This window comes from Phoca vitulina, unplaced genomic scaffold, assembly GCF_004348235.1.
Source record: "Phoca vitulina isolate PV1807 unplaced genomic scaffold, GSC_HSeal_1.0 scaffold9, whole genome shotgun sequence".
Classification (NCBI taxonomy): Eukaryota; Metazoa; Chordata; class Mammalia; order Carnivora; family Phocidae; genus Phoca; species Phoca vitulina.
The window spans coordinates 8,893,626-8,965,714 of record NW_022589712.1 but is presented as its reverse complement, the minus strand read 5'-3'; the positions used below and the strand labels follow the sequence as shown (position 1 = coordinate 8,965,714).

Below are 72,089 nucleotides of genomic sequence, written 5' to 3'. Positions count from 1 at the left end.
CAAGACTTGCTATTTATTTTTGGCCTTCAACAGCTGGACTATTGATGTGTCCTAGTGAAAGATTTTTCCTGTTTATGCTGCTTGGTGTTCATTTACCATCTTATATTTTTCTTTCTTTTCCTCTGTTCTTCACACTGAACAATTTTTATTGATCTTTCTTCAAGGATGCTTACTTTTTTCTCTGTCATCTCCCTTTGTCTATTAAGTCGATCCAATAATTTTTAAATCTCAGATATTATTTTTCATTTCTAGAATTTCATCTGGTTCTTTCTTTAATCATTTTTATTTCTCTCCTGAGATTTATTTTATACTCACTGAAAGCATGTTTTATTGACTTAATCGAGGAGAGTTCTTTTTTTAAAAGATATTTATTTACTTATTTGACACAGAGAGAGAGAGAGAGAGAGCACAAGCAGGGGGGAGCAGGAGAGGGAGAAGCAGGCTTCCTTTTGAGCAGGGAGCCAGATGTGGGGCTTGATCGGGTCATGACCTAAGCCGAAGGCAGACGCTTAACTGACTGAGCCACCCAGGCGTCCCCGTTGAGGAGAGTTCTAATAGCTGTTTAGAATCATTGTCCACTACTCCCAATATCTGGAACATCCTGGCATTAGACTCTGTTGATTTTCTTCTCTTTTGAGAATGTGTTCCATTTTCTTGGTTCTTCATATGATTGGGTAGTTTTTGATTATAGCCTGGACATAATAGATGTTAAATTGTGGAAATTCTGGATTCTGTTATTTTTCTCTCATGATCATTGTTTCTTTTGTTTCACCAGTCAATGATCTGCTTGAATTGCAAAGTCTATTTTTTTGGGTGACAGCTCCAGTCTCAGTTCGGATATTTTGTCTAGATATGCTGCTGAGTTTGATTCACGCATGCACAATTCAGGGATCACTCAGACATGTGGGTGGGGACTTTGTGAAACCCTCTCTTGCTTTTTCCCCTCCGAGATTCCTCCATTCTCTTCAGTGGCCGTGATTCTGTAGTTTCAGGCTTTTCTGGCCAAAGAGACTGCTGTTTTGAATTAGCGGCCCCTCTAAGACCATGTACTCTTCGTGGACTACATTGAGCTCTGAAATAGAAGCCACGAACACAGGGGACCTCCCTGGTACAGCTCCCCTCCTCTCCTCCTCATTGAGGGATTTGCTTTTTGTATCCTGTCCAGGATGTATACTTGTTTTCTGGGGGCAGTCCTGCAGTCAGGTCTTATTCTGTCATTACTGGAAGCGGAAGTTCCTATTTGTTGTTTAGCATAAAAGATGATTTATCACAAGAAGGCAAAAATATAACTTATCCGAATTCCACTGTCCTTGATGGGAAGGTAAAAAGCTAGTCCAATCTTTCTGGAAAGCAGTTAATATCATATGTATTTAGAACCTAAAATTCCTTAATGACGAAGAGTAGGACATTGTTAAGTCAATGTTTTCGCTTTAAGTACTGTTTATAAACAATATCAAATAAGATGGGAAAATGCAAAACAAATTGAATCTACCAGTTTATTTATCCATTCACCTACTGAAGGACACCTTGTTTGCTTCCAATTTGGCAATCATTAATAAAGCTGCTATACACATCCATGTTCAGGTTTTTGTGTGAACCTGAGTTTTAAACTCCTTTGGGTAAACATCAAGGAGTGCAACTGCTGGATCATATGTTAAGAGTATGTTTAGTTTTGTAAGAAACCACCAAACTGTTTTCCAGAGTGGCTGCACCATTTTGCATGCCCACCAGCAATGAAAGAGAGTTCCTGTTGCTCCGTACCATGTCAGCATTTGGTGTTGTCAGTGTTCTGGATTTTGGCCATTCTGGTAGGTGTGCCGTGGTATCTCTGTGGTGTTCTAAGTAGCATTTCTCTGATGACATATCATGTGGAACATCTTTCCATATGCTTATTTGACGTCTGTATATCTTCTTTGGGAATGTATCTGTTCAGGTCTTTGGCCTACTTTAAAAATCAGGTTGTTTGTTTTCTCACTGAGTTTTAAAAGTTCTTTGTATATTTTGGATAACAGTCTTTTATCAGGTACGTCTTTTGCAAAGATTTTCTCCCAGCCTGTGGCTTTTTTTTTTTTAATTCTCTTGATAGTGCCTTTTGCAGAGCAGAAATAATTAATTTTAATGAAGTCCAGCTCATCAGTTCTTTCAGGGATTATGCCTTTGGTGTTGTATTAAAAAGTCATCGCCAGGGTGCCTGGAGGGCTCAGTCAGTTAAGCATCTGCCTTCTGTTCAGGTTATGATTTCAGGGTCTTGGGATTGCGGGCTCCCTTCTTTGTGGGGAGTCTGCTTCTCCCTCTGCCCCTCTCCCCACTCGTTCTCTCAATCTCTCTCTTATTTATTCCTTACCAATTGGATGCCTTTTATTCCTTTTTCTTGTGTGATTGCCATGCCTAGGACTTCCAGTACTATGTTGAATAAAAGTGGTGAGAATGGACATCTTTGTCTTATTCCTGATCTTAAGGGGAAAATGTTCAGTTTTTTACCATTGAGTATGATGTTAGCTGTGGGGTTTTCATATATGGCTTTTATTATGTTGAGGTATGTTCCCTCTAAACCTATTTTGTCAAGGGTTTTTATCATGAGTGGATGTACTTTGTCAAATGCTTTTTTTGCATCTATTGAAGCGATCATATGGTTTTTATCCTTTTGATTTGCAAATATCGAACCATCCTTGCATCCTGGGCATAAATCCCACTTAATCATGGTGGATGAGTTTTTTAAATGTATTGTTGGATCCAGTTTGCTAATGTTTTGTTGAGGATTTTTGCATCTGTGTTTATTAGAGATGTTGACCTATAGTTCTTTTTTTGTAGTGTCTTTTTTTTTTTTTTTTTTTAAGCAGGCTCCATGCCCAGCATGTTGCCCAATGGGGAGCTTGAACTCATGGCCCTGAGATCAAGACCTGGGCTGAGATGAAGAGTTGAACACTTTATGACTGAACCACCCAGGCACCCCTGTAGTGTCTTTATATGGTTTTGGTATCAGGGTAATGCAGGCCTCATAGAATGAACTTGGAAAACTTCCTTCCTCTTTTATTTGTTGGAATGGTTTGAGACGAATAGGTCTTAAGTCTTCTTTAAATGTTTGGTACAATTCACCTGTGAAGTCATCTGGCCCTGGACTTTTGTTTGTTGGTAGTTTTTTTGATTACTGTTTCAATTTCATTGCTGGTAATTGGTCTGTTCAAATTTTCTATTTCTTCCTGATTCAATTTTGGAAGGTTATATGTTTCTAGAAATTTATCCATTTCTTCTAAGTTGTCCAATTTGTTGGCATATAACTTTTCATAATATTCTATTATATTTTGTATTTCTGTGGCATTGGTTGTTATTTCTCCTCTGATTTTGTTTGAGTCATCTCTCTCTCTGTCAACAAATTTGGCTAAAGTTTTATCAATTTTGTTGCTTTTCAAATAATCAGCTTCCGGTTTCATTGGTATCTTCTATTGTTTTTTTTAGTTTCCATTTTGTTTATTTCTGCTCTAATCTTTATTATTTCCTTCCTGGTTTTGGGGTTTTGTTTGTTCTTTTTCTAGCTCCTTTAGTTGTAAAGTTAGGTCGTTTATTTGAGATTTTTCTTGCTTTTTGAGGTAGGCCTGTATTGGTATAACATTTCCTCTTAGAACAGCTTTTGCTGCTTCCTAAAGTTTTTGGACTGTTGTGTTTTCACTTTCATTTGTCTCTATGTATTTTTTGATTTCTTTGTTGATTTCTTGGTTGACCCATTCATTGTTTAGTAGCATATTATTTAACCTTCATGTATTTGTGTTCTTTCCAGACTTTTTTTTTTTGTGATTGGCTTCTAACTTCATAACACTGTGGTAAGAAAAGATGCATGTAATGACTTTGATATTCAACCCTGAGATCATGACTCAGATGCTCAACTGGCTGAGCCCCCAGGTGCCTCCTATTACTGGTTTTTTGATTTACAGTTACCAATCGGTTTGTATATCACATCTTCTGGGTATAGCAGTTTATATTAAGTTGATAGTCACTTACGTTTGAACCTATTCTTTACTCCTTTCCTCCCCATGTTTTAGGTATATGGTGTTATACTTTATATCCTTTTGTGAGTTCCTTGACTGATTTTTACAGATATAAGGTTATTTTTATTGATTTTGTGCTTCCTACTTGCCTTACTCTTGCTTATGGTCTTTCCTTTCCACTCAAAGAGTCCCCTTTAACATTTCTTGTAGGGTTTGCTTAGTGGTCATTCTTGGGAATGTTTGGGAAATTATTTCTCCTTCTATTCTGAATGATAGTCTTGCTAGATAGAGTATATATTCTTGCCTGCAGATTTCTTTTCTTTTTTTTTTCCCCTTTCACCAGTTTGAATATATCATGCCACTTCTTTCTGGCCTGGAAAGTTTCTGCTGAAAAGTCAGCTGATAGCCTTATGTGGTTTCCCTTGTAGGTAACTGCTTTCTTTTCTTGCAGCTTTTAAAATTCTCTATCACTACTTTTTGCCATTTTAATTATTATGTGTCATGGTGTGGACCTCCTTGGGTTGATTTTTTGGGGGATTTGTGTGCCTCCTGGATCTAGATTTCTGTTTCCCTCCCCAGATTTGGGAATTTTTCAGCTATTATTTTTTTCAAATAAATTTTCTGCCCCCTTTTCTTTCTCTTCTCCTTCTGGGATCCCTGTAATGTGAATGTTATTATGCTTGATGATGTCACTAAATTCCTTAAATCTATTCTCATTTTGCATAATTTTTTTCTTTCACCTGCTCAGCTTGCTTACTTTCCATTACTCTGCCTTCCATATCACTGATTTGTTTTGCTGCATCTACTCTACTATTTATTCTATCTAGTGTATTTTTTTTTTTTTAGTTCATGTCTTTTATTATTAACCCATATACAATTACTTGTCTTCTTGTTTGTTGAAGCAATAAGTCAGACATTTGCCACAATAATGTCTGTCGAGTGGCTAGCCACGAAAACTCCAGCACCACACTCATCTAGTATATTTTTATATTTCATTTATTATTTTCTACATCTCTGATTGGTTCTTTTTAATTTTATTGTTAAGGGTCTCACTGATGTCCTCCACTCTTTTTTTTAAGTACAGTGCATATCTTTATGATCATTTAAGATCTTTAAATATTCTTTAACAGGCATATTACTTGTCTCCATTTTGCTTAGGTCTTTTCCTGTGATTTTATCCTCTTCTTTCATTTGGGGCATAATCCTCTGTCTCCTCTTTTTGTCTATCTCTCTGTGTCTGTTTCTGTTTCTTTTTTTTTTTTTTTTAAAGATTTTATTTATTTATTTGACAGAGAGAGATATAGTGAGAGAAGGAACACAAGCAGGGGGAGTGGGAGAGGGAGAAACAGGCTTCCCGCTGAGTAGGGAACCTGATGAGGGGCTCGATCCCAGGACCCTGGGATCATGATCTGAGCCGAAGGCAGATGCTTAACGAGTGAGCCACCCAGGCGCCCCCCTCTGTGTCTGTTTCTCTGTGTTAGTTAAGACAGCTATGTTCAGGGCAGTGTTCAGTTCCTGTGGTGTTAATTGGCCAGTCTGGGCTGCCTTGGGCTTGAGGTGAGCCAGACTGGGCACTTGCCAAAGATGCAGTAGCACCAAACTGCAGGGCACTTTCCTTCTGTTGTCCCCTGAGAAGATTTCATTGGTGGGCAGGGCCTGCAGTCAGACCAGATATCTGCCTCCAGACCACTGCTGGGGGTTCCATCTGACTGGTGGGTATGGTTATCTTTCCTTCCTCCCAGGGCAGGAGTCACTTGGAGTGGTGCTGGCCACTGTGGGGGCTGCTTGTGTGTGGCCAGTCCTGTGGTACTGCCCTCTATGGACTCTGGCCAAGAGTGCATACGAGAGGGTAGATCTGAGGAACCACAGTTGGGAAGGTGTGTCAGGGCCCTGGTGCTAGCAAGCTTTGCTTGCCACCATTCCTCTGTGGGCAGGGCTGTGTAGCACAGGGACTGAGGTGGGCCATCTGGAGGGGTGGATTGGTGGCAGCACTGGGCAGAGAGGATGGGCAGCAGTGTTAACCAGCTGGGTAGCAATTTCTGCAAGGGGCTGTGTGTTTACACTGGGGGGCAGGGGAAGGAAATGGTGCCTGCCAGCTCCTTTGTTCCTGAATGAGTACCCCAGAGTTTTCTGTCCCTCCGAGACGCACTGTGACATTAGTAAATACTCTCCTTCCTGTATGGATTTTCAAACCACTTCTTCTATGCTGTATCTCCATGGGCTATTTGTAGTGCCATCTATTTAAAGGCAGGGACTCAGTCTCCTCTGCCCACTGGCTCTTCCAGAGCCGAGCCTGCTGATTTTTAAAAAATTCCAGGTTTTAAGTCCCACTGGTTATAAGAACTCATGAAATTCAGTCCCTCTGGTTTTCAAAGCCAAATGTTATAGAAATTCATCTTCCCCATGTGGGCTTCCCAGTGTGGGGGTCTGTTCTCTTCCCTTTCCATGCCCATGGCATCCCTCCCTCCTGTGGATAGTCCTGTAAGTCCATTTAGTTTCTGACCACTTCTCTGCCTTTCCAACAATCTTCAATGTGTCATCTTCTCTACATTTATTTGTGGAGTTTATTCTGCCAGTCTTCAGGTCATTTTTTGGGTTATTTATACTTATGTGAGTGTTATCTAGTTGTATGCATGGGATGAGGTGAGCCTAGGGTCCTCCTACTGTGCCATTTTCCCCAGAAGTCCGGACTCAGATTTTCTACATAGACAATCATGTCACCTGTGAACAAAGACAGTTTTATTTCTTCATCCCCAATCTGTATACCTTTCATTTCCTTTTCTTGTCTTATTGCATTAGTTAGGACTCCCAGTATGATGTTGAAAAGGAATGGTATAGGGGACATCATTGCTTTGTGCCTGATCTTAGTGAGAAAGGTTCTAGTTTCTCACTTCGATGTTAGCTTGTGGCTTTTTATTCCTCAAGTTGAAGGTTTCTCCTCTGTTCCTAGTTTACTGAGAGTTGCGTGTTTGTTTGTTTGTTTGTTTTAAATCATGAATGGGCATATTGAATTTTGTCAAAATCTTTTCCTGCATCTATTGATACAATCATGTGATTTTTCTTTTTTAGCCTGTTGATGTGATGGATTATATTAGTTGATATTCAAGTGTTAAGCTAGCTTTGTATACCTGAGTTAAATCTAAGTCATGGTAAATAATTTTTTTTATACATTGTTGGACTCAGTTTGCTAATATTTTGTTGTGGATTTTTGCAACTAGGTTTATAAGAGATACTGGTCTGTAGTTTTCTTATAAGGTCTGGGTGGTTTTGGTGTTAGAGTAATGTTGGTCTCATAGAATGAGTTAGGAAGTATTACCCTCCCTCTGTCATGGGAAGAAATTGTAGAGAACGGTATAATTTCTTTGTTACATGTTTGGTAGAATTCACCAGTGAACCTATGTGGGCCTAGTGCTCTGTTTTGGAAAGTTAATCATTATTGATTCAATTTATTTAATAGATATAGGCCTATACAGACTATTTCCTCCTTCATTTTTTTTTTTTTAAAGATTTTATTTATTTATTTGTCAAAGAGAGAGCCCAAGCAGGGAGCAGCAGGCAGAGCAGGCAGAGGGAGAAGCAGGCTTCCTGCTGAGCAGGGAGCCTGATGTGGGGCTCCATCCCAGGACCCTGGGATCATGACCTGAGCCAAAGGCAGATGCTTAACTGACTGAGCCACCCAGGTGTCCCATATTTCCTCCTTCATTTTTAAGAACAGTTTTGTTGGACTTCTTGAATGGCAGCATTTTCTTTTTTAGTACCTTGAATATACTCATTGTCTGCCCTCCATGGTGTCTGATGAGAAATGAGCTGTTAATCTTACTGAGTACTTGTATATAAGTTATTTTTGTCTTAACTGATCTCAAGATTCTCTCTGCTTCTGTCTCCTGATAGTTTGACTATGATGTAATTGTGGATCTCTTGAGTTTATCCCACATGGAATTGAGTCTCTTGGATGTAAATATTAACATTTTTCATCAAGTTGAGGATGTTCTCAGCCATGGTTTCTTTGAATGTTCTTTCTGCACTTTTCTCTTTCCTCTCCTGGGATTCCCATTATGTGTCTTTAGTATACTCATGGGTCCCACATGTCTCTGAGGCTGTGTTCATTTCTCTTCATTTTTCTTTCTGTTCCTCAGAGTGGATTCTTCCAATTGACTTAACTTCAATTTCATTGACTCTTCTGCCAGCTCAAATCTGTTATTGACCCTGTAGTGAATTTTTCATTTCAGTTATTGAGCTTTTCAATACCAGAATTTCTATTTGGCTCTTTTTTATGATTTCTAACTTCTTGATATTCACTCTTTGGTGAGACATCATTCTCAAACTTTAATTCTTTAGACAGGGTTTCCTTTAGTTTTTTGAACACATTTATACTAGTTGATTAATGTCTTTGTCCAGTAAGTTTAAAATTTGGACTTTCTCAAGAATAGTTTCTATCAAGTGCTTTTTCTCTTTGCTTGGGCCATACTTTCCTATTTTTTTGTATGTTGGTTTTTGGTTTTTTTTTTTGAAATATGGTAACTCGATATCAGATTCTTGTTCTACCCCTCCAACCTGGATTTTTTTGTTGCTGTTTGTTGTTGTTGCTGTTTATCTGTTTAATGGCTTTCCTGAATAAATTCTGTGAAATCTGGATTTTTTGCTGTGTGCTACCTCTGAAGTCTCTGCTCAGTTAGCTTACTTGGTCAGCTAATGATTAGACAGAGATTTCCTTAAATGCCCTGAACCGGTAAGTCTTTCACCCTTTGCTGAGGGACTTCTATGTAGGTTGAGACATGCCTTCAATATTTTGGCAGTTTACAACCCTGACTTAGCTTTTAACGCCTGCTTGTGCAGATCCTCAAGGTCAGCCAGAGGTGAGAAATTAGGGCCTTCTCAGGTCTTTCCTGGGCATACACACAGCCCTACAAAGCACCCTACATATGTATATGTATTTTCAGTAATACACTGAAGCTTTTCAAATCTTTCTATGGTCATCCCATTCCTCAGGTTTCCATTTCAAGTTTGCTGTTTGCTCCAACAGATACTTCCGCCTCAGGCAGCTGCGATGTTAAATAATTGCTGATTTTTTTTTTTTTTTTTTTTAACACAAATGCCCTGGTGTTAGGACTTTCCTTACTGAGCAAGCTCTGAGTCAGGTCAAATAAAGATAAGCCCTGTTAATGGACTTTTCTAGGGAGCTGCCAGACAGGTCAAACATTGACAATTTTCTGGGTATATGGCTTTTTGGGGAGCTCTAAGCCCATTTTGCTTCTTTTTAATGGCTGATAGGCTACTGGTTTTCTCAGTTACTGTGGTTCTGAATCTGTTGGTTTTCGTGGTTATCATGGAACTGGGAAGAAGGAGATGGGAATAGGGCAAGGGGATAGGGCAAATGCCACAAGGCTTACTGTTTTTACCGAGATTCAGTCATTTTTCTTGAATAAATGTTGTTCGTTGTTGTCAATTCTTGGTTAATTTCCAGAGTTCTTAAATGTTGATTTTTGACAATTTTTGCCTGTGTTCTCCTTGCCCTTATGGAGGAGATTTCCAGAGGTCCTTACTCCACCATTCCAGAAGTGTTTCCTCCATAAACAGTAATCTCTGTACTGTGTTGTAATGTAATGATGTATTCAGGGCATGCTGAGGAACATTTAACTTTGGCTCCAGACTGCTGTGCTTTTTGAGTTATTGCTTTTTTCTCTGCCTTTTTCTTATAAATGTTAGCCTATGGGTCTTCCCACAGTAGTCCCTCTTTCCTTGTTAATATGCTACTTCCAATATGTTGTGGAGTTAATAATCAAATAGCTGAATTAGTTAGCAATATTTAAAAATAGCTTTGGATGGTCCACTGCAATGTGTGTGGACTTTGTGACATAGTGACTGCTTACAAATCATTTGGCCTTTTCTCTCCTATATTTTAAAAATGAGGTTTCTAGATATCTGAATTTGGAAGTGAGTTGGTGATGTCCAAATCATGGGAGAGAGCAGTCCCACAGTACTCCCTGCTGAGTCAAATTACATCTCTAGTAGAATAGCTAATTCTGGTGTTTAAGATGATGTTGAACAAATAGAGGAGTTTCGCGGTAACAGTAACCAGGATGGAGGGTGAGGAAGCTCTGAAACTGCCATATGAGGAATAATTGGGAAGAGTGGTGATATTTCACTCCGAGAAAGAAAAACTTGGAAAAAAGGAAAAGCTTATTGGAGTGTAGGATAGGGCTGAGATGGCAATAAAATTATTCTGTTTCCCTGCATCACACTCATGCCAAATGGCATGATTATGACAAAAAAGCATAGGCTATAATGGGACAGATTCTGACCCAGTAGAAGATAAATTTCTAAAAATGAGAACGATCCAACAATGTAATTGAGTAAGCATTTATTTACCACAGCCTGGGCCTGGGCAGACAAAATTAAATGAGATAGAATCACTATTCTAGAGCTGCTCATCAAGTGAAAGCCTCCTCCTTAGTGATTAAACCAGGACTAAATGATCGTCTGTTAAACATAGTGTATTGGATAGAAGACTGGGGTATATGACAGCTAAGGTCCATTCTAAAACTACCATTTTCGGGGTCTGAGATACAGGCTGGAGTCCACTGGCATCCCTGCAGAGCTGGCAGATGAGCTTAGGGCAAGAGAAAATATTCAGTGTGAATCTAGAGTCTCCAAGGAATACAATGTATTTTTGAACTCTTTGTCTCCCAAGGTCTCTCTTTGTGGTTACCATGTGCGAAGCTGGAGGCAAGTTAACTTTACCTTAGAGTTTTACTGACACCTAGTGGTAAATATGGGTATTAATAAAATCTAAAATGTTAGAAGACCATACATAAGTAGCACAAATAAAAATGCTTAATATTTACAAAAATTATAAATGTATATAGTGATAAAAATGTATTCATGCTTTGAACTATCTTCTCAAACAATATTTAAAATTGTTTAAATGTTATCTTCAAGATATTTTTATCCTGGAGTTTCAAGCTCTTTAGTACCTTCGTAGGTTTTATTTATAGGTAAACTTACAGTGTCATTACTGTCTCTTCTAACTCATATATTTCATTTATACTATTTTCATGAACTATCAATGTACTAAATTTTGGTTACAAATTAATTAAAGTTCGTATCACTAAACCACAAAGGTAAATATCCTCCTATTCAAAGGGAGAATTACAGGCACCAATCCAATACCATTAACAGTATTTTTCACTGTAGTGACACCTGATTTTTAACATTCTTGACAAGCCAGGAGAAGGTTGGTTCTGGTTAAATCTAGGAACTACTGCTAAGAAACAACAGGTGCTAATTGGTCTGTGGGGAAATTAAACCCCTGTTTGGGCCTCTCCAGAATGCCTTTATGCTAAATAAGTTGAGATACGTGGCTACGGCTACTGAGCTATAGAATATATATAAAAATTTTCTGTAATTCACCTATAAACAAAATAGAAAAGCATAATGTGCCAAGTTTTTCATAGTAAGTGAAGCATAAGAATATTAAGATTATAGATAAAAAAATGTAGCTGTTGTGGTTGATAACGTTTAACGACATGATAAGAAAATGAAAGTCTTCTAGGATAGAAGAAGGTCTCATTAACATTTTGATGGTTATGGTACCATAACATTTTGATATGATATGAAAATGCCACTTGCCCCTTCCCCATTAAAACTTTCAAAGGAATTATAACCTCCAAATACTTTTTCCTTCTGCAGGTCTTCCACCCTCCCACATTTCAAAAATAAAACATGACTGATAAGCCAGTTCTTTTTCCTTTTTTTAAAAAAAATATTTATTTATCTATCAGAGAGAGAGAGAGAAGGAACACAAGCAGGGGGAGTGGGAGAGGGAGAAGCAGACTCCCTGCTGAGCAGGGAACCTGATGTGGGACTCGATCCCAGGACCCTGAGATCATGACCTGAGCTGAAGGCAGACGGTTAACCGACTGAGCCACCCAGGCGTCCCAAGCCAGTTTTTTTTCCTAATTACAAAAGCAAACCACCTTATGCGTGGAGAAAGCAAGCCCGGGCGGCTTGGCTCTGGTGTCTGAGCTTCCAGGCACCACCCTGAGCTGCTCTGAGTGACTTTCAAGGCTGTGCCAATATCCCTCAGCAAAACAGAAGTCAGAATGGTTTGCACGCGATGATGCCTACACTGGAGAAAATTACTTTGATTTCCCTGACCTATTTTAGTGATACGGGAATTTATCACTATCAGGGCTGGCAGTCTCCATAAATTCATTACATAACATGCATTTTATTACTATTTAGCTTCTATTAGCTTAGTGTTACAAACAATGGAAAGGAACAGAACTCATAAAAACAGTATTAGCAAATGTAGGCAAAGCCAATTTAAAGTTTCCATTCAATATTTTTTCTCCAGATAATATATAACCTGTTTCTCTAAGTTTTCTCACAGAGACAGTGACCTAACCTCTACTTTTTTTTTTTTAAGATTTATTAACTTATTTTTGAGAGAGAGAAAGAGAGAAAGAGAGAGAAAGAGCACGAGTGGGAGGGGCAGAAGGAGAGAGAGAATCTGAAGCAGACTCCCCCGCTGAGTGGGGAGCCGGACCTGGGGCTCCATCTTAAGACCCTGAGATCGTGACCTCAGCCGAAACCAAGACTCAGATGTTTAACTGACTGTGCCACCCAGGCGTCCCCAGACCTAACCTCTTAATCATTCCTGTTTCTCTCTAGCATTGAATAGGATGGCAGTTCAGCTTAACCAATTTCAGTGTGGGGTCTACAGATTTTCATATATTTAATAAATTGAATTAATTCACGGAATTACAGAGCACAGGTCTGGATGTTGAGCAGAACATCTGTTAAGTGTTTAGTGGATTAGGCTATTGTAGAAGAGGATTAGAATTGTAGAAGATAATCAACCTCTAATCCATTTTGAAAGCATTTTAAAATTGTAGGTATTTTAAAATCAGTAACAATAATGATTCACCGTGACCCCAATTAAAAAAAAAATGTCTTGCTCTTCTTGCCAAAATTAAAATCTTGTATATTTTAGGATGCTCATAAAGACTTAACAACATGGAATAACCTAGCAATGGTAACAGGTGTGATTCCAATTTTTAAAATGCTACTAATGCAATAATTTATTGAAAGTTATTCTTGGTACTTCACAAGGGCTCAAGGCTATTTACAAGAAAGTACAGTGGATTAGAAGGAAGAAGATTTGGGTCCCAGCTTTCATCCCATTACCTACTAGGCTTGTGACTTAAGGCAAATCACTTAGAATCCCTGAGCCGCTGTTTCCTCATTCATACCCTACCTCGTTCAGCTCCACCACTAGGCTGGCGTGCACGCTGCTGGCCTCCCGCACGGCGCCCAGCACACCTCACGCACGCAGTTAACGTTTGCTGGCTGACCTAACCAACAAGATTGGTTGAAAATGAAAATAAAAATATTGTCATGCATATCTCAGAAGGGTTGTTACGAGGTTAAAATGAGGAAGTGGTATAATATACGGGAAAATGGTTTGAGAACCATATAATGCTATATAGACACACGGTGTGTTTCTTTTCAAAAATGGAGGAAGAAGTTCTTTCTCCATTTTTAAAATGTGGATACATTTTTGGTACCTAACTTAAAAAGAAATTAAGATAAATGTGTTAATAACTGCAAGTTATTTCAAATCACTACAGCTTACAAATCTATAAGTATTCTGAGAAAAATAGGCTATATCTACCTACAGCTTCAGAGGACTTCAATGATTGCTTAAGATTAATATGACTTTAGAGATAAAAGATCTGTGATTTTCAATAGCACAGGTAAACTTTTCAGATAAGTTCAGGTTAAAAAGTCACATGTGGGGGCGCCTGGGTGGCTCAGTCGTTAAAGCGTCTGCCTTCGGCTCAGGTCATGATCCCAGGGTCCTGGGATCGAGCCCCGCATCAGGCTCCCTGCTCAGCAGGAAGCCTGCTTCTCCTTCTCCCACTCCCCGTTTGTGTTCCTGCTCTCTCTCTCTGTCAAATAAATAAATAAAATCTTAAAAAAAAAAAAGTCACATGTGAATTCCCTATAACACGGTCATAATATAGAATAGCTTACCATATTTTAAAAAGAGATTTATATGGACTAATGTTTAAGGTCTAAGATTATACCATTAGGTGAAAAATGCAAACTAAATATTTATATTTATATAAAGAAAAATGAACCCACATATTTTCTGATGTTCAAATATATATGTATATGAATATCTTGAAAAAGGCCTAGAAGGTACATACCTAATTATAGCAATGATAACAGTGATTATCATTGAGGAGGGGAATGGAATTGCCTAAGGGCAAGTAGGGACTTTTGCCTTATTGGTATTGTTTGAAATGTTTTAATAGCAGGAATGTGAAAAAACAGACAAGAGCATATTACCAATTCATAGAATCTCTTCTTTTTTTTTTAAAGATTTTATTTATTTGACAGAGAGAGACACAGTGAGAGAGGGAACACAAACAGGGGGAGGGGGAGAGGGAGAAGCAGGCTTCCCACTGAGCAGGGAGCCTGATGTGGGGCTTGATCCCAGGACCCTGGGATCATGACCTGAGCCGAAGGCAGACGCCTAATGACTGAGCCACCCAGGTGCCCCAATTCATAGACTCTCTTGAGCCTTACGTGAATATTGAAGATGGAAGGGGTAATGATCTATTTAGTATTACACAACTAAGGGTGTATGTGTTGGTCCTTGCAAGGAGGGAGCACTAAAGCTTTCGGTGACATGACATTTAGGTGTTTTTTCATGGAGTAGGTGAAAAAGTTTTCCTATAGAGCAGACAGTCTCAATGGCTGACAGCACCAATATCTTACATTAAATAGGACACTAAAAAAGAAAAAACCCCACAAAATTAGAAAAATTAAGGGAAAATATATTTGTTAGTTATATTCGTGGTAATGGAAAGCTGGTAATTAGACATGATTCTCATTAGAGTTACAACATAGCTTCTAGATATTCTACCATTAAATAAATGAATTAAATTTCATTTTGAATTAGTTTTATTATTTCAACATATTTGATTTGCCCAGTCCATGAGACAAAAAGACATGTTGAGTAAATACAACATAATTTCCATAACCTGAGGGGACCTGCGCATCGTTACCTGGTTGCTCGCAATGCTGACTGGCCGCTGAGTGGTGTCATGGCTCGAAGACTCCCCTCGGTTGCAATAGTTCTCTCCCTGAGGTTTTCCTTATTGTTTGTTCATCCTCTCCTTCTTCCATAAGCTTCCTTTCTCGGGATGACATGTTCTCCGTATACCTTCCATCGCCTGGTGTTCTTTGCAGGGAGTCTCTGTCCGAAAGGGGCCTCTGTGGCTGTGATGTACTTTGCTCATGGAATTCATCACCCATCAGTGGTTCTCCCATCGCTCCAGGGCCACCGAGCCCATCCTCAGGCTTCACATATGGGGGCTGGTCCTCCTTATGCTCGTACATAGACAGTCTCTTCTCGACCACCTCACGGATCAACACTGAAACATTATATGTGCAAAATCACTGTGATTGTTCATATTTGAGTAGTTATAATGCTGACTTACAGATGAGCATAAAGCAGGCCTCAGCCCTTCCCTGTGTTACTTTCATACAAAGTCAGCACATTTAACTTCTGTGCCACTTAATGCATTGAATATGAATTATAGTCAATGCCTGTTTTAACAGAGTATCATTTATAAAGTAATGACAGAAGATATTAATTCTGATCAAATTACACAAGAACCAAAAATATTATTGAGGGTAAAAATTTGTGCCTTTGTTAATTGAGATAATGAAACTTTAAAAACTAAAACTATAAAATTTAACATCTTTCTTCTATTTATTCTTTCTGCTGAAATATTTCAGAAATGACTTTTTTTTCAAAACATTTTATTTAAAAAAAAGATTTTATTTTTTTAAGTAGTCTCTATATCCAATGTGGGGCTCGAACTTACAACCCCAAGATCAAGAGTCGTATGCTCTACCAACTGAGCTGGCCAGGTGCCCCAGAAATGATTTTTTTTTTTTTTTTTGAGGGAGAGAGAGAGTGCAAGCACACTCGTGAGTGCAAGGGTAGGGGGTGGAGCGAGAGGGAGAGAGAATCTTAAGCAGGCTCCATGCCTAGCACAGAGCCTGATGCGGGCTCGATCTCATGACCCTGAGATCATGACCTGAGCTGATATTAAGAGTCGGATGCTTAACTGACTGAGCCATCCAGGGGCTTCCAGAAATGACTTTTAAATAAAATAAAAGAGCTTACTGTCAAGCACTGTCCTTCCCACCATACTGTATTCCATGGTTTTGTCAACTTCATTCATTAGCCATGGAAGGAATCCTATCTCAATATCTGTAATAAAAAAAAGTTAATTTTGTTATAGTGAAATTCAATCATTATAATGATTTTTATGAATCATTATAGATAGGAAGAATCTGTGCTTTCTCCCTAATTGTTGAAGATTCATCAACACTGTTTTCTTAATACAAAATGTCAAATAGACTTAATACAGCATGACTTTTGCCACATTCTCTATGCATGTTCTGGTCCATTTCCTTTCTATTGTGGTTAAAATAGTATTTTCAAAACTATGAGGTCTTCCTTGGCGTCCAGGCCTTTGGAACTAACTGCACAGGTGCAATCTGACGTGGGTGAAGGAGGTAGGGTAGGGGAGTGGGGAGGAAGATGTGGGTCTGCGAGCAGAACTCTAATCCAAACGTGATACAAATCTGGGATTGAACCATGCTGATAGAAAGAATGCCCCCATCTGAAGCCTGGGGCCTAGGAGAAGCTGACCAAGAATCAGGGGACAAGGGCCAGAGAGTGTCTGAGAAGAAGGCCATCTAGAAATGGGTCAGAAACTAGGTGCTTCCATTAGTGATAAATTTGTTCAAACTGAAATGGAAATCTACTCTACTGTGTGAGCCTTTAAAAAATACGGTCCATTACAATATGTACTTTAATGTTTCAAAATAGCTTTTTAGGGGGGCTGGCATCTGTTACTTTTCAATGAGGTGACGAGAGAGTGCAATAGGATATTATACTCACTACCAGAAATAATATTTTTAATCTGAGGCATAAATCTCATTTTCAAGCTTCTAAATGATCCGTAACTGATTTTTTCAGCAATTCATGAGAGAAAAAAGGTTGCTAGCCTCTTTGACTAACACAGAGGTCTAGCTAGACCCCAGGGGGTGGCAGGGCAGCGTGGAAGGAGCACTGGATCTGGGGTCAGAGTCCGAGGCCTAACGGCTCCCCCTGGCTGTTTGGGAGAAGGCATTTCACTTCTCTGAGCTTCAGTTTCTACTTCTGAAAAATGGGAATTAATCTGCCCTATCTACCCCCCCCCCCCAGGGTTACTGGGAGGGTCAAATGCTATCGTGTATGGAAAATACTACAGAAATGGTAAAGTACAATATAAATGTAAACTAGTAGTTGTGTGTAACCTGACCTCTCTCTATGTATGTGTCCTGAATTGAATATGTATTCAGTGAAAATTAACATTACTAAACTCTGCCCCACAATACTATTAGCCATTTGAAAAAGGATATGCATACAAATGCAATGTGGATTTAAGTGCTTTTGGAGCTGAGGAAGGAGGGTGAGGAATGGCAACTCCTACCCTTCATTTGGCGGGGCTAGCTGAGGGGTGGGTCTTGGCGGGTGCTCACCGAGAGCTGACAGGTGTGAGTTCTCTAAAGGTAGAGACCAGGTCTCCTCGTTTTTATCTCCCACACCTAATACAGTGCCTGGGATGGTGGAAACACCTAATTAAATGAATACACGACTTTCATTGTTGCCCCCAAAGGGTTTTTGAGTGGAACAGGAAGTCAGCTGAGAAAAAGTAGAAAAACTACTTATGCACACATTTTATACATATTATGTTCCATACATATTATGACATTTAGCTCCTAAATAACCCTTATTTCAGCCGTGAGGAATTGAAGGTCATATAGCTGATTGATGATGAAACTGGGACCCAAACTCAAGTTTTTGACATCAAGTCCGTGTTTCTTCTTACTATCCAATGTTGCTTCTTAGTAAAGACAAACTGACATCCTAAACTCACGATCTTTATAGTATACCTCTCATTAATAATAGTACTTACTTAAAACAACTATAATTGACTTTAAAAATGTGTTTTAAAGAGAGATTCCAGTTCAACATAAACATGGGCATGGGATTCCTTGGAAGCATTAGGAGGATGCTTCTTGTAGCAGGGATCTAGCAACACCTCCACGAACGAACCTCTTTCAATGGGATCATAGAAGTAGCCACCATCCCTGAGACTGCCAAACACGGACGGGAGGAGGTCCGCCAGGTAGCGCTGCGCGAACGCCCGAGCGGCCACTTTCTGCGAGGTCTCGTTGTGCTTGTAGACCACCTCCCACTGCTGTTGCTTACGCCGCTCCTGCGCACAGAAAACACCGCAGTGCACGGTTACTTAGCTGCGATGTCCTCCCCAAATGCCGGACCTAGTGAGTGGAAGAATCTGGACACGTATATGTATCAAAAAATGGACAGCAAGGGATCTCTCCATGGTTCACAGTTTTCATCAAGATTTTAGTGAATTTCAACAGCTACTGGGTGGGTATTGTTTTAAAAAAAGAGATGGAGCTTAAGGTAAGATTCATCTCCTGATCCATTTTTAAGTAAAATCATTTGAAGATGTACTTGTTTGACTATATGGATAATATCAAAGAATAATAATAGTTATATGTATTTGTAATTAGTATTATCAGAAATTATTATCAATATGAAAATTATAGTTGCTCAGACATCTTCAGTTAACTGTCAGTGAGTTGTCTCATTTGTAAGCTTCTTTGAATTCATTGAGCTCTGAAAATTATAAACCTCTCTTTTGTTGTTGTTGCTTCTTGTAGACCACAGGATATCTATAAAGCTAATGAACCGTCTCCTCTACTCCCATGTGGAAGTGGGAGCATTAATATGGTTACTTATGAAGTCTATTTTCAGAGTTTAAGCAGATATAAATCTAGATGTTTGTATTCATTATTTTCATAGTATATTTCCTAATAGTAAATAAACAAGTAAGTTTCCTTTGATAAAGATTTCCCTGATTATTTCAACAAAGCTAATTTTGCCTCTATTCATTTCACATTCGTAAAAAAATAGTATTGCATTTGCATAATCTCTACCATAAGCCCTATGCCCTTTACACAATTAATTATTCATTTTGGAGAAAAATTGAAAGTCCATTTGATTAGGTATTGAGTAGAATATCCCAACAACTAAGCTATTCTGTTCAGTAAACTAGACTCTTTGGGAAATTATTTGAACTCTTTTAGGTATTCAGGCACTCATATATAATTTATCCATTCAGTGTCCGACATAGGGCAACAATTTTTGCCAGAATCAGACATCTCTTAAAGATTACTGAGCCTAGAGTTTCCTAACTGAATGTTATTGGCATATTTTAAAAACTAGATTCTAAAAGTTTTCTTACTAAAAGTTCTAAAAAGCTATAATGTAAAATATTCTATAAAGAAGTTCTGGAGAATCCCTGGGGTATAGGGAAGGGCCTGGCCACTGAGAAAAAGATCCAGAATTCCATCCAGATCCTCTGCTCCTTCATGCCACCTATCCCCAATATACTCCACTTTTCCCTTTCACTTTTTGGCCACTGGTGTATGGCAAACCAATATATTTCCTTCGCTAGGAATCTTGTTATTTAAGAGTGCCTTTCAGTTGGGATATGTGTAATTTATTACATTTAGAAACTTTTGGAAACTGTTTAGGTACATTTACATAAGCTGGTGTTTAAAGAATGTGATTCTGTGCATGAAAGACCTGTGATCTACAGAAGAGGAGATAACTGAGCAACAAACTCTTTTCTAACGTATTTGCAAAGATCTTTAGCTCTATAACATACCACATGTGATTCAGAACATAATCTGTTAAATAGCCAAAGACTGTCTAAGAAAAAAAACTAGAATGCTATACTTTTTCTTCTCTGTGCCGTCTCTCTTGCTCTTCAAGTCGCTGAACTTCAGCTAGTTCGACGTTGCGTAACTCTTCATATGCATGCTGACTGGCCCGCAGGTTAGCCAACTCTTCTTCTTCCATTACTTCCAGAAGCGACTGCTCAATGGTCTTTCCCACTAGAACTTCTAACATTGGTTTTACTTCAAGATCAAAATCAAAGAGCTTAAACACACAAGACAAAGCAAATTTAAAATTTTAATCATGAACCAAATGCTCAAAGAAAAAATATCCAGAAAAGCAGTCATGACAGGGTTCTATTTATTGAGGATCTTCTTTACTTATGGTTTCCAAAACTCACAACGGCCCTGCAGGGCACACAGAATATCAGTCAAGAATTATAAAAAGACGTATGTAGTCATCAAAATGAACCCTGTTACTCAACAATTTTAAGATCAAACTCTGAAACCCAAAGGAAATATCCTTATATTTCTTAATTTTTGCCCTATTAGATTTTCACTAGTTTTCGCCAACAGTTTGAAGAACTGAGGAACTAAGAAACAAGAATAATGGGCATTTTGGTGATTCCTCTCTAGGATTTAGAGGCAAATATACCCTTCTATATAGTTTGTGAAGACTTAATTTATTTCCCAATTTCAAGTTCCTTCAAGTAAGTCTTAAATCTCACATAAGTCATTATGCACGTAAGCATTGTCTACTCTTCAATTTCATAGACTGGCCTATTTATGCATTCTACATTGACATGAAAATGTAATTATTTTAGGATTTTTTCTCTAACATAGATTATCTTCATGAAAACTATATAATTTAAAAGCAACTAATAGTGGAACCTCTTATACCCGAGATACTATTTTTCTTTATTTGGTACAAATTTACCTTGTATCCATATATTAAGCATGCAAACACACAAGAATCAAGGTGCAGATATTCTATAAATATTTCTAATGATTTTTATTTCTGATCAGCGAAGAGGGGAAATTAGAACACTCTATTTCAGGATAAAACTATTATAGGTACATTTGGAAAGAAATCCAGTAAGTGGAATCTTTCTGATTATGAAGTGGTTTGTAAGCTTTTAACTAAACCTAACTTCACCTATTTGTAAAGAAGATAGAAGGAAGTCCAAATAATGTACTATACCTCTCCTTCTAGTATTTGGGTGGCCACATCTTTGCCAGTTTTGGCAGGAATAAAGAGTGGTGTTGGTGGTCTGTCCAAAAATGCATCTGTTTGGCATTCCATATCAACTTCTATTATGCGGTCAGCAATTTCTTCAAGGTATATTTCTAAGAGAATACCATATACATTGAGTTTGAAATTCTTGTCTATTTCAAGCATATATGTGTATTGAAACTTTAGCTTCTACAAAACAGAATTAAATGGATCAGAAAAGAAGCGCTCAGGTGTGGGATTAAATTCACATACTGTACTAAGCAGTTTTATGTATTTGGAAGACCACAGAGTCAGTCAGGCTAGGACATTTATGGAATGTTGAGAAAGCACTGAGTTTTGCACTTGAAAATGGAAGTAAAGAAGAACATGAAGCCTAGGTGTATGTAAGATGCAAAGGATGATCGGGAATGGAAAGTTAATAATCCATTTATATAACTGAGTCCTAAGATAGTAAATGTATAAAGATTTCAAAATTCCTGAATATTTAAAAAATTAGGCACCATGTCACTATGTTACTTGATGTTCCCTCTAGGCTATAGATTATAAACAGATACGTGAAAACAAATTTCACTTTAGGAATAATATATGTGAGGCAAGGGCAGTGTGGTATCATGCAAAGAACATGAGAACTGGAGTCAGATGTTGAACATAGGACCTAGTCAAGTTATATCTTCTTAGAGCCTTAGTTTCTTTATCTGTAAAAGGGATCATAATTATTCGTCACAAGGAGTCTTTAATAATAAAGGAGATACACAGGTAGAACACTGGAATAGTCTCTGAGATATAGGAAAACTTAAAATTCTGATGGTATAAAGAACACTAAAATTTAGCTCACGTAGAATTACAGCTACATTGGCTAATTACAGACATATATGCATTCTAGACTTGGCCTCAAGGTAGGAAGGAAATGTGTGGAATGGTTCACTTCCTTTTGTACTAACTACCCAGCAATAACTGATAAAGCCACTCACCATCTTGGCAAGATGCAAGGTGAATCCTGAACAGTTATGTCAATCTAAGGAAAACACCAAGTGTTGCCTGATTATCAAGATTCTGACAACAACACAGCTCGGCCCTAGAGGTCCAGGTAAGCCTCCCCTAGCTGAGAACAGCCAGACAAGTAGGAAAGCCTGGCACTGGCGGAGCAAGCCTGTGCGGCCTTGGGGAATGTGTGCAGTGAAAGGAGAATAAAAGGAGAGAAGAGAGAGACTGTGGGGAGAGAGATGGAGGACTCAGATCTGGATGAGTTCAGGCCTCTCAAGAGAAATAAAATGCCAAAATAGAACTACATTGCTCTCTTCTCCTGTAGGTCCAGCAGTGATTCATGTTGGGGTATAAAAGAAAAAGTGAGAAATAATCCCAGTTTGAGAAAAAAGTATGTGAAAAGGGCTGAGAATTAATTTGGTCATAAAATTCTTTTTTAACCCCATCTCATACCTCCAGCTGTACCCAATATAATAATAAAATATAGTCTATGAATTTGTTTAATGAATGCACTCCTCTGACCATGTAACTGGGGCAGTACTGAATAGCATAACAGATACATAAGTAATATAAAAGCCAAATAAAAAATGAACTGACTTAGAAAACTGAGCAAACCCAGGAGCCACAATGCCCGTGGCATGGTCACGTACCTGTTTGCACATCCACATGCTTTCTGCCTTCCACGGGTTCGGGGGTTCGTGGTCTGAGCTGTTCTTGGGCTCGTTTTCTGGCAAGAGCCCTCCTCTTAGCCTGCTGCTGTCTCTGAACCTCTATAGGATCAGGCTGCCCAGGCTGAGTGACAGAAAAGGCTTCTAAAATTTAGAAGATATTTCTCAAAGCATACAGAACTGCCATTCCAGAAGTGATTCCTGGATAGCATAAGAGCATCTTTCATATAATTCTTCCTGATTATCAGTGATTTCATGATTAAAGTTCTGTTTGAACTTTGTCAGGTAATTATAAAGTTATCTGATGAAGCACATAAGTAACTTCAAAGTATGACTGATGACTAGAATAAACAGCTGCAGAATCCTATCTAATAAATTGTTTTTCCTCATTCAAGCATTTTTACCATGAATTCCTTGAATTCCTAGTAACCAAGTATACTATAGAATTACTTGGTTACAATACATTTTAATGTGTAGTTAAGGAACTGAAAAGCACTAGGATTTAAAAAAAAAATCTGAATTTCTTTTAGACAAAATTCCTGAAAAAATATATTAGCTCACAAAGAAAATATTCTCAGTCCAAACAAAGCCTGTCCCAGTGCACAAAACAATAGCTGATTAAGGGTTAAAATATATAATTATTTACAGTAGTTCTGCAATATTTGGAGGTCCTTGATTTCATATCTGTATCTCATTCTATGGTCATTTCCTGTAGCTAACCTGTCTTATCTCAAGGTAAATATGAAAAGAGAGGGGAAATAATGAAAGTACTTTGCAAGAAAAAAATTTTAATATTTAAAATTAGAATTGTAAAAACATTTTAATTGAAATAACAATGTGGTAACATTAAAATTTATTAAAAATATCCCATAATCCCATTTCCCTAATACAATGGCCATTGTCATTTAAATGCATAGTTTTTCTGAAGTTGTGATGATATCATAGATTTATTTATTTTTTTGAGAGAGAGAGAGCGAGCACATGAGTGGGGTGGGGAGGGGGAACAGGAGAGGGAGAGAGAGAATCTCAAGCAGACTCCTTGCTGAGTGTGGAATCCCCACTGGATTCTATTTGCTAATATTTTGTTGAGGATTTTTGTATTGACATTCATGATAGCTATTGGTCTATAGTTTTGTTTTTAGTGTCTTTGATTACCTGAAGTGTTCCTTCCTCTTTTATTTTCTGGAAGAGATTGTGTAAAGTTGTATAAAATCAATGAGAATTTTTTTAAATGTTTGGTAGAATTTTCCAGTGAAACTATCTGGACCTGGATATTTCTTTTTTGAAAGCTTTTAAATTAGAAATTCAATTTCCTTAATCGTTATTAGACACTTCAGAATATCTATTTCATGTTAGGTGAATTTTGGTAGTTTATAGTTTGAAGAATTAGCTCATTTCATTTAGTTTGTTGAATTTATATGTATAGATTTGTTTGTAATATTCTATTATGATCCTTTTACTCTTTTAATAGATGCAGAATCTCTAGTTATATCCCTGATATTTGCTTATTTGTTTCTTCTCTTTTACTTCCTTTTTTTTTTTTAAGATTTTATTTATTTGAGAGAGAGTGTGTGAACAAGTGGTGGGGGGGGCACGCGGGGTGGGGGCAGAGGGAGAAGCAGACTCCAAGCTGAGCAGGGAACCAGACGTGGGGCTTGATCCTAGGACCCCAGGATCATAGCCTGAGCCAAAGATAGACGCTTAACCGACTAAGCCACCCAGGCATTCCTCTTTTTCTTTCTTTGTTAGTTTTGCTAGTGGTTTATCAATTTTATTGATCTTTTCAAAGATAAGAAATGGTGTTTAATCTTTTCATGGTTGCAGGATCTATGGTTATACCCTCTGAAAGTCATTCTGATATTTGCTATTTGTCTCTTCTTTCTCTTTTTTTCTTTGATGGTCTTGCTAGAGGTTTATCAATTTTATTGAGCTTATTCAGAGAACCAGCTTTTGGGTCCATTGATTTTCTCTATTGTTTTTGCATACTTTTAAAAAAAGATTTATTTATTTGAGAGAGAGCATGTGCATGCAAGTGCACATGCATGGGGGGGAGAGGGGCAGAGGGAGAGAATCTTCGAGCAGACCCCCCGCTAAGTGCAGAGCCTGAAGTGGGGCTCAGTCTCAGGACCCATGAGATCATGACCTGAGCCAAAACTAAGAGTCCCATGCTTAACTGACTGAACCACCCAGATGCCCCTACTTTTTTTTTTTTTTTTGAGAGAGAGAGAGAGAGTGTGCAAGTGGGGTAGGAGGGTAGAGAGAGAGAGAGAATCTTAAGTAAGGCTCCACACCCAGCACAGAGCCTGACTTGGGGCTCCATCTCACCACCCTGAGATCATGACCTGAGCTGAAATCATGAGTCCCATGCTTAGCCAACTGAGCCACCCAGGGGCCCCTACTGCTTTGTTTTCAATGTAAGTGATTTCTGCTTTTATCATTATTATTTTCTTCCTTCTGCTTGCTTTGGGTTTATTTTTCTCATCTTTTCCCCATTTATTGAGGTAGGAGCTTAGATTATTGATTTGAAGTCTTTCCTTTTTAGCTTTTTTCCATCTCCGCACTATTCTGGCATGAAACACAAATTTTGATTTGTTGTATCTTCATTTAGTCCTGAGTAGTCTTTCAAAATTCCCTTTAATACTTCCTCTATGGATTATTTGGAAGCATGCTGCTTAATTTTCAAGTGTTTGAAGATTTTCCTGTTATCATCTATTATTGATTTCTAGTTTGAAATTTTGAAAGAGACATTATTCCATCATGGTATGATTTCAAATATCTTAAATATATTGAGATTTGCTTTGTAACCTAGGATATGTTCTATCTTGTTCAATATTCTACAGGTGCCTCAAAACCATATGTATTCTGGGGCACCTGCGTGGTGCAGTCAGTTAACCATCTGACCCTTGGTTTCGGCTCAGGTCATGATCTCAGGATCATGAGATCAAGCCCACCATTGGACTCTGCGCTCAGTGTGGAGTCTGCTTGAGGTTGTCTCTCCCTCTGCACCCCCCTGCCCCCACTCATGCTCCCTCTCTAAAATAAATAAATAATCTTTAAACAAAAGCATATGTATTCTGTTGTTGTCAGGTGAAGTGTTGTATAAATGTAAATTACAACCTATTGGTTGGTGGTGTTGTGTAGTTCTTCTACATTCTTGCTGATTTTCTGAGAGAAGGATGTTGAAGTCCTGAACTAAAATTGTGGATTTGTCTATTTCTCCTTTCAATTTTAGCTTCATGTATTTTGAAGCTTTGTTGTTTGGTGCATATACACTTAAGATTGCTAGATCTTCTTGGTATATTGGGACCTTTTTACCATTATGTAATGTCCTTCTTTGTCCCTGGTAATATTGTTTTTCTTAGGTCTACTTTAGCTGTTATTTAGATAGCCACAACTACTTCTTAAAAATTAATGTTTAATTTGTATATCTTTTCCTTTCCTTTTACTTTTGACCTACCTACATCACTATGAATGAAATGAGTTTCTTGTAGACAGAATACAGTTGGGTCATTTTTTTTTTTTTTTAATCTACTCTGCCTCTCTGTCTCTTAATTGGCTTATTTAGACCATTTATATTTAAAGAAGCTATTGCCATATTAGGGCTGTCTGCCATTTTACTTTTTGCTTTCTATTTGTTCTGTTTTTAATTTTTCTGTTTTCTTTTTCTTTCCTTCCTGTGAATTAGCTGAAACATTTTTTAGAATTCTTTTTTTATTTATCTGTAATCCTTTTGACTATATCTCTTTCCATAGTTTTTAAAAAAATAGTTGTTCCAGGTTTTACAATATACTATGTACCTGATCACAGTCAACATTTAATATCAACATTTTACCACTTCAAGTGGAAGGCAGAAACTTTACTCCCACTTAGATACCCTATTTTCCTTACTTTTAAAATATAATAAAAATCTAATCATCTTAAAAATTTTACCTACATATACTAAGCACTACATCAGATGATGTTATAATTTTGCTTCACAATCAAACACAATTTTTAAAACCCAGAAGACAGTTTATTGTATTTACCCCTATTTTCACCTGTTCCATTGTTCTATCTTCCTATTCTTTAAGGGTAAGTCTGCTGGTGACAAATCCTCTAGGTTTCCTTCATCTGAGAACGACTTGATTTCCTCTTTATTCCTGAAGAATATTTTCACTGGATTAGAATTAGGGCTTGATAGTCCTTTTCTTTCAGGACTTGAAAAATACTATGCCACTTTTTCTGGCCTCCATTGTTTCAAATGAGGAACCCACAGTTATTCAAATAATTGTTCCCCTTCTGGTAATGTGTCATGTGTCTATAGCTGCTATCAAGATTTTGATTTTAGTTTTGAAATTTGATTTTGATGTGTCTTGGTGTGAATTTCTTTAGGTTTTTCCTGCTTGGGGTTCAACTGACTTTTCAGATCTGTAGGTTTTTGTCTTTTGCCAAATTTGTGGAATTTTCAAACACTATTCTTCAAATATTTTTTCAGTCCCTTGGCTTTTTTCCTCTCTGAGACTCAGATAACATGATGTTAGACATTTTGTTATTGTTCTTCAGCTGTGAGGCTTTGCTTTTTTTTTTTTTTTGTGGTCTGTTTTCTATCTGTTGTTCCAACTGGGTAATTTCCATTGATTTGGCTTTGAATTCATTGATTGTTCCCTATGTCATTTCTGATGAGTCTGCCCTGTGACTTTTTAGATATTTTCCATTTGTTTTTTTTTTTTTAAGATTTTTATTTATTTATTTGAGAGAGAGTGAGCAAGAGAGAGAAGGAGCAGGGGGAGGGGCAGAGGGAGAGGGAGAAGCAGACTCCCCGCTGAGCAGAGAGCCTGATGTGGGACTTGATCCCATGACTCTGGGATCATGACCTGAGCTGAAGGCAGATGCTTAGCCGACTGAGCCACCCAGGTGCCCCCATTTGGCTCATTTGTATATCTTCTATTTCTTCGCTAATATTTTGTTTTTTCATTTGTTTTAAGAACGTTCATAATTATTCACTTTTGATTGAAGCGTTTTTTTATGATTACTGCTTTAAAATCCTTGTCAGGTAATTCCTACATCTGAGTCATCTTGCTGTTGTCATCTCTTGATGGATTTTTCCCATTCAAGCTGTGACTGCTCTGGTTTGTGGTATGATGAGTGATTTTTTTTTTTTTTTTTTTGTATCCTGTAAACTTTGGGTATTAGGATGTGAGATTCTGGATCTTAATCTTTTTTAGCAGGAAGTCATCCCTTTTTGTTTTAGCATGCAGGCATGGGTGGAGATGGAAGTTCAGCATCCTGCTACGCCCCATGTGAAAGCAGAGGACCAACTTTTATCACCTTATTGGTGCCTAGTGGGGGTAGTATTTCAGATCCTTGCTGTGATCCACTGACACCAGTGTTGGAGTATAGAGGAGTGGAGCTCTAACACTGCCTTATCTCACCTGTTTCTCTTTGTTGCTGCCAGATAGGATTGAAAATTCAGCTCCCTCCTAGCTCTGTTGCCATCACCCCAGGAAAAGTAGGGTACCAACTTGTACCATCTCTTACCATCTCACTGCCCCTGGGTTAGAGTGGAAGGTCAGTTTCCTGCTCTACCCTTCTTGATACCACCTCAGTGAGTGAATCAGAGCACCGATTAGTACTGCATTGTTGCTGCCATGTGGGGATGGAAGTCCAGTTCCCCAGCTCCGTCTTGCTGACTCCACTGGGAGGGGCGGGACAGTTTTTCCATTGGAGTTTGGCTGGAGGAGGGGTAGTAAAAAGGTTTCTGTTCTGCTAAGTTACCCTTTTGCAGTCTTTTGGATAAAGGGAGCAGGCTTGTGCCTGTTGGTTGTTCTGGGTTGCAAGCTTCTCCAGTGCTCTGAATGGGATATAAGAAGACTTAGGGAACTCATCACTGTGTTACTCAAATCCTGAGGTCCCTAGCCAGTCCACTTCCTTCTTTCCACTTCCAGAGTCTTCCTGTGTTTGCTTGTGCTATTGGCAAATTCCTGCTTGTCTGGAACTGGAAGTCTCAGTATAGAGTTTTTAGGTAAGTTGTTGAATAATTGACTAAAGAACTAAAAAAAAAAGGTATATCAAATCATCACAATATTAATTTAAAAAAACTAAAAAAAAAGGTGATTCTCCTTTTTAGTTGAGTTCTAGGTGTGCCAGTGTTTATTGCTACTGCCACAAGATGTTGAATCACGTATCTATATCGCATGTTTGAGCTGTTGTTTTCAAATGTTGGTCCCTGAACTGGCTGTACCAGACTGCCTAGAGAAGTTTATTAATGATGCACATTCCTGTGTCCAACCCTTGAAGGTTCTAATGCAGTAGATCCAGGGTATGGCTGAAACATACAATATTTTTAGTGAGTTTTCTCGATGGCTTTGATGTATGTGCTTCAGAATGTCTGATATTCCATATATCACCATGTATATATCATACAGTGTTTACAGATTAACTTAACTATATTTCATTTCAGTGCCAAGAAATCATCACTCTTAATATCATGCCACATCCTAATCATCTCTGTATCCTAGGTACTCAGCACAGGACCTAAAACTCAATAAATATTTGTTGAGTGAATTAAAGAAAATAATTTTTGATTAAATAATGAAGATAGTATTATAGTATGAAATAATTTAAACAAACCTAAATATGTTATACCAGTGCTACTCAAAGTGTTGTGTGTGAACTGTTTAAGCTGGTCTGTAAAAATTTAATTATAGAAATTGAGAGTAAAAGTTTATAAGCTTTTAGAGCACTTTTACAAATTTCTGTTAATCTAATAAAATATTGGGGCTTTTGTATTTTTAACATTGTTTTTAATTGTGGTAAAGTACACATAAAACTTACCATCTTAGACATTTTTAAGTGTAGAATCCAGTGGCATTAAGTACATTCACATTGTTGTACAACCATTACCACCATCCATCTTCAGACTCTTCTTTTTGTAAAACTGAACCTCTGTACCCATTAAACACTAATTCCCTATTCCCCCACTCTCTTAGTCCCTGGCACCCACCATCAGCCTTGTATTTAGCATGTCTTTTTTTTTTTATTTAATTTTTCTAGTAATCTATCAGTATTTTATAACTGTTTTAGTCTGAAGCAAATTAGAAATTAAAACAAACAAACTGGTCCTTCAGCACAAGTAGTTTGAAAAGCTCTGTGTTAGAATATTCAAATTATGCTTACCAGCGGTCCTGTCTGTAGAGCGTAAGTATTGCCTCGGATCACCCTTCTGTCATACATTATGTTTCCATAATGCATAGGTTCTTCAGCTCTGTAAAATAGCAAATTCTAAATAACTATTGTAATAGTGTTGGTCTATGCAGTTAACTCATTTTTAATTGGATTTAAACTAAGATACAAATGTTATGAAAATAGATTTTTGTTCTGGCACAATTTTAGTCTGGGAAATGACTACCATTTATGGAATGCTTATTATATGCCAGGCCCTTCACATATTTTATTTATTGCTCACAATAAGCTTCAAGTTGGAAACTATGATTTCCATCTGACAGAAGAGGAAGGAGATTCAGAAAGGAATGTGCCCTAGGTTACCTAGCTAGTAAGTGGCAGAGCTGGATTTAGGGCTGTAAATCTGTTAGACTACTTGACAAATGTGAAAATGGACAGTTGGAAAGGGGCCTGCCTTAAAGTACTGACAGTAGTTGGATTCAAGGATTGAAAGGATTCACAGAATCAGGCTTAAGAAATAAAATAAGTCCAATTTCTCATTGTTTCTTTAAACTCAAAGATATGTTTTAAATTTTAATAAAATTTTAATTTTGAGGATCAGAATATCAGTAGTGAAAACCATACAGTTGATGTTTTCATTCAAAGTTCTTTAAATGATATATGTATGGCTATGAAACCAAATATTGACCTACACCAATAATAGTACTCTACCAGAAATGATTTTGAGAGGGGTAGTAAGTTGCTTTTTTTTATCATACATTAAAACCACTATTGGATAACCTGACTTCGTGTTACTTAAAAACCAGGCCTGTAACACTGCTCATCTTACGTGATCTCGGGGCAGTGTTTAGCTCAGCTGGCTACTGCTTCACTGAAGCACTCTCTTTTCTAGCCACTGTGATACCACCATAGTCTTAGGATTGTTTTTCTAGGACTTCTTTGACTCCTCTTTCTCAGCCTGTGTTTGCTGGCTCCTCCAGCACTGGAGGATTTCCTCTGGGCTAGGTCTTCTCTTGCCCTTCCCTGAACTCATCCATTCTCAAGGCTTTACTCATAATCCATATACCTAAAACTCCCAATTTTATTTTACCTTTAGCTCAGAACTCTCCTCTGAGCTCCAGGAATGTATATCCAATTGATATGCCCAGTGACATCTCACTGAGATGTCTCAAAAGCAACCTCAAAATTGAACTAATTATCACTCTCCCACTCCAACTTGTTACTTCTTTAGTGTTCCCTATTTCATTAAATGGTACCACTAACCACCTAATTGGCTTAATCTAGAAGTCTGGGAGTCATCCATGATTCTTCTCTCTTCCTCACTGCTTGTATCCAGCAAGTCTTACTGATTCTACTCCCCAAATCGTTTTCATATCTCTCCATCGCTCATTGCCACCACTATCTTTTACCTGGACTGCTGCAAGAGTTTCTTAACTGTCTGGAACAACATTTTTCTCTGAATCTGTCCTATACATTGTACCCAGTGATCTTTTAAAATAGAAAAAATCTAAAGGACGCTTACTTGATTAAAACCCCCTAGTGCTAATGAACATAATAATGAGGAAAAATTTTGGTTTTGATTTCATACTATCAAAAGCCAAAAAGAAGTAAAAATCCATAATGCCTATTGCTGGTGAGGATGTAGGGAAAAAAGATATGTTTAAACATTACTAAAGAAAAGGCATATTGTTCCATCTGTTCATGTTAAAAATATACATGACCTAACAATCCCATCCCAGGAATCTGTTTCATAGAAATAAAAAGGCCAGCAAATAAAGTTGTTTATTGAAACCTTCCTCTTTGTGGTAAAAACTTGAAGCAAACTGAATACCTATCAAAATTGGAAAATTTTAAGAATGCGTAGTACATCCATACCCCAGGGGATATCATGCTATTAAAAATAATTGGAGGGATTTTTGCAAAGAATTAAGTGAGAAAAGGAAGATGTTGAGAACTGTGTATAATGTTAGCATTGCTATGAGGTAGACAAACCCGTGTGTACTTGTATGTATATATTTATATATTCATACAAAAACATGTGAGTGTGGAGAAAAGTCCAGAAACATTCATGTAAGGGCATTAACAAGGTTTACCTTGGGGGCAGGAGGGAAAGAGCAAGTTTACAAGGGAAGGGGGTTGGGCACTAAGAATGTACCCAAGCATGAACCACAGGAGTCTATTTATATAAATTAAGTATGTATGTATAGGTATATGTAAAGAAATTAGGAAAAAAAAGAATTAGAGGTTATAAAAAAGGGGGGGAAGCTAATTGCAGATTAATATGTTTAGTATGATTCAATTTTGGAAATAAACCTCCTATATAAATGTACATATGCTCAAGTACGGAGGTGTAAAAGAGTAATATAAGAACAAGCATATATTACTTTTATAAATTGAAAATCACCACTGAGTATAATTTTAAACTGAAAAATCAAATACACACACATACACATATACTTCTTCCAATGGCTTTAATCAACAGATTGCTTCAATATAAGCAAGGTCCTGCAACTTGCTTATCAACTAGCTATAAGAAAAAATCATTCCTAATGAACCACCATTGATTCTTATTTCATTTGTTGGTGTAATTTAATAGTAATGATTTGTGAGCAACTACTTAAAGCCACCAGAAAGTGTTTTTGAAAGTGTTTTTAAATGGAATCCTTTTATAATATAAATAATCCCTCTATAAATTTAAATTTTCCGGGGTGCCTGGGTGGCTCAGTCAGTTAAGCATCTGCCTTCGGCTCAGGTCATGGTCCCAGGGTCCTGGGATCGAGCCCTGCGTCTGGGCTCCCTACTCAGTGGGGAGCCTGCTTCTGCCTTTCCTCCCTGCTGGCGCTCTCTCTTTATCTCTGTCGCTATCTCTGTCTCTCTCTCCCTCTCTCTCAAACAAATACATGAAATCTTTAAAAAAAAAATTTAAAATTTTCCATTTTGGTTTCTTTAAAGTGACAGGCATTTCTTATTTAAGAAGGTCTTTATTTGCCATAATAAGGTAATTATGAATTTAGACTTAGTGTTTGAAATACGCATCAAGAGTTACTTGGCTGATGTGTTCAATCAGTTAATTCAACAATTTGTGTAAGTGCTTCCTATAGGTCAGGAACAATCCCAGGTGGACAAAAGACACAAAGGTTCCAGCTTCCGTGGAGCCCGCATGCTTGGGAAGTTTGGCTGGTTCCAAAATTTGAGGCTTATAGAAAGAACTACAAGCTTCAGAAAGGCCCGTAAACATTATTATGGATAATAATGAAGTGGATATTTGAATATTTGCAAATAAATACTCAGTAATGTAAAAATACAATTTGAGGTCCAGCATGGAAAGATAAGCTGATTCCTGACCAAAGACTGGTGTGGGAAGAGCTTTACTTGGCTGTTATTCTGGACATGCTGTCGCGTCTGACACCTTAGTACCTGTTCCTCCATTTGCATAATGGAGCTATTAAACCAACTTCACAGTACCGTGGACTGAGGAGAAAATGTACATGAATGCCCCTGGTGAGGTGCATATCGTTGGCCAACAGTAGTTAGCTGACTCGAAAGTTGTGAAACCAGTGGGTTTCCCGTACATGCTAATCGATCACGCCCGCAGCTCATTATCACTAAAAGTTCACTAAGGGAGGCCGGGCCGCCGTGCCCCTTCTTGCTTCATTCCTCCACGCCACGGGAGACTTCTTTAGGGAAGAAATTTTATTTCGGCAGGGTGTGGAGGGGAGAAAGCAGCACAGGCAGGTTTGCCAGGGCGAAGGGGCCCGCGGCCCGCGGCCCCGGGACTGGGGCAGGTGGAGATCACACAGGGGCTGGTTGCTCACTCACGGCTGCATTATGCTGTCCCGGTAACGGCGGCGCTGGCAGGGCAGGGCCCGGGGCCGGCTGGTGTAGGTGTAGGTGCCCATGGCTGGGGGGGTGCGGTCTGTGAGCCTGGAAGCCACGCCTGGGGCCCGGTCGCTTCGCTTCGGGTGGAGACTGGCTTTCAGGCAGGTGGGCGCTAAGTGGTAGTGGGAGCCGGAGACGTGTGCGTAGTGCCAAGGGCAGGGATTCCGCGACGCAAGGAGAGGCGGCAAGAAGGAAGGCGGGCGGGACGGGAGGTTGCCAGGACAAGAGGTGGGAGCTACACTCGGCTGGTTCCAGGGAACACTGAGCCCGCCGAAGGCGCCCTCTTCGGTTGCCCAGCAACCCGGAGTTCCGCCTGGGGGCGGGACCTCCTGGCAGTTCCGGCCGGCGGTTTTCGCGGGAAGGCCGGCCCTCCGGGGCACTTCCGGCCCTTGACTCCGCCCATTGGCACCTCCCCGGCCGGTGAGCCTACGGGTTAGGAGCGCTCTCCTGACTGAGTCGGGCTTGGGGGCTTCGGGGAACTGGGCAAGCACCGCGGCGGTCCTCGTTCCCCCTTTGGAGTCTGGCTTTGCCGGGCTGGTGTCGGCGCCATTCTTCCAGGCCCACGTGCTCCCGTTCCTTAAGGGGCGCCCTCGCTGTTTCTGCTCCCGCCACTGCCGCCGCGCCGCTGCTCCGGGCTGCTCACCTGTGGTCGCACGCACGTGGCCCCCGGCTCCCAGCTCTGTTACGTGCTAGGGCGCGGCGAGGGCTTACCGATGTCTCCCAGCACCCACACCTCTCCACTTTGGGCTGCGGGCTGCCGCCGCGCTGCGCAGCAGTGTCTCCATTTCCCGCCTTCCTTTTCCTCTTACCGCTCCGTCGCTAGCACCTCAGCGGATCCTCGGGCGCGCGAGCAACAGGGGCGCCCCGAAGACATCTAATTTTGGCAAAAGGGTGGGTGCTTTGTTGAGTCTCTTAGGCCTCCTGTATCTTAATCTCTCAGGCCCCAGACTCTGGAGAACGAAGCATCATGGCGTGGGTCTGTGCTTAGAAGAGCAGATGCTTTGGTTTTAGTATTAGCAATGCTGATATTATAGCCTGTGTAAGTGAAGTGTATGCATCCCTAAATGATCAGTTATTTACACTTGCATTCACTCCTTCAGCTCAGCTAAGTGCTGTCTGGATTTGAATCCAGGTTCTGCAGTGTACCGAGCCCACAGCCTCTGGCAGGCTTTTGTGCTTCATTTTCCTGATCTGTAAAATGGGGGTAGTAGAATTTTATCTGTTAGGGTTTGTCGTGAGGGTTAAAAGCGTTTGTAAGTATAAAATACTTAGAACTGTGTCTGGTAAATGATGAGCCATTATATTAAGATCTAGATTCCTCCTGCACTTTGAAGATTAAGATCTAAAGCCAGTGTGTAGGTATGGTATAAATAATCCTAACATGTCAGGAGAAAGTGACATTTTAATAGTGTTTGATGGGTGATAGTGTTTTGACTGGTGAGAGTCTTGGGGATGTACATTCAGAATGGCTTGATCAAAGGCTGAAAAGCCCAAGGTCCTTGGAGAACTCTAAGTGAGTAAAATATGTATGTTAGATAATTATAAGAGCTAAAACGCAGGCTAGGAGGTGTCAGAGAGGGAGGGGGACCTAGAGATTTTAGATTGGTCAAGAAAGGCTTCACTGAGAAGGTGACATTTGAGTAAAGATATGAAGGAGGTGGAGCAACAGAACTTGAGACTAACATTCCAGGCAGGTACAAACCAGGTGTGTTCAAGGTAAGACTAAGGAGGCTAGGGTGGGTGGAGCAGAGGAGAGCATTAGGAGATGAAGTCAGAGGTAATGAAGTCAGTGTAAGTACGAACTTTTACTCTGAGGTTAAAAACTCCAGTGGATTTTGAGTAGAAGCTTGACTTTATTTATTTATTTAAATTTGAGAGAGAGAGCCTGCATGAGCAGGGGGAAGGCCAGAGGGAGAGGGAGAAGCAGACTCCCCGCTGAGCCTGGAGCCTGAAGACATGGGGTTCCGTCCCAGGACCCTGAGATCATGACCTGAGCCGAAGGCAGACACATAACCCAATGAGCCACCCAGGCGCCCTGACATAATTTAATTTTTTAAAAAAGCATTTCTATTCTAGTTGCTGGGTTGAGAATAGACTGAAGCGGGGCAAAGCAGAAGCAGAGAGACCAAATCGAACCAGTAAGTCTGGCTGAGAAAGTGGTTTGGATCAGGGACCAGGCAATGGAGGGGTGAGATGCAGTCAGAGAGATCCCGAATCTATTTTGAAGGTAGATACACATAGATTAGAAATGGAACACTAGAGAAGGAAAGGAGTTATAGATCACTCTAAAGTTTTTGATTAGATGTTAAACATTGTGTAGAAAAAATTGTGGAGAGGCTCTGGCTGATGTTCTCTTTCTGGAGGGTTTAATTTTATTCTGGCTGGCAATTAGAGTAGATGACCTTTAATCAAGGATTCAGGCTTTGGGAGGGCTGATTGCTTTCTGGTTTGCCCTGATCTCAGGGCATAGGCCTTTAGGAATCTCAGCAGAAAGCCTGGGATGTTCAACAGGTACCCATCTCTGGGGACCTTGCACTCCAATTTTTGTATTCCCAAGTCTGTGAGGTTATTGAAAAGTTTGCTTACCTTTTTAGCCACTTTGCAGTGTTTTGGTTTCTTGATTTCTAGTGTCCTTGCAGCTTAGAATTCCGCAAATGCCATAAGGATAAAAGCCAAACAAGTTGTCAGTCTTATTTCTCTGTGATCCCCCTTTGTTTGGGGTCTTGTCCCTTCAAGTTCTGTCTGTAGTTCTCAACTATAATTTTTATTTGCCCGGATCTGAAAGACTCCTGACACCTCTGACCACTGCTTTCTGCTTGCCCCTAAATGCCCTGCTCTGAAACTCAGCAAACGCCCCAGGAGAAAAGCAATGGAGAAGTTCTGTATCCCTATGAATTTTCTTTCTCCCTGGGATCCCAGTCCCTCATGTCCTCGCTGGTTTGGTTCTCAAGTGCCTTCAGTCTGTGTGGTTTTTATTTTTGTTTTTAGTTTTAGTTTCGGCCTTTACAGTTATTCCTGTAAGAGTGTTGTCTGATTCAAGCTACTGCTCAGTCCTAGCTAGAAGCTATACCAAGAATGGAGTTCCCACTTACTGATAGAGGGAACAATGGAGAGGAACAGGTTTTGGAGCAGGAACATTTTTTGGAGGGAGTTCAGTTTTAGGTACACTGAGCTCAAAAGGCATGTTAGTCTTCCAAGTGGAGGTGTTGAGTGGACAGTTTGACATGGGAGTCTGGGGCCTCAGGGGATTGGTCCAGAATAGAGATCTGGATTTTTGGGTTAATGGCATAAAGGTGCTATTTAAAGCCATGAGATTTGGTGAAAATGCTAAGGAGCATAGAGAGAAGACAGATGAGCCCTTGAGCAGAGTTAGAGGCTGCAAAGATGAAGAATAACCAACAAAGGATCCTGGCAAAGAATGGCCAGAGAGACGGAAGAAATTGCGGAAAGTCTGGTCACTGGGAATCACGTGATGAAAGTGTTTCTCGAGGGGAAGGGAGTAAGGATGGCTAATGCAATTCATGGGTCAAGCAAGCTGTGCACATTGGATCGAACAATGAGATCTACATTGGCTCTAACATAGAGATGGTTGGTGGTGGAACAAGGGTGCCTGTAGTGGAGTTAGGGAGGACAAAGTTCAGTTAGAGATTTAGAAGAGAGTGGAGGAGGGAGGTTTGCTGCAAAGGAAAAGAAAGAAACACGCTGGTAGCTAGAGGGAAGCTCAGCCAAGAGGAAGTTTTATATTTTTTAATGGGAGAGTTGACCGTACTTGGGGATGCTCTAGGAGTGAGTAGAGAGGGCGGAACGGACATTGTAGGGGAGAGAGCCAAGAATTGATGCAATGATGTAGGCAAGAAGGGATAGGTTCTCGTGAACAATTGGAGGGGCTGGCCTTCCCTGGAAGCATGTACAGTTCATCCATAGTAATACAAAAGGTAGACGTGACTGCCGATGCAGGTAGGTAGATAATAGTTTTCAAATTCCTTACTAATTAATGGGGGTGTTTCTGATACAGCAGAAGCACTTTACATACATGATTTCACGTAGTTCTTACAATGACCCTGTGAGGTAGGTTCTTAGATCATTTCTACTTATAAGGCAACAGAAGCTTAAAGAAGTTCAAGTCACTTTACCAAAGTCATACAGCAAGTAAGTGACAAAACAGATATAAACCCTTATCGGCCTGAGTCTAGAACCTATGCACTGAAGTATCAGCTTATGCTAATTAACTTCCCATCCCTAAACCTCTCTTGCTATGCTTCTCTTTTTCTCCCTCTTTTTCTCTCATTCTCCATATCCCCAATAATCACCAAGTCCTGCCCATTTTACCTCCTAAATATTTCTTGATTCTGAGACCTCTTTGCATCCCTACCTACTATTCTTACCAGCTTTTGACCTGATCCAGACAGCCTGAGTTGGCTCTTCTGTGCAACCACAGAATGGTCTAACTGAAATGCTCCTCTGATCATGCTAGGTGCCTCCTCAAACATTTCTGTAACCTCTGTGCCCTGTGAATCCAAGTTCCTTACATGTGCTGTAAGCTCTTCACTACCTGGTACTGCCTATTTTTCCAGTCTCTGATCTTGCTAGTTTCTCCTTGTACTTTTCCCCCCAGAGTAGCTGAACCTGCACAGTAGTCCCACTGTGCAGACTGTTGTATTTTCTGCCTCTGTGATTAATGCTTTCCCTTTATCCCTTCTTTTCCTTTTTTAAAAGATTTATTTATTTATTTATTTTAGATTGGGAAAGAGGGAGAATGAGCATAGGAGAACAGGGAGGAGTGGCAAAGGGAGAGAGAACCTAAAGCAGACTCCACGCTGAGCATGGAGCTCGATGCAGGGCTCGATCCCATGACCTTGAGATCACGACCTGAGCCAAAAACAAGAGCCAGGCGCTTTAACAGACTGCGCCACCCAGGCACCCATCCCTTTATCCCTTCTGGCCGATTTTCTGCTCATCCTTTAAGCCACAGCTCCTGTTGTTTTCTCCAGGGACACATTTCTGAAAACTTTAACTGAGGCTCACACAGTCCTCGATCATATTTCCATCTTTTATTTGCCACGTGGCATTTACAGTAACTTGGCTAACATGTTTGCCTCCTCAACTAGGCCACGAGGTTCTTGAGCATGGGAATTGGCCTTACCTCATGGCTCAGTGTCGGGCTCTAATAGTTTATTGAATGAATGAATGAACGAATGAATGATTGAATGAATAGCACAGGTTTATCCAAGAAAAGAAGGGGGCACTTCTTTTCCTTTTAGAGTATGAAAATGAGTGAATGGCTATAGTTTCTGAAGTATTTCTTTTTTTTTTTTTTAAAGGTTTTATTATTTTTTAGGTAATCTCTAAACCCAGTGTGGGGCTCAAACTCACAACCCTGAGATCAAGAAGCACGGTCTTCTGACTGAACCATCCAGATGCCCCTGAAATATTTCTAAGCATAGGTAAGACAAAGTAAGAGAGAACTTACACAGCACTTCTTTTTCTTTTTTTTAAAATTTTTTATTGTTATGTTAATCACTATATATTACATCATTAGTTTTTGATGTAGTGTTCCATGATTCATTGTTTGTGTATAACACCCAGTGCTCCATGCAGAACGTGCCCTCCTCAATACCCATCACCAGGCTAACCCATCCTCCCACCCCCCTCCCCTCTAGAACCCTCAGTTTGTTTTTCGGAGTCCATTGTCTCTCATGGTTTGTCTCCCCCTCCGATTTCTCCCTTCATTCTTCCCTTCCTGCTAACTTCTTCTTTTTTTTTTTTCTTAACATATATTGCATTATTTGTTTCAGAGGTACAGATCTGAGATTCAACAGTCTTGCACAATTCATAGCACTTACCAGAGCACATACCCTCCCCAGTGTCTATCACCCAGCCACCCCATCCCTCCCACCCCACCCCCCACTCCAGCAACCCTCAGTTTGTTTCCTGAGATTAAGAATTCCTCATATCAGTGAGGCCATATGATACATGTCTTTCTCTAATTGACTTATTTCGCTCAGCATAATACCCTCCAGTTCCATCCACGTTGTTGCAAATGGCAAGATCTCATTCCTTTTGATGGGTGCATAATATTCCGTTGTATATATATACCACATCTTCTTTATCCATTCATTTGTCGATGGACATCTTGGCTCTTTCCACAGTTTGGCTATTGTGGACATTGCTGCTGTAAACATCAGGGTGCATGTACCCCTTCGGATACCTACATTTGTATCATTGGGGTAAATACCCAGTAGTGCAATTGCTGGATTGTATGGTAGCTCTATTTTGAACTTTTTGAGGAACCTCCATACTGTTTTCCAGAGTGGCTGCACCAGCTTGCATTCCCACCAACAGTACACAGCACTTCTTATTCAACAAACATCAAGCACCTTCCTTGCTCCAGGCACTTTAGTAAGAACTAAGAATAGAGGGGGCTTTCATTCTAGTGAAGGGAGACACATAAGAGGCAAATGAATTGAAAAAGAAACGATTTCATGGAATGATAAAAGCTGTCATGAAAACACAACAGTGTGTTAGGATAGGGAGTGTCTTAGGGGCTGCTTTAGATTGACTGCAGCAAAAGGCTGAGAAGGTACTAGTTAACATGAGACCTGTCTGCCATAGGAAGGAGCCAACTATGGCGAGTTGCGGGGGAGAGCAGTGCAGGCAGAGGGGAGTAGCTGGTGCACTGTCCCAAGGCAGGAGCAAAGTTGTCATGTTTAAGTAACAGAAGGAAGACCGGTGTGTCTAGGACATGGAGAGCAAGGGGAAGAGAGGCTGGAAGTGAGTTTTTAGAGGTAGCTAGGAGTCCAGTCAGGTAGGGCCTTGTAGAATGGGGAGGATTGGATTATGGGGAGCCATTCAAGGGTTTTAAGGTGGGATGATGATACATTCCGAGTTCTCTTTTACAAAGATCACCGATTGCCATGTGAAGAATGGATTGTAAAAGGTGAAGAATAAAACTAGTCGGGAAGGTGCTAAGGCTAAGAGAGGAGATGTGGCTTGAGTTAGGGGATCATAGGGAAAATGGACAGAAGGGGCACCTTGGGGACATTTTGGAGAATGAGTCCAGGTAACTTACTGATTGATTAGATAGAGGGGGAGTAATAGAGGAAGAAAAGATGACCTCTAAGTTTTTGACTTGAGTAAAATAAACATGATAATCATGTCATTTACTGAGATGTAGTCGATGGGGTGGAAGAAGCAGGAAATCAAGAGTCCCATTGGGGCATCTTAATTTTGAGAGGCTATTGAACATCAAACGGATGTGTCGTGTTGGTAGGTTGGAGATGTGAGACTGGAGTTCAGTGGAAAGGTTGGGGCCAGGGATGTAAGTTTGGTACTTGTGAGCACTGGGAAGTCTTGAACGGCTTTAGAGGTAGGAGGGAAACATCATAGCGTTGCTGAAACCCAGGGTTTCAAGAGCAGCGGGCTCAACCTGGTCAAATAGTACGAGGGCTTAAGTAAGATAGAACCGAGAAGTAATCATTGGGTCTGCCCACATGGATGGCGTCTGGAACTTGAGAGTAACAGTAGTTTTGGGACGTGGGGACTGAAGCCCAAGTAGAGCGAATTGGAGAGAGATCTAGTTATGAGGAGAACCTATACATTTAGATTATTCTTTCCAGAATTTTTGCTGTTGTCTTAACGACTTAATAAGGCCTTTGGACAAGTCTGTCAAGTGAGCGTGGGTGATAGCACATGAATCCATACGTTTTTGCCACAAGGTGTCACTATTCTTTATTAGCTTTTAGTAAGTAAAATCGTAGCCGTGCAAGTAGACCTGGCGTTAAGGAGATCCTGTTTAACAAAACCACATTACGAAATAGACCAAGTAGAAAGTAGATCTTTACATTGTGGGAAGGTTTCCTTTCTAGAGCCAGTCTCTGTAGCATATTTGACCCATGTGCTTAGGTGTGGAGTGATGCACTGAGCAGCAGGCTAGGAATGAGCACATGGGCGGTTGGGGGGGGGTGTAGACACCCCCCCTCCCCCCAGAAGACTCCAGCTCAATTCCAGTTTTGCACCTGCTAGCTGTGTGACCTTGGGCAAAATGTAAATGATTCTTTGTCTTATCAATAAAGACATTTTTTTGGTTGTTATTTTTAAGTAATGCTATCTCTAGGGTCGACGCTGCTTTACTATCTCACCCAAAGATTTTTACGTATCCAAAGAGAATGTGCATAGCAGTGTTTAGACAGTTGTGGAGAGCTGTGTAAATATAAGATTAAAAATTATAAAAATTGTTTATGCCCAACTTTATAGCAAAATAGGTGTTACATAAAGTGGTTGTGTTAGTGAAGGTTCGGTTGCAGATTGTAGAAACCCAGTTGGGACTTGCCTGCCAAGAAGGGAGTGTTTTGAAGTTTATAAGGGTAGTTCATGTGACTTCCGGAATGGTGGCTCTGGGGTGGGAGCAGTGCGGGTGGGGGGCAGCTTAAGCTTTGTTAAACAATGCTTGAAGACTTCTACTACCTAAAAGAGCGGTCAAACTCAGTAATGAACAACTCAGTAATGAGGAAATGATGAGCCACAGGACTTATAAGAATAGCCTTACTCACTTTGGACCAAAATGCAGCTATTCGATCGGCCTGCGCGTGCTCTGGTTGGTTGTGTGTTCAGAGGGTGAGTCTCGGTCTGCAGAGCCTCCCTGATCTGTTCCTCCTGAGGCTCCTCCCATTTCCCAGGAAATGTCTTTCTTGCACCTCATGGTTTACCCCGTTTCAGAACTATTGTTTGATGACCACTTAAACTGACTTGGTTCTAGTATGTGTTAATATTGGCTTAACTGTTTACCTGGTTGAGATACTAACACTCCCCCTTTCTCAAAACGAGGGCTGAATCCTCTGGCCATGTGGCATGTTGATCGTTTTCGTTTCCAAGAGCCTCACATGTTTTCTGCATCTGTTAAGACTCTGATGTTTGCCTGACTTGTACTTTTAAATGGGTGAGTCTAGTAAATCATGTGTTAGCAGCCACTGAGTTAGAAGGCTTTACTTCATCTCTTCTTCCACCTGGGACTTGGGAATGTCCCGTGTTCCCTATGGTTGGAATCGTTATATTCATTTTATACGATGCTAATGTTTAGAAATGTAGCTTATCTGCTTTCCTATTTCTTTTTTTTTTTTTTTTTAAAGATTTTATTTATTTATTTATTTGATAGAGACACAGCGAGAGAGGGAACACAATCAGGGGGAGTGGGAGAGGGAGAAGCAGGCTTCCTGCTGAGCAGGGAGCCCGATGTGGGGCTCGATCCCAGGACCCTGGGACCATAACCTGAGCCGAAGGCAGACGCTTAACGACTGAGCCACCCAGGCGCCCCTCTGCTTTCCTATTTCTTAAAGAAAATCTCAGAATCAGATAAACAATTTGTCATTTCCTTTTGATCTAAGAAGTCAGTGACTCACTTCAGGGAGATATAGTTTTAAAGGTACATTAAAAAAAACTAAGAACCGTAACATTTCTAGGTACTATTTCTGTGTAACTAGTTCCCCCATAAATGAGTGGCTTAAACAATAACTGTTTTCTTATGCTCCCAGGTTCTGTGGGTTGGGAATTGGGACAGGATGCAGTAGGAATGCTTTGTCTTTACTCAGTAGGTCTGGGACCTCAGGTGGTAAGACTCAAACTGGGAATGACTTGACAGTTGGGGCTGGAAGCATCTGGAAGCTCCATCACTCCCCGTCTAGTGGTCTAGTGCCTGGGCTCGCATGACTTGAATACTAGCACCCTTGAGCAGAGCTGTCATCGCCTTGCCCAGACTCAAGGAGAGGGGACTTGGATCCCATTTGAAGTGTCAAAATAATTTGTGGCCATACTTTTAAAAACTACCCAATAATCAATTGCCAGCACTGGTTTTCTTTCACTGATAGGTTTTGGGATAGTGTGATGGGTTGAATTTGTCTCCCCTTCAAATTCGTGTGTCGGCTCCCTAACCCTTGGCCGATGTGACCTTATTTGGAAACAAGATCTTTGCTGATGTAATTAGTTAAATCAGAATGAGGTCATCCTGAAGTAGGATGAGACCCTAATAAAATATGACTGATGTCCTTTTAAGAAAGACATAGACCTGCACACAGGGAGAGCACCGTGCAGACAAAAACAGAGACTGCCAGCGACCCCCCAGAAGCCGGGAGAGAGGAGTGGAATTGATTCCCCCGACAGCCCTCAGAGGGAAGCAGCCTTCCTAACAGCTTGATGGTGGATTTCTAGCCTTCACAGCAACGAGAACATACATTTCTGTTGTTTTAAGCCATCCATTTTGTTAGATTTTGTGATAGCAGCCCCAGAAAACTAATACAGATGGTTTTCAGTGTCTTTTCAAGATTTTTCCTATTTTTGACAAGGAACATATGGTGCTTTAAAAATGAAGAAAAATGGGTTTATTTAATGTAATAATTTCAATTGCTATGTTCCATAAAACATGAAAATATACCAAAATCTTATTAAGGTTGTGTCTAGGTGATGGGGCTATAGGTAACTTTTTTTTTTATTCCTTCTTCATCTCTATACTTAAATGTTTTCTATTCTGTGGGAAAAAAGACTGTAGGAAGCAGCCTTTGAACATAGAGTCAGGGCTTCTGGGATTTTGCCCTGGGTCCTGCTCTGCTCCTTCGTGACTCTGAGCCTGTTTCCCAGTCTGAACGTGGGGGTAGTGCTCCTCAGTGTCGCTGTGAGAAATAAATGAACGTGTATATGCGAAACCACCTAACCTGGTGCCGGATGTCTGTGCTGACAAGACAGCACTCTGTCTCCACTCTCCACGACTGGGATTATGGAGATGAGTTCTTGAAGAGCTCATGCATGTGTTTTTCACTGATTGGTAGTGGCATTCTGAGGGCCGAAAACGCTAGGGAGCCCAGAGGTGGCTTTTACTGTGAAGTAAAGGCAGCTTGAGCTAAGTAAGGGCCTGTCACTTCCCCAGGTCCCTCCTAAGGCTTTGGAAAGGGTCAGGTCAAAAATGGATTCACATGATGATATGGTTTATAAAATTTGCAAAATATATTTTAACTATAATCAGTTACGACTCCTGTCTCTTTCCACTCGGACCTCTGTGTCCCCCTCACCCACCCCCTTTGGAGTGGCCATGGGGATTTTGGGATTGGGCTCAGGGACAGTTGACTTATGGATACTTTTAATTTGGGTCCTGTGAGATTTATGTATGTGGTTGGCAGTTAGTTCCCTGAATAGGTAAGCTATTGATAACTGTCCTGGGGTGCGAAGGGCTTCCAGAGATACTCCCACTGGCTATGGTGCCTACTCACTCAGCTTTCTGTACAAGAACACGTACACGAATGCTTTTTGCAGAGCCTCGTGCAGAAAGTATGTGGGTAGTGGAGGAGAAACAAGATTTGAAATACATGGAGCCAGTAGGTAGTCTGTGGGAAAATTTCCCAGACTTTACAGCTTCTATATGAAACTTGAGGGGCGCCTGGGTGGCTCAGTCATTAGGCATCTGCCTTAGGCTCGGGTTGTGATCCCGGGGTCCTGGGATCGAGCCCCACTTCAGGCTCCCTGCTCAGCAGGAAGCCTGCTTCTCCCCACTCCCCCTCCTTGTGTTCCCTCTCTCACTGTCTCTCTCTCTCTCTGTCAAATAAATAAATAAAATCTCAAAAACAAAAAGAAACTTGATAGGGATTTCTCCAAATTTGACAATCTTAAAACTTTATATTAATAATGAGTTGAGAAGCTGAAATTTATTTTAAGCTATTAATGTTGAAGAGAATCCCAAGTTTTAATCAAGCTAAAAAAACCCACAAAAACTCTCCAGGATTAACTTTTATTCTCTCTACAGAAAATCATACAAAATATTTACAGGAAGAAGTGATTAAAAAGGGTACATAGCCAAAAATTGTAGAAAAAGAAGCATTACTGAAATGTGTCAGGAGGTTGTTAATAAAAATTTTACATAATTTTGAGGGGGTGGATTTTGCTTGTTGTTAGATAAACCACAGCTTCATTAAATTTATAATTTATCTAATGTCACTCCCATTAAATTTATGATTTATGATTTTGTTCCTCATTCTATGTAAATATTTGTGTTCATTCTTAAATTTGTATTTGTGAGTTTGCATTCTTTTTCTTACAGGGGGTCTCCAAAATTGTATGAGTGGCAGGCCCCCTCAAAACCCGGGTCTGACTTGAAAGAGCCTGTTTCCAGATCAGTTCTTGCTCCTCTGCAGAGTTGTTCTTTGAACCTAATGCTAACATTTAGGATTGCCCCTTCTCCGTTTTTCCATTTGCTACAGAAGAACTCAGAATCGAAGCGTTTAACGATCATTTCCTTTTTGTCTAAAAGGTTTCAGTGGCTCTCTCTAGCAAGGGTTTCAGGATGCATGCTGTTTACCTCATCAGAGCAAAACGGTGACTCAGAGTGTGAGAAATGGCTCTCTGCTTCCTAGGAAGTTTTCAATATAAAAACATGCTGTGCTTTTGAATGAAAAGTAAAATTAAAAGCCAACGGATGGAAATTTCTTGTAAGAGGATATAAAAAACCCCCTAACTCTTCCTATTTGTAAAAATAAGAGTTGTTTTTGTCAAAGGGTCTGAGACCTGAATGACACTTTTTGAAGTGCCTTTGGCAGATTGTGAAAAGGCCCATGAGTGTCTGGTCCTTCCTTGGGGAAGCCCCTCCATTGCCCTCGTTCTGCACCCACTGTGCTAAAGACCAAGGAAAACTGGGCTTGAGTAATACAATTACCTTTGCATACATGTGGTTTTAACTCAAAGCTGGGAGCTTCTTTGCTTTTATCTCTTGTCAAAGATAAGCTTTACCCATTTTGATGGGAACTACTCTGTGGCTTTAAAAATATTTCAAGTCTGTGAAACATAATAGATGTATTATAGGAAGGACGGAAAGCCAGTATCCAGCCTAGAATATTTGTCCCTCGGGTCCCATGCTGGGATGGAGAAAAGGAATGTGTCTTCAGAAAATGGTCGATCCATGTTCAAGTGCTGCCTTTTTCTCTCATTACTGATGTGGCCTTGGGAAAGTTACTTCATTTTCTCATCTGTAAGAACATGAATATTAGTATTCACCTCACAAGGTTGTTGTGAGAATTAGATGAGATACCCCTCCATCCCCATTTAGTTCTAGCACCTGGTACAAAGAAGGAGCGCAGTAAATGTTTGAAGTAAAAGAAAGATAATGCCTTCAATATCTTCCCCCCCCCAACCCCCCGCCAAGGGGTTTGGGAATCTAGAATATAGTAGGAAAGAAGGATCAAAGCGAAAGGGTTGAGACACAGAGCCTTTGAAGTTGATGAATATCGAATGAAGTGGCAGAAAGATGAGTGGTTGTAGTTTGGGGAAATTCTACTTCAGAGGAAGTTTTGTGTAAAGCTGAGATGTAAGCAGGTGAATTATGTGTAGGGAACCACTGTCCTATTTTCCTGGTTGAATTAAAGAGTACATGTTGATGTATCTGTTCTTTCATGAGCTACATTTAACATTGGTAACAGCATGTAACATGTAACAAACATTTAGCATATGTGAGGATGATTTTTAGGACTGGGGAATACAAAGAGAAATGTGATCCATGTTTGCCCTCAAACAAGTTAGACTCTACTAGGGGAGAGAGAGCCATGAAAAAATAAGGACATTAAATTGTGGGGTACAGAAGAGGAAGGGTCAGTTTTACATTGGAGAGGAGGTGGGCTCCATGAAGGGCTTGGTGGAAGAGAGAAGGTGTCTTCACGGCAGGGTAGGCAGGGGAGTGTGGACTGTGCAGATAGTCCAGGTAGAGGAATTGGAATGAACAAAGGCACAGGTGTGGCTTTGCATGCTTTGCATGTATGTGGGAGCTGCACGCAGGGCCAGGGCAGGTGGTGCAGGGGGCACCCAGAGCAGTGGGCTGGGAAAATAAGCAGAGTCAGATGATGGAGAGCCTAGCCTGCCATGCTTCCGTGGCAAGGCTCTGAGGGGCCCCATCCAGGAGTAATGACAGTGACTATGGAAGGGACGCCATGAGCAAATAGACATCCTCTAGCGAGTCAGGCAAGAGGGTGGGATTTGAAGGTTTTGGTAAACACAGTGAGGTGGGATTTGGAAGATGAGGCTTCCAATCATCGCATGCTGTATAAATTGGATGGGGAAGACAGTTGAGGCAAGGATATTAAGGAAGAAGACATTTTTTTAAGTCTAGGAATTTGATATGAGCTGGGGCCAGTAGATTGGAGTTTAAATTTTGCCTTTCAGTTTTCTAACTCTTTAATCCCTGCAATGGCTGGAAATGTAGAACAATTACTGTCTCTGCTATTGGAATGAATAGTCAGACACCAGTGTTCACAAATTAGACTTGAAACCCCACTCTACTTGTTTAAAAGCTTATGTAACAAGAGGAATCTTACACATGCAAATGAACACCTGTGAAAATTCTTAGGCAAGAAGTGCTAGATTTAGCAACTCCAGTTTAGCAATTTGAGAAGGGATGAATTTTACAGATTGTTTTGCTGCTTGGATCTGCCATAATGTTTGTTGGATAGACAATTCCTGTCTTTAAAGGAGTTATTGAACTTTCTTTATAAATTAAATATCCTGAAAGGAATGAATTTAAATAGCATGCATCTCAGTGTACTCTGAGGCCTGTGGATGTTTGTTGTCTTTTTAAGCTTTAGATTTAGACATCGAAGTCTTGCCATATACAATTTTTCTTAGGAACTAAGTATGTACAACTCAAGTGTCATACCACCTACAAATTTGCCAGAAACCAAGCCACACTTTTTCTCATTTCCAACCACAGCGAAAACCTTATCACTTTTTTGCTACAGATTCATGGATAAAAATAATTAAGGTCATGAATAAAATGACCAGATGGCCTCCCCATCACCCTAAAGTGAGCATCTCCCCACACCCGTGTTTCTGGTTCCTTAAAACTTCAATATATTTTTCTTAACATTTGTTTGAGCCATATTTACATCTTTGGAAACTGGTCAATTTCTACATATGTCTAAATGCCTCTTTTTACTTGACAGTACATTTAATGTGCCAAAAGAATTCTCCAAGTTCTGATCACATTTTATCCTTTTAATAAGTCTAGTGGGGACTAGGGACACCAGTCCATGTTATGTTGAGAGCTTTTCACTAGGTAATGCATATTCAGTGCTGAAGAAGAAATGTACCCAGTGTCACAGGGGAGCAGGCTCCTACCAGACCGACCGTTTCAGAAACTGCAACTATAAACTCTAGACAAACTACAAACAACAACTACCCAAGGGCTCTGGGGAGTGAACAAAAGCAGACGGGGGAGTTGAAACTTGGGGGAGGAGAGTTTCCTGGTATTCAGCTTTGGCCAGAGAACAGGTCATGGTTGCAAAGATTGTGTGGGTGGCTAAAATTCCAATAGAAAGCTTGTCATGTTTCTGGCCTGGCAAATCAGAGGTTGGAGCACAACCAGGAGAGAGTGAGGGATTACCCAGAGAAGGAGAGACCTAGAATCTGTATTTGAAGTCTGTCCAAGTCTCTAGCTGACCCACACACTACACATGCACAAGGCAGACTCAAAGCTCCTTGCAGCTAAGGTTTAGAGTAGTGAACTGAGATTTAATTGCTACCCACCACAGGTGAGGCAAACTTTGCAGTTTGAGAATCTAACCAAGTCAATTGCCTGTTGAAAAGAAATTTCAGCGATGGAATCAATCCATCAATACCACAGAAGTCAGTTTTGATGATATAACATTCACAATGTCCAGGATACAATCCCAAACTATTCAAAATATGAAGAAGCAGGAAAATGTGACCTATTTTCAAGAGAGAAGACAATCAAGAATTTTAAAGCAGCTATTATAATTATGTTCAGTGGGGTAAAAAAGAATGCTCCTAATAAATGAGAAGACAGGAAATCTCATAAGAGAAATTGGAAATGTATAAAGTAAACATTTTAGAACTGAAAAATATAACATATTAAATAAAAAAATATGTAAAGACAGGGGCTCCTGGGTGGCTCAGTCGGTTAAGCATCCAACTCTTGATCTCAGCTCAGGTCTTGATCTCAGGGTCATGAGTTCAAGCCCCGCATTGGGGCTTGAAAAACAAACAAAAAACACACATGAAGACACAAAAAAGTTGAAAATAAAATGGATGGAAAAAGACATATTATGCAAAAAAAAATTAAGATTGAAGTGGCTATATTAATATCAGATAAAATAGACTTCCAGAGTATTACCAGAAACAAATAGAAACATTACATAATGAAAGAAAACCCCTATTAGGATGGTATAATAATCATAAATGTGTATGCATCTAAAACAGACTCTAAATAAAAGAAACAAAAATTGATGAAATGGTATCATGATCACAGTGGGAGACTTAAACATCTCTTAAAGAGCAACTGATATAATAACTAGACAAAATGTCAATAAAGACATAGGTGATCTGTAGATCAATTATCTTGACCTAACTGATTTTTAAAATTAATTATTTTTATTTAGACATTATTTTTTATTTTATTTTATTTTTTTAAAGATTTTATTTTATTTGACAGAGAGAAACAGCAAGAGAGGGAACACAAGCAGGGGGAGTGGGAGAGGGAGAAGCAGTCTTCCCGCCGAGCAGGGAGCCCGATGTGGGGCTCAATCCCAGGACCCTGGGATCATGACCTGAGCCGAAGGCAGACACTTAACAACTGAGCCACCCAAGTGCCCCTAGACATTACTTTTAGAGCAGTTTAAGGTTCACAGCAAAATAGAGGGGGCCAGAGATTTCCGCATATCCTCTGCCCCCCAACCCACAGCCTCCCCATTATCAGTATCCCCAATCAGAATGGTACATTTGTTACAATTGATCAACCTACATTGACACATCACCCAAAGTCTATAGTTTACATTATGGTTCACTCTTGCTGTTGTACATTCTATGAATTTGGACAAATGTATAATGACATGTATCCATCATTAAGTATCAAACAGAGTATTTTCACTGCCCTAGAAATTCTCTGTGCTTTGTGTATTCATTCTACCCCAGTTCCAACCCCCAACCCCTGACAATCACTGATCCCTTCACTCTCTCCATAGTTTTATGTTTTCCAGAAGGTCATATAGTTGGAGTCATACAGTATGTAGTCTTTTCAGATTGGCTTCTTTCACTTAGCAATATACATGTAAAGTTCCTCCATGCCATTTCAGTTTTTCATAGTTCATTTTTTTTTCACGGTTTATTTATTCACTCAAGGGCATCTTGGTATTTCCAAGTTTTAGCTTCAAGATTCTCTCCCTCTGCCCCTCCCTCCTCAAAATAAATAAGTAAATCTTAAAAAAAAAAGAAAAAAAAAGAGGCCCAGGAAAGAAGAGCAAAGCAAATCAAACAAATTGGAAGGAAAAAAAGAAGATCAGAGAAGAAATAAATTAAATGGAACAGATTAACTGGTAGAGGAAATTAACAGAACTGGAAGCTTGTTTGATGAGAAGTTCAGCCTAACTGATAAACCCTGACTTAGATTGATGAAAAAAGGGATATAGAGAGAGAACACAAGTTACCAATATCATGATTGAAAGAAGTGTTATCACTACAAATCCTACATATATTAAAAGGATAATAAAAACAAATTGATTATGAGCAACTTGATTCCAGCAAACAATAATTTTGATGAATTGAATATTTTGAAAAATACAACTTACCAAATTGACCCAAGATGGAACAGAAAATTTGAATAGCTCTATAGCCATTAAACCACAGTAACTCTGTAACTATCAAAAACCTTCCTATAAAGAAAACTTCAGTCCTGATGATGTCACTTTTTTTTTTTTTTTAAGAAGATAGAAGACAAGTGAACACTTTGCAACTCTCTTTTGTCTTTCTCCAAGGTGGGCTGCTGGGTCTTGGGGGAATGGTGACAGGAGTAATGTGAAGCTGTCTTTCATACCTACTTCAGTGTATCTTTTCTTATTCCTGTGCTCCATCCAGGTGCTGTAATCCCTTACCTGGAGTCCTTAGCCTTTGTAAAGGTATTTTTGTGCATGGAGTGTTTTTCTAAGTAGTATTTCTGTGAGGTTATGAGTGCTGAAAACTCCTATTCCACCATCTTGCTGATGTCACTCCTCTCTCAAAGTTCTCTTAACCTTAGAAAATCAATGTTTTGCCATATTAATAGAATGAAGGAGAAAACCATATGATAATTTTAATACATAGAGGAAAAAATATGACAAAACTCAACATCCATTCACATGAAAAATTCTCACCAAACAAAGAATATAAGGTACTTATTCAACTTATAAAGAGCATCTATGAAAAACCTCCAGCTAACATCGTATGTTCATGTTGAAATATTAAATTATTTTCTACTGGAATCAAGAACAAGGCAATGTGCTCAATTTTGTCACTTTTACTCAACATTGAATTGGAGGTCCTAGCCATTGCAATAGAGGAAGAAAAAGAAATATAATGATAAAGATTGGAAAGGAGGAAGCAAAATTGTACTCATTTTCAGTGTGAAATAATATGAAAAAATATATATTGGTCTCTGTCCCCAGTTCTTGGCACAGAGCTTCTAAAATCCGTGCAATTTCCTAAGTGGTATTAGAACTAGGAACATCTTTTGTTCTAATATTTGGTCTTTGAACCTGGTTCCTGACACAGGGCTCTTGAAACCCTTGTAATTTCCTGAGTGATAGGAATATTTTTTGTTCTAATGAGTTGACTCTGGCTGGGCTCCTTGATAAGGACTGATCACAGGAAAGACCAAGCTATGATTAGAAGCTTGAAATTTTCAGCCATACCCAACCCCACCCGCATTCTCTTGTGAAGGGAGGAGGACTAGAAATAGAGTTAATGATTGATCAAACCGATGTGAGGAAACCTCCATAAAAATTCCCAAAGTATGGGATTCAGAGAGCTTCCAGGTTGGTGAACACATCTACATACGGGGATGGTAACCCAGCCCAACAGTTTCTGTACTTGGCATCCTCCCGACCTCACCTTATGTGCCTCTTCATCTTTCTGTTCATCTGTATCCCTTATCATATCCTTCAATAAACCTGTTAACATAAGTAAGTGTTTTCCTGAGTTGTGTGAGCCACTCCAGCAAATCAGTAGAATCCAAAGGGGGAAGAGGTCATGGAAACCATGATTTGTAGCTAAGTCAGGCAGAATTGTGGGCAATCTGGGGACATACTAGTATTTGCAGTTGGTATCTTGAAATAGGGGGCAGTTTTGTGGGACTGAGCCCTTAACCTGCAGGATCTGAGGCTATCTCCAGGTAGACAGTGTCAGAATTGAGTTAAAATGTTGGAAACCCCGCTGCTATCACAGAGAATTGCTTGTTTTGGGGAAAACCCTCATCTGGTGTTGGAAGTATTGTGAGGGTGGTAGTGGTGTAAGAGTAAAAGAGACACACAGGAGAAGGACTGGGTTTTTCTTAAATAGCAACTAACATGATTGTTTACATAGAAAACCCTGAAGATCTACAAAACAACTAGAAGTAATAAGTGAATATGCAAAGCCATAGTGTATAAAGCTAAAATTTATAAACTCAATTCTATTATTATCTTCTAACAGGAAAAAAAATTGTGAAATGTAATGGAAAAACAGTTCTGTTTATAATAGGTCCCCAAATCAGATTATTTAGAAATAAATGTAAACAGATATACACTGAAAACCACAGGGCATGGCTGAGAGATATTTTAAGACTTAAATGAGTGGAAAGATATATTATCTTCATGGATTGGAAGACTCAATTTTAAGATGTAAATTTTTCTTAAATTGATCTATATATTTAATTTAATCCCGATAAAAATCCCTAGAAGTTTACAAACTGATTTTAAAATTTATATGGATGCAAAGGACTTTGAATTGCCCAAATAATTTTTAAAAAGAACAAAGTTGCAGGACTTACTATAAAGTTCCAGTATTTAAGACTGTACTATAAACAAAAGGATAGGTATATTGATAAATCAACAAAACATCGAGTCCAAAAATATCTCTACACATGTCTAATCAATTGATATTTTTAAAGATTTTATTTATTTGTCAGAGAGGGAGGGAGGGAGAGAGAGAGAACAAGCAGGGGGAGTGGTAGAGGGAGAAGCAGGCTCCCTGCTGAGCAAGGAGCCTGATGTGGGACTTGATCCCAGGACTCTGAGATCATGACCTGAGCCAAAGGCAGCCGCTTAACCGACTGAGCCACCCAGCACCTCTAATCAATTGATTTTTAAATAAAGGCACAAGGCAATTCAATGGGGAAAGGAAAGTCTTTATTTGAAAGTTAATAAGAGTATAGATCTTAAAATTTCTCATAACAAAAAAATTTTGTGACTATGGTGATGGGTGTTGATAGAATTGTGGAGATCATTTCACAATACATACAAATAATGAATTGTTATGTTATATACCTGAAACTAATATACTGTTACATGCCAATAAAAACATGGTCTTTCAATATGGGGAAAAAAATGCATTGACTCTTACCTTATATCACACACAGTAATTAACTTGTAGTGGGTCATAAACCGAAATGTAAAATCTCAAACTATAAAACTTCTATCAGAAAACAGGAAAAAAAATTTTGTGACACTGGGTGAGGAAAAGATTTGTTAAACAGAAGACGAAAACACAAAGGAAAGACATATTAGAATGCACTTCATTAAAATAAAAAACATTTACTTCCCCAAAGACATAGATAAGAAAACAAAACCAAAAGACAGGCCATTGATTGGGAGAAAATATTTGCAAAATGTGTCTGTCAAAGGGTTTATATCTGTAGAATACGTAAAGTACTCTTAGAACTCAATTCTTTTTTTTTTTTAAGATTTATTTATTTATTTATTTATTTGACAGAGAGAGACAGCGAGAGGGGGACACAAGCAGGGGGAGTGGGAGAGGGAGAAACAGGCTTCCCGCGGAACAGGGAGCCCCATGCGGCGCTTGATCCCAGGACCCTGCTTAACGACTGAGCCACCCAAGCGCCCCTCAGAACTCAATTTTTAAAAGAAAGACAACCCATTTTTTAAAAAAATGGGCACAGGATTGGATATTTCACAAATGACTAGTAGACACATGAAAAGATGCTCACCATCACCAGCCAATGGAAGATGCAAATTAAAACCACAGTGAGATAATACTACATACCCACTAGGATGAATTAAACCAAAAAAATCTGACAATACCAAGTATTATCAACAATGTGTTCTTTATTTTGACAGTGATGTTTTCATGAGTTTATATATAAGGCAAAATTAAAGTGTACATTTTTAATGGATATATCTTATTGCATGTAAATTGTATCTTAATGAAATTGACTTAAAGATACACCTATGGAAGAATAACAATTTATTATCCCAATGGGCCAAGATATAAAGATGCTTGGGTACTTACTAAAGTAGTAAGTGTAGCTGGGATCAGACTTTAGTTCTCAACCCAGACTGTTTTCCCTTCCAATTAGATCACGGGGCTGAGCATAGAATGCAGAATTGAAGGAAGGAAGAAGAAAGAAGGGGAACAAGTGTCCTAAGAATGGATCTGCTGTAATCCAGACCCTTAGTCTTGTCCCAACCAGGGATGTCAACACATTTCCCCATGGGACTGAAGACACGCCTTGCTGTTAACTTGAACATTTTTCATCTTTTAAAATAGCTTCCTTATTTTTCTTTCTCTTCCCTAATCATGACAGAGTCACTTTGAATGATACAGACATATATGGAAACAAAGTCCGAGTGACTTATACTATGTACCATTAAGGGATGTGAATAAAGAACTCTGGACACATCTCCTCCTGCCACTTGATGAGTGAGTGCTCCTTGGAACCTATTTCATGGATTCCAAAGTACGTAATTAAAAGAACATAAAGGATTAGATGGATTAAAAGTATGTAAAGAATTAGAATCAGAAAATGCAGAGAATGTGTTGAGTTAATGCTTTTTAGAATTAATATGTAAATTTGCCAAATTTCTTTCCAGCTTATTATTTTTAATATTTTAATATCCTATATATTTTACATGTGTTTTCTCTATGCTTTTCTTGGGCTTAATAATAGGTTCATTGAAATTTGATATTTTTTCTCTAAGAGGACATTTTATCATCTTGAAATTACTGAGGTACTAAACTGTTGTCACATTATATTTGATGTTAGTGTGCAGATTCCACTGTAAGAAAAAAATGAAAGATAATCCAAGGGAGGAGCACTTACTTAAATATGCGTTCACCGGCCTTTGTTATCAAACTGAAGTGAAATCAGGTCATCTTTCAGGATTTCCAATACAGAACTGTGTCCATGAAGGGCTTGAACTGCATAGGTTACATTTCTGAAAAGCTCCTGTGTTCAAATAGCAAAAAATCACTTTGAGAAATTGAAAAATATCCTCCGTGAATCTGAATTTTTATAGCATACTTTATTTGAATTTATGGGAAACAAATAATGTAACAAATGAGTTCATGGGAAATAATCTAAATTTGACGTTCCAGAGAAAACTAGCATTTATTGAACACCAGCTGTGCTTTGGGTACTGTAAAGTACTTTATGCATATGATCTTATTTAGCCCTGTCAGCCTACAGAGTAGGTAGTACCATTATCCCCATTTTGCGGATGGGAAAATGCAGGCACAAAGAGATGATGTAGTTTCAAGATTTTAACCCTGGCCTCCTGTCTGTGGAGCCCGCACCCTCTCACCCCTGGCCAAACACACAGGAGTAGGTCTTCGCTCTTCCCTGCACCTGCCCTGTTCCTTCCCACCCGCATTCATCCTGTTCGTCCTCCTGGAGAGCTCAGCCTGCCCTCTCCACTGGTCACGTCCTGTCTACCCTTCACTGTCTGGGCACTTAGACCTTCTGTATTCCCACGGCAGCTACTCTGCCTGATTTCCTATTGTCCAAACATAATTGTTCCCTAATGTTTGGGTACTAACCTCAGAACCAGCTGTCCTGCCTCACATTGCCCTTCCTCCAAACCAGCCTTGGGTGGCTCCCACTGTTGTCCTTGGAATCCTAGTTTGGAGAACACTCAAGGCCTTCCAAAATCTTTGACACACTTCCCAGTTCTAGTCAGATGTGGAAACATCAACCCCAGACAGATATTTCTCAGGTCATTTCAATGTGCTTGGCATATAATAAACATTTAATGTTAGTTTTCATTTTTTGTATTTAATATTTGAAGATAATATTCATAGTTACATAGTTCAAACACTAAAAGTATAGAAATGGATCGTTGAAATGTCTTCTACTTATTCTTGGCCCCATCATCCCACTTCCCATTCCCCATCCCCCACACATTAAACTATTAAAATTAATTTCTTTTTTTTTAAGATAAATGACAATATACATTGACCTACATGTTGCTTTTTTCTACTTAATATATCTTGGACATCTTTTTGTATCAATAGCTGAAGAGCTTGCTCATTTCTTTTTTTACAGCTGCATAGAAATTTTTATAGCTGCATGGACATATCATAATTAACCATAATTATTCCCTGATGATATACATTTATGTCATTTCCAGGTTATAAACAAAGCAAATATCCTCATTTACACTGTATGCATGAAAACTTATTTGTAAAGTACATTCGTAGAGGGAGAAGTAGGAAAATGATTTATGCATTTGTAATTTTATTTATTTATTTATTTATTTATTATTTTTTATGCATTTGTAATTTTAATAGATACTGCCAAACTGTCCTACTTAGGGGACATATCGATTTCTACTCCCAACAGAAACAAATGAATCAACAGTTTCCCCACAGCTTTGCCAACACACTGTGGTATTAAACTTTTCATTTTTGCCTAGAGATGGGAGAAATGGTGTTTTAGTGTAGTTTTAGTTTGCCTTTAAAAAAACGAGTGAGTGTGAGCATTTTTCAAATGTGTAAAGGCCATTTGTTTTTCTTTTTCTGTTTTGGCTGTTCATACCCTTTGCACATTTTTAAATTGTTCTGCACTTTCCCTTATCAATTTACAGGTAGTGTATATGTTATGGAAATTAGCCCTTTTCCTGTTATACGAGATGCAAACATTTCCCCAAGTTTGTCATTGGTCTCTTGTTTATGGTGTTTTATTTCCTGCAGGTGTTTTTGATTTTGACATTAACTTGTCATTTTCTTTCATGCCATCAGGACTTTAAGTCATGTTATAAATGCCTTTCCCACTCTGAGATGATATGAATTTTCCCTTATTTCTCCTAGAAGTCTGGTTCTTTGACTTCCCACATTTAAATCTTTGAGCCGTCTAGAATTTATCCTGGCACGTATTATGAGATAATGTTCCCCCTTTTTCCCAGATGGCCGCCAATTTATACCAACATCATTTATTAAATTATCTTTATATTCCCCACTGCTTTGAAATGCCATCTTTACATGCTAAAGTCCTGTATGCACCTGCCTCTATCCTTGGGCTTTCTATTCTGTCTGGTTGGTTTGCTGATTGTTCATGTGCCAGGACCCATCTGTTCACATACTAAGCATAGCTGAAAATCAAGCAGGGCTGGCTTTCCCTCGCAGATCCTTCTTTCCAGAGATCTCTTTCCTATCAGCATTTACTGATTCTTTAAATGTGGTTTTCAGTAATTAACAACAGCAACAAAAAACGACAAACAACAAAAATCCTTCCTGTTGGATATTTTTTCGTGATCATATTAAGTTTATAAGTTAACTTAGGAAAACTTGATGATTTTGAATCTTACTCTCTAAAAATATAGTCAGTTCTATTTTTGTTCCATTCTACTCCTTTGTCCTGCAAGAACAGTTAAAGATTTTTGTCAAATTGGTTTTGTTATGTTTCTTCTTAGGTATTTTATCCATTTGTTGCCAATGTGCATGGAGCCTTTTCTTTCACTATATTTTCCATTAGTACGTATGGAGACTTTTGGTTTCTGTATATTAATTTCACAGCTTGCTAGCTTAATGTATTTTCTTATTTCTAGTGGTTTTTGTTTTTAATTGATTCTCTTGATTTTCCAAATAGTCATATAATCTACAAATAGGAAAGCCTTGCCTCCTCGTTTACAATATTTATTCTTCCAGTTTCTTTTTCATCTGGTTGCTTTATTTTATTTTTAAAGATTTATTTATTTTTGAGAGAGAGAGAGCTAGCACGGGGGTGAGGGGCAGAGGGAGAAGGAGAGAGAATTTTCATTCAGACTCCGTGCTGAGCCCAGGGCTTGACCTGGGGCTTGATCTCAACACCTTGAGATCACGTCCTAAGCCGAAGCCAAGAGTCGGCTGCCCCCACCAACTGTGCCACCCAGGCGCCTCATGTCTGGTTGCTTTAGATAGTACCTCCAGAACAGTGATAGTTAATGGAAATAGTACCAACCTGACCTTTTTCTGGCTTCAACAGGAGTTCCTAGTGTTTCCTCAATAAGCCCATGCAGCCTTTTGGTCTAAGACTGACATCTTAAAAAAAAAAAATCATGTTCATCAGTTTCTCTTTCATTAAGAATCTTTTAAAAATTCAGTACTGGAGATTAAATTGTGATAGGTGATTTTTCAGTATCTATGGAACTGGTTATATTTTCCCTGTAACTTACCAAAATGATGAATCATGTTAATAAATTTCACATCGAATTAGACTTGCATTCCCATACTAACTCCAATTAGTCTTCATACATTCCATCTACTATATTTTATTTAGGATTTTTGCATCGATATTCATAAGATTGATCTGTAATTTTCTTTGTTTCTTATATAAATTCATCTTTTTAGATTTTCCCTCTCTTCTGGAGTTAGATTGGTAAATTATGTTTTTCTTTTTAAGATTTATTTATTTATTTTAGAGAGAGAGAGAGCGTGAGTGGGAGGGGCAGAGTGAGAGGGAGAGAGAATCTCATACAGACTCTGCACTAAACATGGAGCCCCATGCAGAGCTGGATCTCACAACCCTGAAATCATGACCTGAGCCAAAATCAAGAGTCAGCCCTTAACCGACTGTGCTACCCAGGCGCCCTGGTAAATTATGTTTTTCTAGACATAGATAATCTCATTCACATTTTCAAATGCATTGACATGGAGCTCAGCAAAGGAGTCCTTCGGTCCTTTTAATTTTCAGTTTCTGTTGTTATTTCCCATCATCATTTCTCCTGTTGTGTACTTTTGATTTCTCTTTCCCTTGCCTAGATTAGGCAGAAGTGTGTTTTCAGGGAGCCAGCTTTGATTTTACTTATTAGTTCTACTCTTTTTTTTGTTTTTGAAATTACCGATTTCAACTTTAGTTTTTATTTTTATTATTCCTTTTCTACCTTCATGAACAGTATGCTGAATACATTTACTTTTATTTTTGTTTATTAATATAATTGTATAAAGACATGAATTTTCATCTAAACACAGCTTTGGCTTATCTCCAGTTCTGAAAGGTGGTATTCACATGCATTTTTCACATTAGCTATTGTTATTATTTATTGTAGAAGTCACTGGAGATTAAGGAAAGAAGTAACGTTGGGTCCCAGGATGGAGCTAGGTTAGGTGGGCCTTGAGTGGTAGGTGGTAGGTGGCAGGCTTTAGACTTGATGAAAATGGTATTAAGAAGCCATTGGAGGGACACCTGGGTGGCTTAGTTGGTTAGGCATCTGACTCTTGGTTTCCGCTCAGGTCATGATCTCATGGGTTGTGGGGTCAAGCCCCAAGTTGGCCTCCAAGATCAATGGGGATTCTGCTTGAGATTCTCTTCCTCTGCCCCTCCCCCCACTCACACATGCTCTCTCTCTCTCTCTCTAAAATAAATAAATAAATCTTTTTATAAAAGCCATTGGAGGTCTCTGGTTAGGAAAGTAACAAGATGTAAGTGTTGTTTTGAAACTATGTGCATCCACATATTAGTTATCTTATGTAGTACTTCATCTTTTCCAAAACCATTTTGGATAGGAAATGCCTTTTTTGACAAGAATGGAAAAAAGAAGTCGTCTACTTCCTTCTAAACAGTGATGTGCTCTGATCACGTAAATGAACGCCTTCCTGGAACCTCTCATGATTATTTATTTATTTATTTTTAAAAAGATTTTATTTATTTGAGAGCAAGAGAGTGCATGAGCAGGAGGCAGGGGCAGAGGGAGAAGCAGACTCTCTGCTGAGCACGGAGCTCAATTTGGGGGCTCGATTCTAGGACCCCGAGATCATGGCTTGATCTCAAGTCAGATGCTTGATTGACTGAGCCACCTAGGCACCCCTTATGATTATTTTAAATGTCGTACACTTGGCTGAAATCTTTTGTTACTGACTCTGGAGTTTCACATAGGAAGCACCTTTAAATTTGAAGTATATCCTAAAATTAATTGGACCACAAGCAATTATTCATTTCTACTATAGCACTTGATGTTATTTCTCATTTGGAATGTAGCTTTGCCTTCAACACTGTCTTATTTCTCTACTAGATTGTGAATTCCTTACATAAGTACAATATGTTTTAAGTTCTAAGAGGTTAATTTGTATTTGTTAGTAATTTATTTTACTTAAAACTACTCATATAATTATAGAATTCTCACAATGTGCATATGCATGATTGAAATACTCCAAAATTATTATCTGCCTTGTCTTTATATTATCCCTAATCATATTCAACATTTTCAGTTGTCTCATTATCCTAAATAATCTGTGCTTTATCCTGCTTTCTATTATTAGAGCAACTAAATTAGTATGTGTTGTACCATATCCATGATCTCTTTTACTTGATTTTTGTGTCAAGGGCTAATAATTCCCACTCCTACTGATTTTGTTGGGGAAGGCAATATGACCATGAGAAACTATTTTCTAGACTCCTCCATGGGTAAGAGTAGCCATGGAAATAATTTCTGGCTGCTGGGATGTAGATAGAAGTTACTGAGCAGAACGTTCCTGCCTGGAATTTGGAGGTCACGGCTGGAGGAGGAGGTTCTTGCATACAGAAATGATGGAAGGCCACAAAGTGTGAATAAGATGAGCCACCTAATTTGCAGAGGGTAGCACAAAATGAAAGTGAGGGGCCCTTGTTCAACAGTTACTAATAATGAAAAAATGCCAGCAGCAGAGCATTAACCCTAGTGCTGGGGCCTTCTCGGCATGGGGCCCAATGAGACAGCACAGGTCCCATGCCCGTGAAGCTGGCCCTGGTGTGAAGGAGCCTGGGGCCCTGGGATGTCCTGGAGCTGCCATGTCAGCCTGGACTGCTCTCTGCTCTTCCTCTAATGGAGAGCAAAACCCCCTTCTTGTTTAAGGGGGTTATCTCAGTTTTCTGTTATGTGCCTCCCACAACTGATGTGTTGTGATTACCCTCATTTTACAGATGAAGAAACTGAGGCTCAGACAAGCTTAGTACCTGGTTCTGGTGGGCCATTTGGGGTGTGGACTCGGGCCCTGCGAATTGGGTCATGTACTCTTGGGTCAACACGGTGTCTTTCCTTTCCTACAGAGATGGTATCATTGTACATTTCCTTTTTCCAGCAAGACTTCACACTCTGCAGGTTTGCTTGTCTCCCAGGGGCCCCTCTTTGTAGTCTATTAATAGGAGGAGGGCAGCACTTCATCCCACTGATTTTTCCTCCTTCACATTTAATTTGTACTCTGGAGTAGACAAGATGCAGAATCTCAGTCCAGATTTAAAATATGGCCCCAAAAAAGTGATTCACTTCCATCTCTAGCAAAATGTTTATAGCTTATTCCTCTCCCTTTGCAGATAAAGAGTTAAGATCTTACATAATTCAATTAAAAAAGAAACTCAAAATATGTGAAATCCCATCTGATGTGGGTTTCTGTCTGCTTGACCCTTCAAGAGGAAAGCATGTACTGGCGGTCCTTCCAGTGAGATCCCAATCAGGAAAATGCAGCTAGAACTTATTCCTTTAATGGTGCATCAGGGTAAATAAGTGTTTACTGCCCTTGGACATTCTCATCTATGATCATGGGAAGCACTGTGACTGCTATGAATTCTTTGATTAGCACACAAGCTTTGGCTGCCACTTCACCTGCTTGGGGACCCCATGTGACACAGGTGTTGTATTTGCTAGACTCTGAGATGATTGCAGTTTGGCTGAGCTCTAGCATAAGCACCCAACCTTGGTTAACATCCACAAGTCAACATTCTGGACCACATCGTGGGTGGTGTTGGGGTGGGGGTGGACACAGCATGTCTTCACTGGTAATCACAGTGCATCATGTGGGAGGCTGGCAATGGCATGTGGCAAACCACTTCTCTCCCTCTTTATAGGAGGAGAAAAAATTCTTTATCTTCCCTAAGAGGAAGAAATTCTAGTCTGTTCAGTCAGATTCCAGGGCAGTGAATGCTGGGTATTTCCCAGTAGGCACAATAACTGTACATGCTTCCTCTCTTTCATTTGGTAAGAGGGCCAAGGTCCCTATTAAACTAGGCCCAGGAAGGTAATGCATGGATGCTGGGGAGGCCCAGTGGCTCAGAGGCTGGAGATCAGACCTGGATTTAGGTCGAAGCCCCTACTTAGCCCTTGACTTCCAAACTGATGTTACCATACACCTTGCAATGGGGTGTCAGGCATACTTGTGATTGTCCCATTTGCGATTGTGTGGCCCTCAGGAGGTCCATGGAGGACAGGACTCTGGTGTTCCTGGGTCCTTCACTAGAGCATAATTTTTTTTTAAATTTAAATTCAATTAGCCAACATATAGTACATTTTTAGTTTTAGATGTAGTGTTCAGTGATTCATCAGTTGCGTATAACACCCAGTGCTCATCACATCACGTGCCCTCCTTAGAGCATCATTTTAATATCCAAATCTTACCATAAGCTTGGGCCCTCTGGTTATGGTGAAGTATTAAAAATTGTTGGTATAATGAAGGTCTCATGAAGTACTAGTCTGTGAAACTTAGTGTAAGGGTTGAATTGTGTCCTTTCCCACCCTCCATTCATTTGTTGAAGTCCTAACTCATAGTATGTCAGAATGTGACTATAAAGAGGTAAAATGGATCACTAGAACCCTAATCCAATATGACTGGTGGTGTCCCTCAAGAAAGGGAACTTTGGGGATAGATATACATAGAGGGAAGACAATGTAGATACCCAGAGTGATGGCTGTGTTCGAGCAAGGAGAGAATCCTGGAACAGATCCTTCCCTTGCAGCCCTCATAAGGAACCAACCTGCTGATACCTTGATTTCAGTTCTAGCCTTCAGCACTGTGAGACCATACATTTCTATACTTTAAGTTACTTGTTCGTGATATTTTGTTATGGTAGCCCTAGCCAACTGATGGGCTTGGCCAGCAGGGTGGGCAATCCTAAAAACCATGGATAGATGTGGGAAGACCACTCTGCAATATTTGAAGTAGTCACCACACCTATTCCTCCGCTGTTCAAAGACAGGAGTATTAATGACATTTGCTTGACTGCAAGAAGCTCATAAATGTTTGCCAGCAACCGTACTACTTACCTGGAATGGGTAGACGACTTCAGTCTCACACCTGCTTTTTTAAAATAAGGAAGTTTAGGACAGGTTTTTTGTGATCTGCAGTTTGGTCACACAGAGGTCAGGTCAGTGTGGTAAAGTGGAATAGATTGGAGGCTTCCAAGTCTTATTTATTGATGAGAATTCTGATTCTCAATAGGAAGTTGCTATGCTTGTTTTAGTCCTGAAATACTTAAAACAGTGCTTGGCACACGGTAGATGGTAAAAATTATAACTATTACGATTCGTGTCCAACTCTGGAAAAGGATTGCTTTTTTGAAGTTAGCAGTCAGAGGGGAGTGTCTGCCCCTTGAAATCTGTACACTTTTGGTGTGCTTAATAAAATATTTCTAATGACATTTTGAGGTCTGAGCATGTTGCCTTGAGCAATCTGGGCTACATTTTTAACTTTTTACCACATTATAAATAAATCTCCTTTGAAAAGAATAATAGACCTTCACCATCTGGTGGTTGGCCAATGCAAAAATATTTCTTGAACAAATCAAAAACACTCAGTGTTTTATGAAAGAGGTTGATAAAATAAGGAAAATAGAAATCTAGTATCTCCAAGGTACTAGATAAATATCTTAACCATTGAGCATTAAAGTTCCAATATATGACAGATATTTTACCATTATGTTTGTGAATAAGCAACCTGAGCATCATAAAAATATGGTTTGTAAAGGTACTGAAGAGTTTAATTCACTAAACAAGAAATATTATATCACCGTGTATTTGCATACTAAATTTTTTTACCATCTTTTTTTTTTTTTAAGATTTCATTTATTTATTTGAGAGACACAGAGAGAGAGCACGAGAGGTGGGGGGAGGGGCAGAGGGAGAGGGAGAAGCAGACTCCCCGCTGAGCAGGGAGCCTGATGTGGGACTCCATCTCAGGACCCTGGGATCATGACCTGAGCTGAAGGCAGATGCTTAACTGACTGAGCCACCCAGGCACCCCCTGCATTCTAAATTTTCTGGCCTCTGAGTTACTATTGAAAAAATGGCTTCAAGTAGGTACTTTTTATGGATTTGCAAACCACTGGAGAACTGGATTTGTCTTTTCTTTCTAAAGACAAGATCCCAGACTGCCTATTAATCTAGAGTAATGAATATATATTCAATAAATGTTGTTGAATGAACCAACGTGTGAGTGCTTTTCTTGGGTTTCTATAGAATCAAGAGAGAGAAGGCAACATATCAGTAAAGAATAAACATTTTTACTTTGAAACAAGGAAGGCAATTTATTGTAGTGAGATTACATTGAAATTCTATATATGATCCCCAATGCATATAAAGTAATTTCCTGCACACTGTTGGAGAAGACATTACTGAGTCACAAAGAAACTCAAAGTGCTATAAATCAGTTAATATTGATGTATTGCATTTTTACTCATCTATCCAAATTGAAAATGAGATGATTTAAAGGACACATTTAAGTATTTTTCATAAATTTTAACGATGGCTTTTTCATTTCCTGGAGTTTGTAATGCCTTTGATAACTCCAAACACAGAAGTCTATTCCTTGCAGTCTGCTCCTTTTTCTTACCATGGTGAGTAGTTATCACAAAGCTGCTTACTGGAGTAAACTTCTAATAGCTTTAAATGTTTTCCCCTAAATGGAGTTTGTGGAAAATATGAAAAATGGCATGATATTGGAGGTAACAAAAAAATAGAAGAAAAATTATTTTTGAACACTAACCAATAGAAAAGTGCCCCAGGAGGCAGAGAACAGCAGTGCCGTTCTACACTTGCTACATGTTGCACAAGTTCAGGCACACAGACACTACCTGAGTGCGCTTGCATAGCTAGCTCCACTGAGGAGGGCTCTACACAGCTTCTCTAAAGGAGCTTATTCTCGACTTTTTTGAAACCAGAGTCTAAAGCAGTTCTTCGTACAGTCATGCATTTACAGAGATACCACAAGCCATGTCATGGTGTCCGGTCTGCCTTCCTAAATATAGGATTCTTTAGCATAGTGGAGTTGGTCAGCCTCAAAGACCGGCTGACTACATCGCTGCACTAAGTGGTCCAGCTTAGTCTTCTGATTTGACTCAGATATAGTTCTTAGCCGGTACAGCTCTGGTCTCCCTGTGACAGTCACTTGTCCTATCGTTTCAACAGAAGCACGGACAGTCCTGCTCTGTTTCCAACTCTCAGTCCTGGGAGATAGTTTGTGCCTGTCAAGTGGCTCTTGACTGCATATATCTCTTGAATTCCCTCCGTGGTGAAAAGGTAGGAGAGGTGGTAGTTGAGTGCCCCGGCTGAGCATTCTAGCCCTCATGCTGCCAACTGTTTGGCCCCTGTAGGCCGAGAGGTCCAATGCCTGGCACCGAATGGCCTCTTCATAAGATGGTGGACTCCCAGGGCTTCTCTGATCCACTTGCTGGACCACATCCTCGACTGAGAGGGCATAGGATCTGGAGCTAAAGTCTAGAGCTGTTTGGCCCTGGATTTCAGACAAGTTCTCTTGGATGATTCGCCCAGCAAGCTGGCTTTCTTTTTTAAAGCCTTTCTTTACTTGGTCTCTTGTAAAGCCTTTGGATTTCACAGACACACAGCTGGGGGTTTTGGTCAACACTCTTTTGTGAGAGGCAAAAGAGAATGACATGGAATGTTTTTTAATCTCTCTGTTGGGCTTACTTTTCTCTGCCTTTGTGAAAGACTGATGTCTGGTGAAGAAATTTCTTTTGGGACTGGAAGGAGAAGCCACGGGGGAGCTGTCAGAGGAAGCATCCAGAGAGCCACTGGAGGAGGCTTTGGGCGCCAGTCCCCACAGTAACCCCAAACCCTGAGTCGAGTTCCTCACCTTCAGGTCCTGTGGCCTCTGAGTTTTGCCTTCAACTGCAGGAAACACCTCCTCTGGAAATGGGTCTTCAGCTTCCTCACCTTCCAAACAAGCCCCTGCCTGGGCCATGGTGAAGTCATCCTCACTTCGTGTTAGTTTTTGGTGAGTTTTCTGGCTCTCAAGGCTCTCCTGTGAGGATGACATGCTGGGCTCTGAGTAGCTCCTGTCTGGTTCCCTGAGGGAGTTTTTCAGCCTGGCTACAGTGCTGACAATGGGCTCCGGGCTCAACTCCCAAGCGAGCTGCAGGCCTCTGGGCTCCCAGCTGGCAGCCATCTCCAAGGGCACCTGGGGCCGCCTGTTTGGGGATCTGATGGCACCGCTGGATTCCATGTCAGGATCGTTGCTGTCATAGGCTGAGTCATTCTGCAGTGTTGACATGTCTGGAGGAAGTTAAGGGACAGTTGAGTTTCTGGGTCAGTTTCTTTGAGAAATAAACTTTAGTACCATTCACCCTACTTGTATCAAGTATGGCACTAGGTAATCTGGTGAAGCTACTGGGGGCTTGATACGAGAGAAATCTGTCACATTAAAATTTTGTTTCTTTCCTAGTTTGAGGTGCAGAAGAGAAGTAGGAAAAGGAAATACAAGTGAGAGAATGAGAATGAGAAAAGAGACAAAACAACATTTCATTGAACATTTGTTGATCTTAAATTTAAAAATTAATCCTTTGGATGGCTCTTTGATTGGATCCATTCCATTTTAATGGACCCATATCCTATTATGTGGAAACAACCCTCTAGCTAAAGGTAACTTAATAAAATTAGCAATTCTTTATGATTCAGAAAGAAGCTGAAGGAGTGTCAGCTGAATGAGAAGCCTGCAGGAAAATTTGAGAGCAAGTTTCCATGTTAATGGCATCCTATGAATTTGATTTGGTGACTTGTGCAGGTAACTTGTGCTTCAAATGCCAGAGATACTTTACATTACTGGCATGGACTGGCAGACTGGAATGGACGTCCCCCCACAATCATAATCAATCAAGAACACATTCAGTACCTGAACTGTCAGTGTGTTCCAGGGAGTCATCAGAAGCAGTACTGGAATGTGCCGGAATGTTCTCCCCAAATATTTCCAAGCAGTTATCGATGAGGAATTCCACCAATGTTTTAACCTGTGAGGAAAAAGAAGCAAGTTGTCAGCCTAAAGACATCTTTCATTCTTTTAAGGGAAGAGGGGAAGGAATGGGGATATAATGAGGGCCCACTGTTAGGGAGGTGCCAAAATGAGCATATGAGATCTTTATGTTTTTGAAAAGAACATATAGAAAATTGGTAAAAGTCATATATATTGAAGTTATTTTTGGGACATGCATTTTTTGAGAATTATAAAAAAAAAACCCTCTGACTAAAATTTTCACTTAAGTAAGGAGTTTCCCAAACTGATAGTTGGACTGACAGAGTGCAATGCACAAATGAAAAAAAACCCAACCAAACAAAGGGGCTTTTCTATCCTAAGAGACAGTGAGACTTAGTCTTAACAAAGGACACCTTTGAAATCCTATGAGACAGGATTGTTCCATTTCATTAAATGAATAAATCTCAGAGAGCAGAACTATGACAAAAGCATTTTGCATCTCATATTTCACTGTGAGCTTGAGTCAGCCAGAGAGACTCAGGCATTTTATCACTTGGCTTTTTCAAACAAACGGTGAGATCATACATTGGGAGTTTCTCAGACAGAGACTGGAACAAACCTTGTTGTTCAAGTCTTTCTGGGCTTCGAAAGACAGGTGTTGGTCATTCTCTTGGGTCAGCATGTTGGGTCCGACGCAGATAGCTAGATTGCTGGCATCCATCTTATTGATCTCGGAGTTCTTGCTGATCAGGTAGAGCACGGAGATCAGGTGCTTGAGCAGCAGGAGGTTGGGCCGGGGGAGCTTATCTGCAACCCTGGAATGAGGTTCAGGAAAGCTGGTTTTAGACGACTAATGTTCTATCTCAGTTTTAGTGAGGCAAGTTGAAAATTTCTGCTTAACCCAGACTTCCTTCAAAATGAGGAAGGTGCATTTTCATCAGTAAGATTGTGAAATGTTCATTCAGACACTTCCAGTGGCAACTGATGTGGAATGAAACTGGTTAACCACGAGATCTTAAAGACCTAAGACACTGGTTCTTTATAATTAGGACACCGATAACACAGCCCTTTATTATTTGTATAGATCTTACATTGGGAAGCCTTAACTTCTGCAACAAACTCCATAGTTGAATACATTTTGAAAACTGCTTTGTAGAACAATCGTGTAGCCAGGCAGAATGTCTTTCTAACACTGCAAGACTGGTATTTTGGGAGCACGATCATTTGCCTTTCTTGATCTGTGACCATCACACAAAGATGACCCATTTTTATGCCATTCCAAGAAATCTTTATGGAGAAGAAATCAGTTTCTAAGGGCATGTTCATAAATATGGTCAGGTCAGCACTTAAACGGGAACATTGGTACGAAGGATAATAAATGAGATGTGTAAAGCCTCACTTTTTCAAAATCTGCAATGGTGACTTTAATACAGGGACTGTTTTCACTTCTCATAAGAAGTTACTATTATGGAAGAGCTTAGTGTCTTTAAGGAGAAACTTGCGGTAATCTTAGGATTTTCAATTTGGGACAGATACTCTAATGCCTTTAATTCAGTAACTATTTCACTAGAAATATTTAGCTGCGTGGGACAATCATAACAGAGACAGACTCATAACATTTGGCAAAAGTGCTGATATTTTGAAATTAGGGGTTTGAGATTGTCTAGTTGCTAACAGGTTACAGTTTCATTTACAAATGTAATCGTTTTTGTTCTTCGGAATTTGTTTTTATAGAGTTTTCTTTTGGTTAATTAGAAGAATATGAACTATGCTGTGGAATTTTATGATCAAAACAATCCCTTCCAGATTGTTCTCCTGTGCTTTAAGGAATGTTTTATGGGGGAATTTTTGCCTTGCCTGACACAAATCTATTAGGTTAAGGATAACCGCATGTTCCTATACTTGGCCACCTAGCCTGTTTTGAGGCTTCCGTCTATGGTTTTGTCTCATACCTTCTTGAACTACTTATGTTTTAGACTCTTCCATCTCTTGAGGTTTGTGAATATTGAGGTTCACTTTCTACTCTTTGAAAAAGTGCTTCCTTTCCTTTGGCTAAAACTACTTTAAAAGGAATGTCCAGGGTACCTCGTGATTTTTATTCTGGGAGTAGATAAATAATTCCACTCTGATTCCCTAAACACGTCAATGTTCCTGAAACACTCAGAGAACTGTGTGAAGAATCAGAAGATGGAGACCATGTGGGCCTGGCCTCTGGCAATGACTCTGGCCACTTACTGTTTCAGGGCCTCAATTCTGTCCTCTTCATTCTGCCTCTCCAGCGCGTCCATCCACTCCTCAAACAGGTCACATGAAAGTAGCTTCTGTGGGATACTTCTGAGGAAGTCCTGAAGGGTGAAAGGGGGGTGGTTGGGCCTGGTTAGGTTACATCATGCACTGGCGTCTTCATCTTCCCCTTGTCTGGTCCAGCTCAGGGACCCTCTGATCATCCTACCACAGGCTGCGCCCCCTTCCTTCCTGCATTTGAACACTCTAGGGAAATCTCTTGTAGCAACTTCCTGACAATGGACAGAGTGAGGCCATCCTCTGAGGGGCTCCCAGCTTCAGGAGCATGGACTTGGCCTTTTCTCATAAGAATTTGGGGAGAATGTACTGTATCATTTTCTGTTGGAATCTGAGATCGTAGACACAGAGATGTTTATATAAGAAAATAAAAGGCTTCACTAAAAAACTTAAACTCCAAGATCAGTTTACTTTGATTCGTAGGGAGAAGGGCCTGTTTTTTATTCCCAGAGACTTAACGTGTCTGAGCCCATTGGCAGATTTTTGGCAGCAATGCTGTGACCTCACCTTAAAGACCACAGCCAGAAGGTGCACAGGGAGACTTTTCAGATCTACCATGCCTCCCGAGTTGAGCTCCTCCTTGATCTCTTTGCGGGCTTTCTCATTGGCTGCTTTCCTGAAGATCCCTTCCGTGGAAGGTCCTTTAAGGTACAGAATAGTGAGAATATCCTGTAGGAAAGAGATGTAGGAATAGGAAAAGGTTACCCTTACTTTGAATACATGAAACCATGTGAGGCTACTACTACATGAAAAGTCGATGTTTAGGTATTAAAATGGTACATGTGAACAGTAGCAAACTTCACCTGTCATAGATAATCCTCTCCATAAAAGATAGGTCTCTGTGATACCAACATGGTCTTTACAAGAGACCATGACTGCCAGGTTTTCACAGCCCCATTGCTATCAACCTCCTCCCTCCACTCTGCTATTTTTCTAAGAGGAGGTAAGTTGTAAATGCTCTAATTTTGTACATTCTAGAATTATTTCCGGTCTCTCTTCTTTCAAGTCATTCTATATAAACACTGGATTTCTGATCATATACTTTATACCCCATCTCTATCCATTGACTTCTCAGAAGCTACACATCTTTTAGCATTCTTAACTCTACGAAATCAGGAGGATGGAGGGTTGGATTTCTAGAATGTAAGCAGTTAGATAGTCTCCTGACTGCACTCATATGTGGAAACACCATTTCCAAAAGTGGAAAAACCTACAGATTGGCCCCAGCAAGGATTTTTCACATCTGACAAAAACCTGAAGTAGGTTTGCGAGTACATGCACCTACCTGAATGGGTCTGGGGAGTGTGTCATCCTCACCACAGATGATTGACAAGCGCTGATCAAATAGTGATGTTTTTAATTCAGGTTCTGAAGCCCCAGAAAAATCTGACACAGCAGAATGCCTTCTCATGAGAAAGGGCCAGGACAGCACCTTCTTTCTTTTCTTAATTTCTATAGCCAGGAAAACAAGGCAAAGAGAAAAATTAGATTCATAATTGTTAAATTATTAAATAATTATTAAAGATCCATATAAGACCATGGATATTGTCAGCCACATAATGTCATCTATGGTATGCCACGGGGGTGGGGGTGGGGAACAATTTTGAAAAACTGAGAAAGCAAAGGGCATGAATTTTAATCTAGAAAAATGAACCCACAAAGCAAACACATCGTTACCAGAGCAACCAGCCCCTAAATATCAACACCCAGGTTCCTCAAAGTCTCCACCTTTCCTGTTTTTACTCTTCACTGGCTGTTTGCTACAGAAAATCAGCAAAACTAGCCGAGCAGATCACAAACAACCATCTTCATATATTGACCTTAATAACT

At 39.7% G+C, this 72,089-nt stretch overlaps 2 protein-coding genes across 2 annotated transcripts in view; both read right to left on the bottom strand.

The window, feature by feature from the left end:
• Positions 1 to 14,605: 14,605 nt before the first annotated feature.
• RSPH3 (radial spoke head 3) lies at positions 14,606 to 42,597 on the bottom strand. Its single transcript, XM_032408245.1, has 10 exons — positions 42,540 to 42,597; positions 36,342 to 36,394; positions 33,696 to 34,444; positions 29,871 to 29,958; positions 22,698 to 22,839; positions 21,031 to 21,176; positions 19,891 to 20,094; positions 18,175 to 18,337; positions 16,192 to 16,278; positions 14,606 to 15,430 (listed from the first exon to the last, which is right to left on the bottom strand). Exons 1-10 carry the CDS (start codon positions 42,595 to 42,597, stop codon positions 15,099 to 15,101), a joined length of 2,022 nt encoding a protein of 673 aa, XP_032264136.1. The 3' UTR covers positions 14,606 to 15,098.
• Positions 42,598 to 64,985: 22,388 nt separating this feature from the next.
• TAGAP (T cell activation RhoGTPase activating protein) overlaps positions 64,986 to 72,089 on the bottom strand; it is a 9,732-nt gene continuing 2,628 nt past the window's right edge. Inside the window, exons 5-10 of the mRNA XM_032407547.1 lie at positions 71,545 to 71,711; positions 70,767 to 70,928; positions 70,194 to 70,303; positions 68,578 to 68,773; positions 67,881 to 67,995; positions 64,986 to 67,264 (exon numbers count right to left, since the gene is read on the bottom strand). Coding sequence (XP_032263438.1) covers positions 65,991 to 67,264; positions 67,881 to 67,995; positions 68,578 to 68,773; positions 70,194 to 70,303; positions 70,767 to 70,928; positions 71,545 to 71,711 — 2,024 coding nt within the window. The 3' untranslated portion in view covers positions 64,986 to 65,990. The remainder of the gene's footprint in view (positions 67,265 to 67,880; positions 67,996 to 68,577; positions 68,774 to 70,193; positions 70,304 to 70,766; positions 70,929 to 71,544; positions 71,712 to 72,089) is intronic.

What these genes read in the sequence shown, in the direction of transcription:
- RSPH3 (XM_032408245.1), bottom strand. Translation starts at nt 42,597, where the DNA reads ATGGCCAGAGGATTCAGCCCTCGTTTTGAGAAAGGGGGAGTGTTAGTA. An exon ending in ACTGCAAAGTGGCTAAAAAG is followed by an intron (nt 34,445 to 36,341) that starts GTAAGCAAACTT and finishes GCCGCGCCCTAG; the next exon opens with CACGTAACAGAGCTGGGAGC. An exon ending in CCCAAATACTAGAAGGAGAG is followed by an intron (nt 20,095 to 21,030) that starts GTATAGTACATT and finishes TGTGTGTTTAAG; the next exon opens with CTCTTTGATTTTGATCTTGA.